At 33.9% G+C, this 72,089-nt stretch overlaps 5 protein-coding genes across 6 annotated transcripts; 4 read left to right on the forward strand and 1 right to left on the reverse strand.

Annotated features, from left to right (window-relative positions):
- The first annotated feature begins 11,225 nt into the window (after window positions 1–11,225).
- On the forward strand, window positions 11,226–13,292 carry LOC108451314 (uncharacterized). The gene has a single exon (XM_017749017.2). It carries the CDS (start codon window positions 11,281–11,283, stop codon window positions 13,099–13,101), a length of 1,821 nt encoding a protein of 606 aa, XP_017604506.1. The 5' UTR covers window positions 11,226–11,280; the 3' UTR covers window positions 13,102–13,292.
- An 8,465-nt stretch (window positions 13,293–21,757) lies between these two features.
- LOC108451315 (uncharacterized) lies at window positions 21,758–24,149 on the forward strand. The gene has a single exon (XM_017749019.2). The coding sequence runs from the start codon at window positions 21,813–21,815 to the stop codon at window positions 24,018–24,020; it is 2,208 nt and encodes a 735-aa protein (XP_017604508.1). The 5' UTR covers window positions 21,758–21,812; the 3' UTR covers window positions 24,021–24,149.
- A 14,597-nt stretch (window positions 24,150–38,746) lies between these two features.
- LOC128282286 (uncharacterized) lies at window positions 38,747–39,765 on the reverse strand. Its single transcript, XM_053020436.1, has 3 exons — window positions 39,677–39,765; window positions 39,498–39,599; window positions 38,747–39,337 (listed from the first exon to the last, which is right to left on the reverse strand). The coding sequence occupies exons 1-3, from the start codon at window positions 39,716–39,718 to the stop codon at window positions 38,867–38,869; spliced, it is 615 nt and encodes a 204-aa protein (XP_052876396.1). The 5' UTR covers window positions 39,719–39,765; the 3' UTR covers window positions 38,747–38,866.
- Window positions 39,766–49,329: 9,564 nt separating this feature from the next.
- Window positions 49,330–51,217, forward strand: LOC108451316 (uncharacterized). The gene is made up of 3 exons (XM_017749020.1): window positions 49,330–49,455; window positions 49,588–49,735; window positions 50,280–51,217. Exons 1-3 carry the CDS (start codon window positions 49,330–49,332, stop codon window positions 51,215–51,217), a joined length of 1,212 nt encoding a protein of 403 aa, XP_017604509.1.
- Window positions 51,218–53,709: 2,492 nt separating this feature from the next.
- On the forward strand, window positions 53,710–54,761 carry LOC108451317 (uncharacterized). 2 transcript variants are annotated; one of them, XM_053020437.1, is made up of 2 exons: window positions 53,710–54,059; window positions 54,463–54,761. In XM_053020437.1, the coding sequence occupies exons 1-2, from the start codon at window positions 53,786–53,788 to the stop codon at window positions 54,597–54,599; spliced, it is 411 nt and encodes a 136-aa protein (XP_052876397.1). In that variant the 5' UTR covers window positions 53,710–53,785; the 3' UTR covers window positions 54,600–54,761. The 2 variants fall into 2 exon arrangements, with proteins under 2 accessions (XP_052876397.1, XP_017604510.2); XM_017749021.2 differs by having other exon boundaries at window positions 53,710–54,026.
- Window positions 54,762–72,089: the final 17,328 nt, after the last annotated feature.

The following is a 72,089-nucleotide window of genomic DNA, read 5'->3' on the forward strand; positions in this document are numbered from 1 at the left end:
AAACCATGATGGTTGAAAATAATGAGGATGCTTTTTTGAATTGGAAGCAGGATATTCTGAAAGAATAGGTTGATAAGGTCCAGCCTTAATATAAGCTCTTCGAATTTCATCACGTATATTAACTGGATACTCCTATATTTGCTTACGTAACCCAGGTTCACGTTCTAAGTTAGACAAATCAAGTGCCTCATCTTCAACTCTAGGAATTTTAGAAGGACGAGCATCAGAGTTTAAAGGAACAAACGATGAAGGTGGTACCTCAATTTGAGATGCTTCTGAAGGTGATTGTGTAGTCTCTGTACTTTTCTTTTTAAAAAACGAATCAATTGTTTTCGACTTCATAACTACAATATCTTAAAAGATAAAAAAATTAATAACTATAAAATAAAATTAAACTATAAACTTTAAAACACAATAAAAACAAAGTTAATAACTACAAAATAAAATTATAATCTAAACTTTAAAACATAATAAAAACAGTTGTAAAATTACAAAAAGATGAAAAGAAAAACCTTAGAAGATGAACTCGAAGCCGCGTTTGAAGGACAAACGTTGATGACAATAGTTGTTAATAGCAATAAGAAAAGAGACTTATTTTTCACTAGTTAACAAATTGAATTTTAACCTAAGTTCACATTTAATATTATATTAAAAACTATCATCTAAAAAAGAAAGTTGGAAATATATCAATATTATATTTAATGTTATATTAATGTTGATTACAATAATATATTATATAAATATTTAAAGTTAAATAGTTAAAATATATTATATGGATAAAATAAAAAATAAAGTTTTTTTTTTAATGTTCAAAGTTGGAAAGGGGGGCCAAACAACAATTTAAGGGGGGGGCAAAGTTTTAAAATCTAAAGGGACTAAACAATAAATATTTTTTTTATAATTTTAGGGGGGCCGGGGCCACTGCCAGCCCCCTCAGATTCGCCACTGATCAAATTATCTAATTAAACAATTCTCACGACTGCCCAATTTAATTTTACATCAAATTAATCGACTCAGTTAAATTATTTTCAAATTCATAGAATTTTCTTCCAATTCAAACGTAGTCTGATTGAACTTTTGTTGAGGGACCAATCAAATATATACAATTAGACTCTAGTAATTGCAATTATATCTAGAAGCATCGTTCCAATAATTCACAACTTAGTTAATCATGGAAGTTAGTCAACAAGAAGTAACATGATTGAAAACTTTTTATTGTATACCCTGCTTTATCTAATGACCTCGCCATGTGTGTGTTAGCTTTGTATGATATCCTTGATTCCTTCGAGTTAAATTTGTTCACTCAATACAATCTCAATTTATCTTATTGTCACCATTGTGTCCTCTCAATAATTAATATGATTACCATTAACAAAAGGCTGTGATAAATTGCTTGTTTGAGAATAAGCAACTCGTGGCCACGTTTTAGATTTATCAATCCACATAATTTCAATTAGAGGATATCATTAACTCATTAATCGAGCTATGTATTCTATTATTGCTAGTAAAGTCATGTCATACATAAGTCATGTATCCAACATCCTAGCTATGGGCTCGATCATCTTCAGAGCATAAGCCTCCACTTATATCAAAGCACACGGGTTACATACGCATGGTCAGTGACTAATTCAGGATTTAAGTAAATCACGCCATGAATGTTACAAGTGAATTAATTCACAAATGGATTTAGAATTAATTCAACTTGGGTCCAGTCCAATGTATCATTCTTCTGATGAGTACATTTATGTCTCTACCCATGGAATCAATTGCTCCCATAGCCAAGAATAACTATTTCTCCAATTGAAATTGTAAACTATATATTAATCCTTCTAAGTATTTGAATCAAACACCCACTTTGATTCTTTTATGAGATTACAGACTTGTTTAGATTATCTACTGAATTAAGTTGTCTTTCTCATAATGTAAATATTTTTACAGTGTCAATTAACATCAATTTGAACTTAGGCAATCAATGAGCTAATATTTGCTTGTCACAGTGTAACACCCCCTAACCCTTAACAGGGTTACGGAGCATTACTGGACATTACAGATCAAATACCAATAATTCATAATTATTCACACATAAACATCATAATTCAATCATAAAGACCTTTTATGAACCTTCGAGGCCCAAAACACGTGTTAGAAACAAATCGGGACTTAACCGTGTGCTTTTAAAATTTTTCGTGCAATTTCAAATTTTCCTAGATGCAGGGGTCACATGCCCGTGTGATCAAGGAACACACCCGTGTGATCAAGGAACACGCCCGTGTGGTCCTGAGACATACCCATGTCTCAAGTCGTGCCCTACCCCCTGCAACTCTTTGACTTACCTCACACGACCAAGCCACACGCTCGTGTACTAGGCTGTGTTCCTCACACGGCTGAGACACACGCCTGTGTCTCTGCCCGTGTGGCAAAACCTGAGCATTTTGTTTTGAAAAAAATTAAATTGCAAGGGACACACGGCCTAACCACACATCCATGTGTAAGCTGTGTGTCTCACATAGTCTGGTCACACGCCCGTGGGTCAGGCCGTGTGGACTCAAAGTTAGCCTTATACATCAAGTTTACCAACCCTGCCAATTTTGATCAAAAAACAACTCAAAAACCAATTGTTCAATCAATCTAGAACACATTCAAATACTTCTAATATATGCCAAATTCATCAATCTAAGAACCTAATCAAAATACTCTTTTAAATATTTCACATATAATGTCTAAATAATTTAATTAAACATCATTTAAACCATTCCTAAAATATATATAAATTTCAACCAAAATACTTCACTAAATTACTTAAAACATGAAACATATATTCACTTATATAATTAAACTAATTTCATATTATAACAATATCATTTACAAACATTTTTCCAAAATAACCAATATAAAACATCCTTGGTACATGTCATTACCAAAAAGAAAGGTACTTCACCACTTTGAGTTCGGGGTCGGCTTTGGATGCTGATTTGGCAATTCGACTTTAACCTAACCTACGCACGGAAACAAACCATACGCTGAGTATAAAACTCAGTGATATTTCTATAATCCGAATACTTTAGAGAAAATAATATTATAAAGCATACACATTTAACCATATGAGAACATTAATCAAATCTTCCATATAACCTTCATTTCATCAATAGCTAATTCAAAAATATTTTTCTCACTTTGATTCACATAACATTTAGCAATAGCTATTCTCTTTTCATGAACATTTGATTCATGCATTTCATTTGCACAGTTCAATTGAATAACAACTTCCAGTTTCACATCCAATATCAGTTTTATTGCCAGTTCATTTATTTACCCTTATTAACACAACTTGGACTTTGGTGGACACACGGTTCCAACCAAAATACACCAGTATGGCACCTAGTGCATCATCAAATAATTCGAAGTATTAGATTGACACCCAGTGTCTCATCAGCCATGCGAAGTAAATTGGTACCCAGTACCTCATTGAATTTATCTGAAGCAATAGTTTGACACCCAATATTGTCTCATCGACTCGTAGTCAAAGTATCCTTGAACACTTCTAATCCTAAGGCATGTCAACTATATCCGACTCAACCCGACATAGTTAATAGGGTTTCAAATCACATTTCAATTTCCAACCAATATATATATTTTTAATTCAAAAATCACAAAGTCAATTCAATTCAATTCCAATACCACAATACTAATACTCAAATATCACATTAATCACAATTACACATACATTCAATTCAGTATAAAAAATGCTAACACTTACCTTAATTTCTTATCATAAACAATTAAATCAAACACAACAATTAATAATTAAATTCAAATTATAGAAATACAAATCGTAATTCTCGAGCTATTCTTCGTTAACTTTATCTTTTCCTTTTCTAGTCGAGGTCTCTGGCTCAACGTTCGACCAATAAAATCTCTATCTTATTGGCTGTCAAATCCTTACCACTCCGAGATGCTGTAATTTTGTGTATCTGCCCACTTTCTCGGAGCATTTGGTTGCATTTGGCATGTCATAACTATTGTGATCAATCTGCACATTTAATTAAGCTTATTTAAGTAAAATTACAGTGCCATGTCTGATTCATTATTATATGAAGTAATTTCTTCATTATTATATGAAGTAATTTCAAACACTCAAAGGTAAAGGAAAGTTAAGCTTACAGTCACAAAGAGTAGCTCTAAGGAAGGACAAAGTTCAAAGAATGTGATTAAAGCGTCACAATTATACAATCCCTTTGAATAATTATCAATCCACCATAGCTCCTTTAGTCTATAAAATTGGAAAAATGATGATAGTGTTAAACAAATTAATGCCTATATTTGAAAAAAAATCAATTAATTTGAATTTAGTTACATTCAATAACAAATTAACATTAAGTAATAATTTTTAATTAAAGAATTCTTGGTTTCATAAAAAAAAAGAAAACAGAAATATAAGTATTAAGATTTAAATTTCAAACTTGTTAGATATCACTTTTTAAAGATAATTGCATAAATCAACTAAATTTACTTTAGGTATTGTTATACATTATAATCACACTAGAAGCAACATAATTTGATAGAAAAAAAAGTCGTAGATGCCTGAATTCAAATCTTAAACTATCACCCCCTTAAAAGTGATTGTTTGAATCAATTAAGCTAAATTTCAAGTTTTTTTTATTGGTTAGGACTAGAAACTAGAGTTGGAGAAATAGAGATAACATACCTCAAAAGTCCATTTGCACAAGTTAAGAATTTCAGAATTCTTGATGGTCAGCAGCACTCGATCAAAATCACATGTTTTGAAGGTATTGTAAGCAGGTCCTTGCCTAGAATCAGGCATAGCATTTCCAAGGTTGAAATGGAACTCAGGAAGAAACCATGGATAATATGGAGAGATTTTAAGTGTGGACGATAAAAGATGGTGAAGCTCAAAAGCTTTGTATCAGAAGCAATGCTCATGGATTCCAATCCATGGCATCCAATGATTTTCAGGTTCTTAAGAAGCTGAAATTTCGAGACCATACACAAAGCTGCTTCATTGCTAGGGTGGTTTACTGATTTCAAATTAAGGGTTAACGAAAAAAGTAGAGGGAGTTGGCTGATGATGACTTATGATTTTTGGGGTTATTCAACTCTATTTGCCAACCAAAATGTGTTGGATTTTGCATGTTTTCAGCTGAGAAATGAAGGTGAAGCTTATTGTTAGGTGCAATTATGGTGCCGTATTCGCTGCAATGGAACTGAAATCTCCCGGTATTCCTTGTTGGATTGTGCTCATCAAAGTTTGCAATGAGCCCAAAAACTGCAGTGGGAACATCTTCTTTGGTGCCATGGTGAACCAATGCTAGGTTCCATAGAAATTTTTATCGGGTTGATAAGAAAATGGTTTGGATAGAAGATTCAAAAGGGAAGTAAAGAAATTATGTAGAAAAGTAGTTCATCTGGTAAACTACTTATGAAATCTTCCATATTGGCAGCTCTCTATAGTACTCAAAATTGGTGCTGTCGGAAGCCCCTCCCTTTATTGCTTGATTTTCTTGGGTGGTTTGCAAAAATGGTGATCAATCACAAGATCAATATCAGTTGCTTTTACACACGGATCTGATGAGTTTAAACCTTAGTCAAATTCAAACGTCACAAGCAACTTTGATTTTGATAAATTTTATATGGTAGCCATAGGACTGTTTGATAAAACTTTTTATTTATGCTAAATAATTACAAAGAAATGTTCATTCAAAGTGTCAATAATGACAAGCACTTACTCTTGTCTTTTCCTGCCAAATTTCGTTGGAAAAACCATAATCAAACCTGATCAGTCAGATGAATCAGTTAATCCAAGAAATGACAGCTTAATTGGAATCATAAAATCAAAAACTGGTTCAATGCGAAAAAACCAGTTGAATAAAAAAATTTGCTCAAGTTGTTTAAAAGTCTGATATAACATGATCCAAGCTAATTTAAATATTTAATTTAATTTTATAATTTATAAAATAAATGTTTATATTATTATTTATTGTGTTTATTACTTTTTCTAATTTAAATTTTTATATATTTTCTATAATTTAAAAAAATATTTTATGACGATGCAATCAGTTGAAGTGATTAAATAAAAAAGCAATTGTCTAGTAGATTTGATCACAGATATGATTTTTATGACATTGAGAAAAATAATTCACATTTAGCTAAAAAGGTTTTCCAATGATCATGAAAGAAATTACACCTATTGAATTTGAAACTTTAATTTATTCAGTGTCACCTAATTTCATATTTTTTAATGTTAGTGTTGAGTTACTGATAAGTTATATTTGTCAACATATAATTGAAATTAGAAAAATAAAACAATAAATACGGGAAATAGTTATGCATTTCAACTTTTCCCTATATTTGCAAGACTTTGTTTAGAGAGTAGCTTTGCAATATGTAATTTAAGTTCAATTCATTTACCATATTGCAATTTCACTTTTATATAATTATTTGTTAGAATCATAAAATTATATATAACTTAATGATAATGCTCTAAAATGACATATTTTTATGTGTTAATTACATATATATTTTGAGTACGATCCTACTAATTTGTGTTATTTATGGTTTTTCATCTTGTAGGAATTAAATTGAAGGTAAAAGGAAATTTGGGGGCAAAAAGTATAAATTTAAAGACAAAACGGGTATACTGTCCGACAAGCTCTGACGCAATCGGGAGTCATGGTGACCATTGACTGTTGCCGACCCAAGGCAGGACCTACCGGTCCCGAGTGAATATACTGCCACCAAAATGTCGTCTTGTTAAATAATCAATGCCAAAAACTAGATGACAAAGCATAGTAGAAACTACTGATATGCTGAAATCTTATAGACTTGAGATTTTGTTCTTCCAAATTAACTCACAAGTATTTTAAAGAAGGCAACTTTCTCTTTTCTAAAGATGGAATGTTAGAAATTTTATGTACATGTAATTTGAAGACCATAATCTTATTATATAATTGTTGCACATTAACATTAATTTCTAATTAACTCATAATCAAATAAAATTAATTAGATAAATATCTACACATATTTGAGCCATACTTTATTTAATAATTGAAGAATAATAAATCTTAACCATATTAAATCACTTTTAATTTAGATTAACCTTTTATATAGTTATTCTTATTATAAATGTGAAATCCATATTTTTCCAACAAACTCCAACTTAGACCAATATATACATACTTATCACCTTATAATTTCATGTCATAATATCCTTTTAAGCTCAAAACTTTATTATCATTATCAACAGGTATTTCCAATAATTTCGTCCATTATATTAACATAGAATCAAGACAACTTTCAGTACATATATTGTAACAAAATTTATCTTTGATCAAGTATATCAACACAACGAAATGACCTAGATCAAGTATGGATGTGTAGCATGACAATGATATGCAATGTATCTAAACATGTCTATTTCCAATTGATTCTCCCTAGACTGTAATAAGATCAAACATTACCAAAATTAGAGTGTGAATAAACCAAATAAAATTTATTTTTGCAAAAATAACCTTAAAATGCTCGTAAAGTAAAGTAACCAAAAATGTGTCTATAATAGAAAACATTTAAAATTACACATTCCCAATAAGTCTGAATATCCTCAAATAACATTGCACACATGTGAGCAGTGTGCTCATAAAAAAAAAAAAACCTTCATGATAGTCCCTTAATAAGCAGACTCTCAATTATGGAGTTTGTCTCAATATATTTTATAGACACTTAATTACTCTGAGGGCTTTCTTTAACCACCAAAATTTAAAGTGTATATGATTTGACTTTGATGTGCTCTAATTTTGATGTCCTCTTGTTGATATACTAAAATAAATTACTACCATTTATTGTCACAATTTTGTAGCCCAATAACAAAATTTTGTATTCATATTCCAACAAAACCAGAGTCGATAATCACTAACTTATTAGACTTCTAATATGTTCGAGCATGTAAAATTTTGTTTTGTAAAGATATCATATTAGTCATTTGGTTGATTCCCAATAATTCGTACATGATTTGGTCAAATATTTGCACAACACCCAACAGTATCTTGATTCACTCTTCTACAAGATTTTTTCCCTATAAAAGCTTTAGTCACGGATTGGTCAAAACATTAAATTTTAAATGCTCTCAAAACAAGTTCCTCTATTGTACATATTAGTGCTCTCTAAAACTCATAAATAAAACAGTACGCAAGTACTCTTCTATATATAAAGTTGTAGACTCATAAAGTCGAGCTAGTATGATTGACACAAACTATTAAAATTTCACTCAATTAAGCGACATGAAATAAAAAGATAATTTCACCAATTAAACTTGAGCCAATCATGAATCTCTAAGTAAATCATATTGTGATTTATTCAAAATAGCCTTGCATAACTAAATCTTCATTAATCATTATCTTGAAAATTACTACTTGATATCCTTAAAATTATTCTTAATTTTTTTATCCAAGCTAGTATTTAATTGATGCTTCTCAAAATCTTTATATTTCAAAATTATAAAAATTTTCATCCAAATTCAACGTAACTAATTAATTTACAAGTCCTAAAGTTTACCCTTAAATTACAAATTAAATGCGTTAAGAAAAATTAAACCACTTCATTGAGTTTAACCTCACGTGATAATGGTGAAATTAGGTATTGGAAACTTGTAATATATCATAATTATTTTATGTACATAATATTTTTACATTTATTAAATTCGAAATTTCTATTTTGATGGAAGGTAATTTTGATAAAAAACTAGAAGAAATCTCTTCTTTGATTGATTCAACTACACTATTCTTGTATTAGAATTAGAATAAAGAAAAGACATCAAACCCTAAAAGTGCAAGAAAGGGATCAAATAAATAATTTAGCACAAACATAAACTTGAAGATGTAATTAAGTAATTCTTTCTTTCTTCTTCAATAAAATTAAATGTAAAATATGGTAAACTGTTTATTTTTAGATTTAAAAATATAAGTTTTGTTGTTAATATTGTTAGAATTCTTCTACTAATTTCAATTTTATTATAATGCTATTTTTATTATATGAATACTAAATGAGTAAATTTTTTTATTTTAAAGTGTCACACCAATGAATTGAACATAATAATTTAATGGTGTTAACAATTGGTTCTAAATTTTGAAATCTAAAAAAAAAAAAGGACTAAGTTCTTGGAAATAAAAGTAGAAGGACTAAATTCTAAATGTACAAAGATTATAAGAGCTTGGAGCATATTTTAACCTTATTAAAATGATTATTATTTATATGCCACATTTTATTTTTAAACATTTAATATTTTTTCATCTTCTAAGTTCTAAATTGACATAATGACAATTTGGCCCTTATTCTTTTTTTGAGTTAAATTTGGCCCTCAACCATTTAAAAATAGTTAAAATTGACAATCAACCTTTTGAAAAAGAGTCGAGTTCTTTTGACGAAAATACTGACTGAAAGATTAAAATTTAAACATGCAATATTTTTAGTTTTTATGAACTTCTTATTTATTTTTTGAAAATTTTATTTTTAAATACTTTTATTTTTAAATACTATTATATAAGCATGGAGTGCATGGCTATGCAGGTTGTCACATCAACATCATTAAAGAATTGATGTCTTATTCAACATTTCTATTGAAGAAAAATAATTTAATTCTTTTTGAAAAATTAATAATTGAATTTAACTAAAAAAATAAGGGTCAAATTGAACCATTCAGTTGTGATGCGTAAGGCACTTTAGGAAATTATGTTTCTTATATTTGCTCGACATGTAGCCTAATGGTGCACAACGAATGCATTTCATTTCCAGGCATCATAAAAAACGTTTGGCATGAGCATCCTATTTCTCACAAATACTACGTAATAGACAATGAGTGTAAAACACAGGATTGTACAATTTGCCACAAGGAGGTGAATATGGGGTGTTGGAGTTACTATTATTACACACGTTAGTAAAATAAATAATAATATAAAAAATTTATTTAAATCACCAAGTTGGCTCAATAACTATCAAGTTGGTTTACATATATAAATATATTCCACATTTGATATCTAACTAATATGAGATTAAGCTTTCAATTTTTCTCAACATAATTCACAAGTGGCTTACTTTGAGTATCAATTTCTCATTCATCACTCAACTATTTTAAGCATATAATATATCGTTATAAAGGTCCAATAGAGTAAAATATAAAATCATAATTCTATAATTCAAAACTCCACATTTATTAATTAAGAATATGCCTCAAAATTTCCAAATTTTTTTTTTCCAACATTTCTTTCTCCACAGATCCTGTGCTCAGTTACCGCAAGTTTTGGGTCACATTCATCAACATCCCTTCAACCTTTTTACTTGAAAAAGGTGACCAATAATCTTGAATTTTTTAATGATAAATCTTGAAAAATCATTGAAATCTTGGACGAATGAAGAAATCACGTTCTAAACAACCATAAAAGGATGAGAAGCAATGAGCTTGAAAGAGGATGACGGACTGCTTCGATAATTCAAAAAAATTGAAGATAAGATCCATCAAAGAGGAAATCGAAAAGAAAGCTCCTGAAAATTACAAGAAACAAAAAAAGAAGAAGGCATATCTAGAAGAGTAGAATGACAAGACATACTGAGAAGAGGAATGACTTAAAAAAATTCTAAAAAGAAAAAGATTAGTGTTTTATTTTTAGATTAGTTTTTCATTTTCTATTATTATTTATTGTTTATTGCCTGTCAGTATTTAAATTCAAAACTTCTCTTAAATTCTTATTGTTTTTAGAATTTCACTTTAATTATTTTCTTAAATTCTTGTTTATACTTTAAACTTCAACTTTATTTGATTAGTAACATTTGTATGGATATTATTATATAAAATTCTAACAACAATAATGTACGTAACATGTGTCATTGAAATTAATATTGTATACAAGTCTATTCAAGGGTGTAGCTAAAGTAACTTTAGCTTTCTTCGTTAAATGGTATAATTTTCTTTTAAGTCACTCTTAAAAAGAAAAAATAGGAAGAACTAAAGGTAAATTGATTAGAAAAACTAACAAGATAAATCGAAAACTCGATAGAGATAAAGAATAATTCTCTATCGTGTAAAATAGGTTTGTTATTTCAAAGACGCATCATAAGAAGTAAGAAGAAAAGAAAGTACAAATTCCTTTTTCATAGAAAATGTTAGTCTCATCCAATGAAAAAATATAAATATCTGAATCATAGCCTTAAGCTTCCACAAAAGCATTTGTTATGACTTAACCCACAAACTTACATCGAAACCAAACAAAAGGAGAAATGGAGCTTCACCACCATTTTAGCCATCAACATCCTTTGGAGTTCATCGAAGATCACAACCTTAAAAGTGAGAAGGCTAATTGCTCAGGATGTGGGGAGTTGGTCTCAGGTCCAAGCTTTAGTGGTACAGAGTGTGGGTTTTACCTTGACAAGAAATGCTTCGAGGCCACTTCAGAGGTAAATCATCCCTTTCATGAACATCCTCTAGTTTTACAATTCAACAGTCAGCGTCTCCCTTGTCAAATTTGCCAAATAACCCAACCTAGGGGACTTGTCTATTGTTGTTCACCTTGTGAGTTTGCCATTCATATTGCATGTGTTGAGCGACCAACTATAATTAACCACCCTTGTCACCGTCACCATCCTCTTATTCTACAGCTTAATTTGAAATCTCTTCTCTGTCAAATCTGTCGGGAAACACAAGCTTTGTTACCTGCTTATTATTGTTCCGCATGCAAGTTTGGACTTCATGTTAAATGTGTCTCTCCAAAACCTACTATCAAAGGTGAAATTCATGAACACCCATTCACCTTGTTTTGGAGACAAGTCCCATTTATTTGTGATGCTTGTGGAACAAGCGGAGATTGTATCTCTTATATTTGTTCTCCATGTGGCCTTATAGTTCATGAAAATTGCATTTCATTGCAACCCATCATCAAAAGGTTTCCACGACATGGTCACTCAATTTGCCACACATTCATCCTTGGGCAATATGAGATCAAATCATGGAAATGCAAGATTTGCCATGAGGAGGTGAATTCGAAGCATGGGTGTTACTGTTGTTCTGATTGTAATTATGTTGTCCATGCAAATTGTGCATTAGAAGATTACAGATGGTACAATATATTCGACGATGAGATTGGAGAAGCGGGTGAGTTGCTTAACAACTCAGCCTTTGCTGTTATTAAAGAGACCAAGCTTGGAGAAAATCCTGCAATACCCACAGAGATAAAACATTTAAGCCATCCTCACAACTTAATTTTCAGCAATGATATTAAGGATGATAAATATTGTGATGGCTGCGTGTTGTTCATCTCGACTTCATTTTACCATTGTGCACAATGTGATTTCTTTCTCCATAAATCATGTGCCGAATTGCCTAAGAAGATGTTCGATTGGCGTCATAGGCACCAACGTCCCCTCACTCTTAAGTTACATGCTGATTTTTTGTGTCCTCAATGTGTATTTCTGTTCAATAACTGTTTCTCCTATGATTGTAATGTGTGTGAGGCGCGTCACTGCGTTCGTTGTATTCAATTTTCGGATACCCCCACATGTCAAGGGCATGAACACCGCCTTTTACGTTACGAAAAGTATGAAGGGCAATGCAATGGCTGTGGAAATTATCTACAGTATGCGTATGCTTGCAAAGAGTGCAACTTTGCTGTGGAATACGGTTGTCTTACGCTTCCCGATAAGATTCAACACAACTGTGACGAACATCCGCTCATGCTCACATATGGTGAAGACAACATTTATTCAGAGTACCATTACTGCGATATTTGTGAAAAAGGAAGAAATCCAAGCCATTGGTTTTATCGCTGTGCAAGTTGTGATTATTCGGTTCATAAAAATTGTGTTATTAATCGATACGTATATATGAAGCTCAGGAAGACTTACACAATAAAGGATCATCCACACCCACTCACTTTCACCCGAAAGGTCTATGACTACCCTCCTGAATGCCATAAATGTGAGGAGCACTGCAAAGATCTATCTGCTGAGTGTCTAGAGAATGGGTGTCACTACATTGTTCATTGGAAATGTATAGACCCTCATAGAGAAGATATCTTATGGTTGTTGCGACAAAGAGGTTCATGATTGATGGCACCCAACACTACTTTAGTTTCTAGAAAAACAAAACAATCGTTTTGTTGGTTGAGACTTGAAAGTCCATTAATGTAGTGTTAGTGTGTTATTTTATGGTTTTTATTGTAAATAAAATGTGAAACTTGATGTTAGTGTTACATGTTTGTAAATAATTTGGAATGGGAAGAATATCTTTATAGTTTGATGGTGGAGCAATTTATTGTTTGATGGTGACCTTATAAAACAAATACTTTAACATCATATTGATTAATTTCATTTAATATTACAGCTTAATACTCGAAGTTTATTATTGTGGAGGATAATACGCAATTTTTTTTTTTTTTTTTGAAAGAGGATAATACGCAATTAATTGTTAATCAACTTGATATATTTATATCCACACTTTCTCTGAAATAAGTGTGAAATTAATCAAATTTATAAAATCATATATTTGAAAATTACATTTAGACGTTGTTGAAGCTTGGGCTCCAAAAACAAATAGTACTTTGCTTTCCATACTAAGACAGATACAATAAATTCTTGAATTTACTCTTTGAATTACTTTTTAACACTAAACTAAAATAAAAAGTTTAGAGACTTCAATCATTGCCTCCAACTTCAAACACTAATCAAAACATTTTAACATTGATATATATAATAATTAATTTGGTTAGTTTAAAAATCAAATCAAATTGAATTGATTTTTTTAAAGTTTTTATTAAGATAATTTAAAATTATATATAAATTTTGATTTATAGTATAATGTATCATTGAGACCGAGTGTATGGTATATGTTCGTGTGTCGGTAGATTTTAGGTGATTTTGGTGCACATAGTCACAATCTGTTACACAGTTGTGTGACATATTTTTGAATATTTACACTTTTGACCCACACGACATCAGTGAGTTATATGGTCTATTCGCATGGCCGTGTGACTCCAAACCTACACGGCTTACCCACACAGCCATGTGATCCACCCCACATGGCCTCAGCCTTCCACACGGTCAGGAGATATGACCGTGTGACCCTTGTTTGCATATTTTTCTTAATTTTTTATTTTTATTTCAAATTGACCCCTATTCAATATCAGGTTGATTTTAATAAAATTGATTGAATTACATGTTATACTTGATTATTTGTGATATGTTATTAAAGATTTTGATTTGTAGCATTCTAGTACTCAAGTTTGACAACTGGACTGAGTAAGGCGTGTATTAATACTTTCATTGGTCGGGTCGGGCTAGGTTAAGGCTTGGATTTTAAAAAAATTGTCCAAGCTCGTCTACATTTATAAATGAGTAACTTGATCCATTTTAGATCTTCCCATATTATTTATTTAAAAAAATTCTAAAAAATTATATTGTTAGTACTTTAAATTTAATATTCAGTAATTTAATTCTCTTTATTTATTAAACTTTTATAAATATTCATATTAACATTTTTAATATTTACATTATTACCACTATAGACTTTTTGTGTTATAAATTACATAATATATAAAAATAACATAATATAAGACATTACGAACTTAAAAACAGGTTAGAGCTAGGCTCAAGCCTTGAATATCCAAACTTGATCTTGGTTTATATTTTAAACGGGACTAATTTTTTTACTCATGTCTATTTTGGGCATAAATTTTATCTAAATCCTTTAAAATTTTAAGTGAGGCTTTAAACTTAATCGAATAACCAAACTTATAAACAAGAATAACCACTGTATTCTACTCCCTGCGAACATGTCTCAAATGGATGCTCTAGTCGCGCCCACAAAAATGATCCAGCAACCGCATTCTAGAGATGCTTAAATCCACGCTAATGTGACATTTTATTAAACTAAAATGAGTAAATTTATTTTTTTCACATAAATTTAAATTATTTTATTTTTCGAAAATTATTTAAATTTATGAGGTAAATGTAAATTATTTCCACACTTATTTCCCTACTGCTACAATGATAAAATGTGTTTATTTTAATTTTTGTGAAAATAATTTCAATTTATTCATTTATTTTTCAAATTTAATAACATATCAACTTAGCACTTTTTGCATGATATAATGGAAAATAATGATACACAACTAATGATGTTAATGTGGAAATTGAATTAAAATTAATATTTTATATATGTAATTGTACTAAATCGAGATTTATGCATGACATTGAATATTAGATCAAAATTCATATATAATTTTGAGATTTATCACTTATATTTGAAGTATATTTAAAATTATAACTTAATTACTTCGTCCGTTAATCATGGTGTTGGAGTTCAATCTTTACTCATGAGAATGGAGTATATTTCATGACCAACATTTACCTCTTCGGAGAGCACCAGCAATAAAGAAATTAATCATTGCTATCAACTATAAATATCCTAATTTCAATAAAAAAATAAATGTAACTTAATTAAATAATATTCATGGTTGAGGTTTAAACCAATAATATGAAATTCTTTATCCAATATTTGAGTTGGGGCCAACTTTTTCGGCCCATAGACAAGCATGCTTGGAAAATGTTAGAAAACGTTAATTATTATCTAAGCAGGAAGAATTAGAAGTAAATTGATTAAAAAATTAACAATATAAATTGAAGATAAAACTTAATACAGATAAGACTAAATCTCACCATGTAAAATTAGATTATTATTTGAAAAAGAGACCAAAAAAAAAAAAAAGAAAGTAAAGATTTTCTATAATAAAAAATGCCATTCTCATTCAATGAAACAATATAAATACTAAAACAACAGGCTTGAGCTTAAACAACTGCATCATGTTCCTTATTCCACAAAATTACATAGAAACCAGAGGAAAGGAAAGATAGAGTTTCACTATTTTAGCCATCAACACCCATTGGTGTTCACTGAGGAGCAGAGCATTAAAAATGAGAAGGCTAATTGCTTTGGATGTGAGGAGTTGGTATCAAATCCAAGCTTGTACAGGTTTCATCTTGACAAAAAATGCTGAGGTAAATCATCCCTTTCATCCTAACCATAACCTTAAACTTTTAGCAAATCCATCATACATAGGTTCATTGGCTATTTCTGCATTCTTTGACAAAAGATGTGAGAATTTTGTGTATCAATGTTCTTGTAAGTTAGACCTTCATATAAAATGTGCTTTGTTTATCAATGTTCTTTGACAAAATAAGATTGGGGAACTTGAAGGTGTTTCCCAAAAATATCTATTGGTTTCTTTTGAAAATGGTTCTGCAGAACTTGAATAAACCAAGTGCTTTGCATATAGGAAGCCATTACTAGATTCTCCGTACATTTCTTTTGAGTTTTTATTCTAGATTTCATTTGCATAAAAAGTTGTCTTGATCTACCCATTGAAGATTACAGATGGTATGACATATTCGAAGATGAATCCGAAGAAACGGATGAGTAGCTTAACAAGTCGACCTTTGTTGTTATTAGAGAGACCAAACTCGGAAAAAATATTGTAATACCCACAGATAAAACATTTAAGCCATACTCACAACTTAAATTTCAGGAATGACGCCAATGGTGATAGATATTGTGATGGCTGCATGTTTTTCATCTTGACTTCATTTTACTGTTGTTCACAATGTGTTTTTTTTCTCCATAAATCATGTGCCGAATTGCCTAAGAAGATATACGATTGGGGTCATATTCACCAACGTCTCCGCCCCCTTAATTTGCATGCTATGGTGTGCGTATGCATGCAAATAGTGCAATTTTGCTGTTGATTTCAATTGTCGTAAGCTTCCTGACAAAATCCTACACAAGTGTGACCAACATCCCCTAATGCTCACCTATGGTGAAGACAACATTTATTCAGGGTACCAATACTGTGACATTTGTGAAAAAAGAATAAACCCAAGCTATTCGTTTTATCTTTGTGTAATTTGTACCGATTCAATTCATCAAAATTGTGTTATTGATGCATACTCATATATGAAGATTGGGCAAACCTACACAGAGGTGAATCTAGGAGGCTGACAGGAGTCCGACCCCTATAAAATGTAAAATTACTATTTAGGCCTTAAATTTTTATTAAAATTTTAAATTAGTAAAAATAAAATTACATTTTGACCCTTTAAAATTATAAAAATTCAATTTAATGTTTTAAAAATTATAAAAATATAGACTATAAAAATTAAAATTTCATTCACTCCTCTAAAAAATTATTCTGGCTTCGCCCCTGCTTACATAGGAAAAGATCATCCACACCCACTTACTTTCACCCGAAAGGTCTATGGTTACCCTCCTGAATGCCTTATACGTGAGAAGCATTGTGCAGATCTATCCGCCGAGTGTTTAGAGAGTGGGTGTAACTACATTGTTCACTGGAGGAGTGAAGGAAAAAAGACAGTGGTTCATGATTGATATCACCCAGTGCTGCTCTATGCACCCAAGTTTCTGAATAAAAAAAATCAATAGTGCAATTTGGACGGGAAAATATCAATTAGTGCCACTATTTAAAGTAACATAAAATAAATAAAAAACACACACACCACATAACACTCTGCTATATTTGATTTTCTGTTTTCAACCCTACTTTTTGTTACTTTATCTCGTGTCGTTCTCTCTCTGTTTACTTTGTTGTGAAGAGAATTTACAAAGAAAGAAGTTATCCGTTAGTGGAAATAGACTTAACCCACATTGGTAATTAAATATATTATTATTTTTTATTTTGGTACTTAATTTTAAATTAAAATCAATTAAATTATCAGTTCTCAATTTAATCAATTAGTGTTATTTGATCATATAAATTATTAAAATATTCATAAAAATAAAAAATTGAACATAGAGAGAATAAATTTAATTTTTTTAACTCAATTCAACTAGGCTGTATTGAATTACAGGTCAATTGATTCAACCTCTATCTCTGGACTAGTACTAGAATTGATTCCTAACCCAACCAAATTGACCAATTTGTTTGGTTTTAAAAACATTGGTTTTGATTGATAAAAGAATTTTTTTTTTTTTGGTCTATTAGGTCGAGAAGCAAGTGTTGAAATTTGAAAACAAAATTAATTGCCAGTGCCTCAATATCAAGAGGGTGAGTATTACACATTGCTAGACATTATAAAGGAGGAAGAAAAGAAAAATTAGAAAAGAGAAATATTTTAAAATAAAAATATTTTTAAAACTTTATATGATTTTGCAGTCTATATTTTTTTAACGAATATATCATTTTTGTGTAATTGAGTAACAGAAAAATAATTTGAGGACCACTTATGATCATAGGTATCAACCTAGGGAAAAAGGGTATATAACTTTATTACTAATTTGTGAGTTAAATATTTTTTAAAAAATAGATTTAACAGTTTGACTAAATAAAAATCAATTTAGAAAAAAATAATTTAAGTACTATTTATGATTAAAAAATTTAGGTACTAAAATAAAAATGGATTATAGTTTAAGTGCTTGGTCCAGTGTTAATCTACGGAACATCACCCCAATATGATTTGGAGACAGCCTATTAGATGTTGAAATACGTGGCTTGGGTGTTTGTTTCTTAAAATGATTTTATTTAATTTTAAATATCAATTAAAAATAAAATTGAAGATATTTAAAATAATAAAATGGGCTGAATTTAAGCTTAAGCAAGCAGAAAATTTTAATTTGATCTGAGAGGGTTCAACTTATAGATGATTTTAAAGAGTGTAATAATAATATCAAGCAGTTTAATAATTAAAATTTTATTGTTTCAAGGATTCTACTAATATAAAATATAAAATTAAAAATTATTTACTATAAAAATCAAGTAAATACTTTAAAGAGATATTTTGATGAATCACTTTGTAGTTTAGATTACTGTTAATGAAAATTGAATGTGCAGATAGTTTTTTTTTTTAAATTAAAGAACATATGTCAAACAGTTAATCTGTCACCATTCTCTTTTCTTACAATTTAACAGTGATCATCTCCCTTATCAAATATGCCAAGAGACCCAACATCAAGGACTAATTTATTGCTGTTCAATTTGCAAGTTTGTCCCTCACATTGAATGTGTGTCACCACCACCCATTATGGGGATCCAAGTATTCATGAACACCCATTCACTAGGTGTATAAAAAATTGTCATTCAGTTGCGATGCATGTGCCACTTTAGGAAACTATGTTTCTTATAGTTGCTCAACGTGTAGCTTAATGGTCCATAAGAAATGCATTTCTTTGCCACGCTTCATCAAAAGCATATGGCACGACCATCCTATTTCTCATAAATACATTGTTGTAGACAATGAGTGTACAACACATAATTGTGGATTTTGTTACGAGGAGGTGAATATAGAGTGCTGGAGTTTCTATTGTTCTAAGTGCAAGTTCATTATCCATGTGAATTGTGCACTACAGGAGGCTCGGTGGTATTACAAAATTGAGTCGAAAGATGATTTTGATAAGCTTAATGCAGTGTTGGTAGTTGGTGCTATAGATTCAAGCCTTTTAGCTATTAAAATATCAAAATTGGATAAATATAGAGATAAAACATTTTAGCCATCATCATAATTTAGTATTAAGTGATGAAGTCAAAAATAAATGGTATTGTGATGGCTTCAGTCAACTCATCTTGACTTCCTTTTATGGTTGTTCAAAATGCGATTTCTTCGTCCATAAATCTTGTGCTGAGTTACTCAAGAGGAAGCAAGTTTTTGTTCTCTTTTACCAAGATCCCCCTAATCTTATTCTATGTTGCATCTTCACATGCCCATTTTGCGGTTTCATGTAGAGTGGTTTTGCCTACAAATGTGAGGTTCCTTCGTGCAATAATCATATATGTGTCTAGTGTGTTGAAATTCCTTTGGTCTACATAAGCCATGGACACAAGCACCCCATTCACTTTTACCGCAAATATAATGGGCTATACTGTAATTCTTGCTGTGGCAGTGTACTGATGGTGTTGCAATATATAGATGCAAGGCTTGCAATTTTGAGGTGCATTATCAATGTAACATAATTTTGTTGGAGATGGAATCTGTTTTAATTTAAAATGCTGTAATGTTTAAATTTTTGTTGATGTAATATCATTGTTGTGATATTTGTAAAGAAGAAAGAATCCCCAATTCTTAGTTTTACCATTGTGTTCTTGGAGATTACCTATTTATCAAGAGTGGGAGAACTTTCACGGAAAGCGACCACCCACACTCTCTCATGTTTGTGTAAAAGGCCAATCATTATCCTAAATGTTGTAAATGTGGTCAGCACTGCTTTGATCTAGCTCTCTAATATTTTAAAAATATTTGGTTAACAAAATGTAATTATATTAAAAAACTTTTTTTTAAATCGAAAATCATCATGATTAATTATTCTATTTAATTCTCTCATCCTCGCCACTTAAAAATTAGAGAATGTAATTGAGATGTTACAATTATTTCTAAATTCAATTAAATAATAAATAATAAATAAAAAAATTAAAGAGAACATGGAGATGAAGAAGAAAAGAATTTTACTTTATCCTCGTATTATTAATAATCAATTCCATAGTTTTAACAACACAAATCTTTCTTCATTTATAATAATTATGTCATGAGTAAAGAGAAAGTAAAGAATACATGGTAGATGAATTTTTTTTATGGAGTGCATCAAAAGAATGGTACAACTTAGAAAGTTTGAAGAAGAAACAAGTCCATTCTTATGGAGGATAATACGCAATTAATTGTTAACTCAAGCACAAATTATACTTGAAAAGAATAAAGTGATATTCTTTTCTTCTCTCCTTTCCCTTTTCTTTACTCAATTTCAACTTTATATAATTATATCTACACTTTCTTTCAAATAAATGTGAAATTAATCAAATTTTTAAAAAAATGTAAAATCAAGTTCAATTGATTGTTTTCAAGTTTTGTTAAAATTTAAAGAACGATAAAAATAATAAATCTCAAATAATATATAAATTTTAATTCAATATGTAACATTATATACAAATTTTGAGTTGAAGCAACTGTATATATAGAAATTTAATTTTGATTTAATTTTCATGTAAAAATAACAATGTTGTTGATGAGGCACTATTTTTCTTCAAAGCAGGTGAACATTTTTATGTGACATTTTATTAAATTAAAAACGAATGAGTAATGAATTTAATTCACTTTGTTTTTTAGAAATTATTTAAATTTATGTGGTAAATTTAAATTATTTTGACAGTTATTTCCTTACTGCTATAATGGCATATATGTGCTTTTTATTTTATTTTTATGAAAATAATTTAAATTTATTTATTTATTTTTAATTTAATAAAATATCAAATTAGTAATTACCACATTATATAGTGTATAGTAGTATTACACAAATAATGATGTTAATAGAACGTGAAACTTGAATCAAAATAAAAGGTCTATGTATACAATTGCATATTATTCATGATATTGAATAATATTAGATCAAAGTTCATGTATAATTTTGATATTTATCCTTTAAATTTTAAATATATTTAAAATTTTAAATTAATTGAGTTGGTTGAGTCTTAGCTCGGTTTGCATTAACATTATTATCAGTATAGGATGATATAATTTCGAGTGCAATTAAGCACATTTATTCTCTTATTTAAGAGTTCGAGATGAGTTATAAGTAATTCTATTCCTTGTATCAAAAGCACTATGAATTGGGTGTAAGAACAACATTAGATTCCTTTCTCATAAAAAAAATGTCATTCTCATCTAATGGAACAATATAAATATCTCAACCATAGCCTTAAGCTTCCACAAAAGCATTTGTTGTTACTTAACCCACAAGCTTGCATAGAAACCAAACAAAAGGAGAAATGGAGCTTCATCACCATTTTAGCCATGAACATCCTTTAGAGTTCATCGAAGAGCGCAACCTTAAAAGTAAGAAGGCTAATTGTTCAGGATGTGGGGAGCTGGTATCAGGTCCAAGCTATAGTTGTACGGAGTGTGAGTTTTACCTTGACAAGAAATGCTTCGAGGCCTCCTCAGAGGTAAATCACCCCTTTCATCCCAACCATGGCCTTAAACTTTTAGCAAGTCCACCGTACATAGGTTCATGGGCTATTTGTGATTTTTGTGACAAAAGATGTGAGCAATTTGTTTATCATTGTTCATGTAAGTTAGACTTTCATATAAAATGTGCTTTGTTTTCAAAAATCATTGCTGAAAATAAGGTAGGGGAGCTTGAAGGTGTTTCCCAAAAAGATCTATTGGTCTCTCCTGAAAATGGTTCCGAGGAACTTGAAGAAACCGAGTGCTTTGCATGTAGGAAGCCATTACTAGATTCTCCATACATTTCTTTTGATTCTAGATTTCATTTGCATAAAAAATGTCTTGATCTACCTATTGAAGTCAATCATCTTTTTCATAGCCAACACCCTCTAGTTTTACAATTCAATAGTCAGCGTCTCCCTTGTCAAATTTGCAAAACAACCCAACCTAGGGGACTTGTCTATTGTTGTTCACCTTGTGAATTTGCCATTCATATTGCCTGTGTTGAGCGACCAACTAGAATTAACCACCCTTGTCACCGTCACCATCCTCTTATTCTACAGCTTAATTTGAAATCTCTTCTCTGTCAAATCTGTCGGGAAACACAAGCTTTGTCACCTGCTTATTATTGTTCCGCATGCAAGTTTGGACTTCATGTTAAATGTGTCTCTCCAAAACCTAGTATCAAAGGTGAAATTCATGAACACCCATTCTCCTTGTTTTGGAGACAAGTCCCATTCATTTGTGATGCTTGTGGAACAAGCGGAGATTATATCTCTTATATTTGTTCTCCATGTGGCCTTATAGTTCATGAAAGTTGCATTTCATTGCAACCCATCATCAAAAGGTTTCCACGACATGGTCACCCAATTTCCCACACATTCATCCCTGGGCAATATGAGATCAAATCATGGAAATGCAAGATTTGCAATGAGGAGGTGAATTCGAAGCATGGCTGTTACTGTTGTTATGATTGTAATTACGTTGTCCATGCAAATTGTGCAATGGAAAATTACAGATGGTACAAGATATTCGACGATGAGATTGAAGAAATGGGTGACTTGCTTAACAATTCAGCCTTCGTTGTTATTAGAGAGACCAAACTTGGAGAAAATGATGTAATACCCACAGAGATAAAACATTTAAGCCATCCTCACAACTTAATTTTCAGCAATGATGTTAAGGATGATATATATTGCGATGGCTGCGTGTTGTTCATCTCTACTTCATTTTACCATTGTGCACATTGTAATTTCTTTCTCCATAAATCATGTGCTGAATTGCCTAAGAAGATGTACGATTGGAGTCATGTGCACCAACGTCCCCTCACTCTTACGTTTCATGCTGATTTTTTGTGTATTTCATGTAGATATCTGTTCAATAACTGTTTCTCCTATGATTGTAATGTCTGTGGGTTGCCTTCCTGCTTCTGTTGTGTTCGATTCTCGGATACCCCTACGTGTCAAGGGCATGAACGCCGCCTTTTCCTTTACGGTAAGTATGAAGGGCAATGCAATGGCTGTGGAAATAATCTAGAGTATGCGTATGCTTGCAAACAGTGCAACTTTGCCGTGGAATACGGTTGTCTTACGCTTCCGGACAAGATTCAACACAAGTGTGACGAACATCCCCTCATGCTCACATATGGTGAGGAAAACATTTATTCAGAGTACCATTACTGTGAAATTTGCGAAAAAAGAAGAAATCCAAGCCGTTGGTTTTACCGCTGTGCAATTTGTGACAATTCAGTCCATAAAGATTGTGTTCTTAATGCATACTCATATATGAAGCTCGGAAAGACCTACACAGCAAAAGATCACCCACACCCACTCACTTTCACTCGGAAGGTCTATGACTACCCTCCTAAATGCCATATATGTGAGGAGCATTGTGAAGATCTATCTGCTGAGTGTCTAGAGAATGGGTGTAACTACATTGTTCATTGGAAATGTATAGACCCTTATAGAGAGGATATCTTATATTGGTCGAGGTGGTGGCCAAAGGGAGAAGACAAAGAGGTTCATGATTGATGGCACCCAATGCTACTTTCTGCACCCAAGTTTCTGAAAAAAAAATCCCTTAATGTAGTGTTCTTGTGTGTTCTTTATGGTTTTTATTGTAAATAAAATGTGATGCTAGTGCTACATGTTTGAAAATAATTAGGAATTTGAATAATGACTATCTTTTATAGTTTGTGCTTAGTTTTATGGTCAAGCAATCGATTTTGTTTCAATTTCCAAATTCTATTGAACGGAAAATCAATAGCACCCATTCCATCAATAGACAGCAAGTACGACAACTTCTTCACTGAGAACTCCCCTACTATCGTGAATCCACAATATTCGATCTTTCACATCTGCATTCAATTCTAAAGTCCCCACCAACGACTTCAATCTATCCACCATGCAACTCTTTCTATCTAACAACTTTCTCGAAAAAACTTTATCCCACTGTACCTCTTCAAAGCTATTATCCATAGCCACTTCATAAACCAAACTATTCTTACCCATTGCTAATCTGAAGAGTCTTGGAAATTCCACTTTTAGTGACCGGTTCCCGCACCACACATCCTCCCAAAATAACACCGATTTCTCATTTCTAAGAACCCATCTAAATGATTTCTGCCTAACCCATTTAGACACATTTTCACTTTTGGAATTTTCCACAATACCACGCCAAACTACTGACATTTCCTTTGTCTTGGTCATCTTCAATCTTCAGTTTTGCTTTGACGAACCATACTTTGTTTTTATCACTTTCCTCCGTAAAGCATTCTTTTCCATATCTCTAACCCCATTTTGCCATAAGAGTGCAGTTTTTTACCTTAAGATTAACCACACCAGCTCCTCCCAACTTTATCGGTAGACACACTCTATCCCATCCTACCCTCGCCCTTTTTCTTGTATTTTTCGATCCTCCCAATAAGAACTGTCTTCTGATTCTGTCAATGCTCTTAATCATGGTAGCAGGTATTATAAAAAAGGACATAAAATATATAGGAAGGGAAGACATAACAGAGTTAATTAGCACTACTCTTGCAGCAAAAGATAATGTCTTACACTTCCAAGTTCCAACATGCTAACTTCTTCCTAAATTTTTCCACAATAGGTTCCCAAGTAGCAATGTTTCTAGGATCAGCACTTAACATAATCCCAAGGTAATTAAGAGGTAACATTCCAATCTTGCATCGACAAAGGGCAGCCATATACCAAAGAAATTCCTCGTTTGTCCTAAAACCCACTAAATAGGATTTCTGAAAATTAATACTTAAGCCCAAAAACGACTCTAAGCACCTTAAAATGTATTCTACATTATGAACCACCTCTTCATCAGCCTTCAAGAAGAGAATTGTGTCATCAACATACTAAAGATGAAAAAAAGATTGATCTAGAAAAATGAAATGAATCCCCAAAATCAACCCCTCATCTTCTGCCTTAACCAGTAACAAATGCAAAACTTCTGTTACCAAAATAAACAAATATGGGGAGAGTGGATACCCCTGTTGAAGTCCCCTACATAATCTGAACTCATTTGTCGTAGATCCATTTACAAGCACCGCTGCTCTAGCAGAAGAAACACATTATACTATCTAACCTCTCCATTTCTCTCCAAACCCCATGTAGAAAAGGACCAAATCAAGAAAATCCCATCTGATGCAGTCGTATGCCTTAGAGAAATCTAATTTCAAGATCAAATTAATGTCAACTGCCTCCCTTTTCTTAATTGAGTGGATTATTTCGTTAGCCACTAGAATACCGTCAAAGATCTGCCTCCATTTTATGAATGCACACTGCGTGTCGCTCACGACCCCACCAATAACCTCACTAATTCTTCTGGATAATATTTTAGCCATAATCTTGTACAAGGAACCAACCAAGCTTATTGGCTGGAAATTAGATATATCAATCAGATTTTTCACTTTTGGAATGAGAGCAATAAAGGAAGAATTGATACTTCTTTCCAGCTTCCCTGAATGATAGAAGCTTGACATCATAGCTAGTAAATCTCCCCTAATCAACTGCCAACTCTTTTTAAAGAAGCACGTAGTAAAACCATCTGGCCCCGATGCTTTAGAATCATCACAGGTCCAAACTACCGATTTGATCTCCTCCATTGTGAAAGGTTGTTGAAGTCGCAATCCTTCATCCTCAGAGATTCTTTTAAAGTTCAGGTCTAACCTCATACCCCAATTCCTTCCAAAACAGCTGAAATGGTTGCTAAAGTGCTCAAATACTTTTTTCTTTAATAACTTCGGGTCATTACACCAACCTGACCCAAATCTAAGACCATAAATCGCCTTTTTTTTTGCTCTGATTTTTACTACATAAAAAAATCATGTTGGCATCGCCTTTTTTAACCACAATAGCCTGGATTTCTGACACCATATTGATTCCCAAAATCTCACTGCATCCTATAATTCCAAATTCAATTGACTCACTTCCTCCGATTCTTCCTCATTTAGATGGCTACTACTACTAATATCATCCCATTTCGAAATTTTCCTTATAATTTCATGTATTTTCATGTCTACATTTCCACCAGACTTCCTACTCCATTGTTTTATTACCATTTTCAATCTTCTTAACTTACCAGCCAATTTAATGTTCTTACCATTGAACCCTCCCCGAACGTCCTTAATGAGGTTAATACATTCCTCTTTGTCGAGCCAAGAGTTAAAGAACTTCAAAGGATGGGGAACCCAATCAACTGACAAATTGTGTAACAAAATTGGTATATGATCCGAAATCGATCTGCCATATCTTTGTTGAATGAGATCATTGAAGCGCACCAACCAATATTCATCAACAAGAAAACGATCCAACCTAAGTCATCTTATTTTTCGATCCGAACCAAGTAAATTTCTTCCCCAAAAGCAGTAAATCCACCACTTTACATTCGTCAATGAAGCTGTTAAAAGCCTTTGAGCCTGTAAGCAGCCCCACACAATTACTCCTTTCACTCCTATTTCAAATTGAATTAAAATCACCTCCCAAGATCCATAGACTAGAAAATGACTCCTTCAGTTCCCCAATTTTCTCCCAAACCTTTTTTGCTCAGAACAACTGTTTGGAGCATACACATTAATAAGCGATGCAGCTACACCCTCTTCCACCCAAGTACCTTCTATAACCACAAAATGTTTAGTACTGTTGAAGTTAGTTCCCATGCAACACATGCAGCAACAAAGGTGGATGTGCAACTCATGCAGATAAGGAGTTGTTTACAAAGCACAAGTTATCCGGTTAAAATATGAGTTAACCAGATGAAGAACCATGCTACTGTTTCAGTTTTCATGGTTTAGTTTGTTTAGTCCATATTTTTTGTTCTAGTTCATTTTAAACTTAATTTAGTTTATATTTGATGTAATTTGATGGTGATAGGGCTGATCACCAGCTTTGTTTATGTTTGCAAGCAAAATCACTTAGTCCCTATATAACTAGTGGAGTTAAGTAATGTTTAGGTGATAGAATTTATTGTTTTTGACCGGCCAATGTCTGGTATATGTAATGGCTTTAAGCCTATTTTTCTTTTGAATGAAATTATTAGATTTTCCTTCCATATACTCCATTTTTTCTTTGCTTGCTAAATTCTGTTTCTATTTCTACTTGAAGCTCAAAGCTTGAATTTCAAGCATTTTTTCTTCATTCTTCATCCGGGTACATTACATTGCTGTTAAAGTCTAGATTGAAGTTCTTACTTCATCCGGATGAAATGTGTTTAACACCAACAAGTACAAAAGTGACTTCCAAGAACAAATCTGCCTTTATCCCATATTATAATAATCCCCTCCGAATTTTCTTCCGCAGCCGAGAATCTAAAATCAAAGTTATCGTCACCCCAAACCTTCATAATTATTGCTTCCGAAACTATTTCTAATTTAGATTTTTATATAAAACATTTGTTCTAATTTTACCAATCATCCTTCTAGTATAACTTTTTTTCACTTCCGACGACAAACCCCTAATATTCCAAGACAAAATCCTCATTCTAATGAACAGTAAGCCAAAGCCGAATTCACCGTTAAAACTTCACAATATACTACTCACCTGGACCCCAATCGGACATTATTGGATCAATAAAGCTTCATCCTTGCCTTTCTTTAAGTCTCATAACATCCTCCACCACTTCTCGATTATCTCCTCGAACACTAAACCCAAGTTTTTTTGCCAATTTCCCAAGCTTTCCTTGCCTCTCTGAGTATCACCCTTTTCCTGTTGCTAATATCCGAATCTGACAACGAAGCGTGTTTTTCAATAGGGTCGGAAGCGTGTAAATTATTGTACTAAAAAATCACACAAAGTTCAATTCCTAGGGAAGAGAGGTGGATCACAAGGATCTCTTAAATACCAAGTCTTTCCTTAGTCAAAATATTCCTTCTATCATAATTTAATAGGACAATTAAATACTACTATTATACCCTCAAATATTGAAAGAAAAATAGGACAAGAAAGAACACAAGAATTTTAACGAGGTTCGGTAAATTATACCTACGTCCTCGGGCACTAACACCAGATGATAACTTTACTATCTCCAAAATATTACAAACAAATAGAATTCATTAAGAATTCTCAAATGGGAGAAGAGAGAAAACTAAGAGAGAAAGATTGGTTGGAATGGTTGAAATGAGAAATGGTTAGGCCTATTTATAGTTGAGGTTCAGGGACTAACTTGCAAATGGCCTAAAAAATTAGGGACCAAAATTGCAATTATCCCATTCAACTTTAAACAACTTTCCTACCAATTTTTTTTTCTTTCGGTGCCACTTGCACCTCCCATTTTTGACTTTTCAACACCCCTTTTAATTTGACTTTTCAACAATCTCCACCTTGAAGATTTGATTAGGATAATCACATCTTCACACACTTCCTTCAACTTCCCAAATTCGATAAAGCTATCTTTTGTAGTGCCTTCAAATGCGCTCTCGAGCGCCATACACCTGAAGATGCTCAAATTCTCAGGATGTTAATCAAGTTCAAACAATGATTAAACTTGATTGTTGTTACCACCTTGGTCATCATATCTGCGGGATTATCTGCCGGAATCTTCAAGTAGAATTTTTCCTTTTCAAAGACTTCCCGCACAAAGTGATATCTTACGTCAATATGCTTGGTTCTTGAATGATAGACTTGATTTTTCGCTAAATGAATAGCGCCTGATCGTCACAATATAAATTTCGTGACTTTGAACAACTCCCAAGTCTTTCAACAATCCATTAAGCCAAATAGCCTCCTTAACGACTTTCAGAATCGCCATATATTCGCCTCAGTAGTAGACACACCATCGAGATCGTAAGGTAGACTTCCAACTCACTGGGCTTTCGCAAGAGTAAACAGATACCCGTAGTTGAACGACGTTTATCTAAATCACCAGCAATGTCGGAATCAACATATCCAACTACAAACCGACCAAGTGCTTCATCCTGCTTCAAAATTAAACCAACATCTACGGTTTTTCAAGATACCGTAGAATCCATTTCACGACTTGCCAATGTCCTTTTCGAGGATCATGCATATACCGCTCACAACTCCAACATCTTGTGAAATGTCGGGCCGCAGCACACACCATCGCATACATCAAACTCCCAACCGCATTAGCATATGGGACTTTTGCCATATATTCTCTTTCTTCTTCGCTTTTGGAGATAATTGAGCACTAAGTTTCAAATGAGAAGCAAGTGGGGTACTTACATGTTTTGTGTTTTCATTTACACCAAAACATTGTAATACCTTTTCGAGATATTACTTCGATTCAAACAAAGCTTGCCTCTCTGTCTATCTCTACTTATCTCCATGCCGAGAATCTTCTTGGCCTCACCTAGATCTTTCATTTCGAACTCTTGATTCAACTGAGCCTTCAGCTTATCTATCTCTTTTTGGCTCTTCGAAGTGATTAACATATCATCAACATACAAGAGTAGATAAATGAAAGATCCATCATGCACTTCTGCAAATACACACAATTGTCATATTTGCTTCTTGTGTATACGCCTTCTCATAAAGCTATCAAATCGCTTGTACCATCGCCTCGGGATTGCTTCAATCCATATAGCGATTTGTTCAGCTTACAAACCCAATTTCTACCACCAGCATCTTTGTATCCTTCGGGCTGAGTCATATAGATCTCCTCTTCTAACTCACCATGCAAGAAAGCCGTCTTAACATCAAGTTGAGCTAGCTCCAAATTCAACTGTGCTACCAAGGCCAACAAAATTCTAATGGAGGAATGCTTCACAACAGGGGAAAATACATCATTGTAGTCAATTCCCTCCTTCTGAGCGTAGCCTTTAGCTACCAATCTTGCCTTGTAGCGAACATCTTTCTTGCTAGGAGATCCATCTTTCTTTGCGAATACCCACTTGCATCCGATTGCCCTTTTACCTTTCGGTAATTGCGCCAACTCCCAAGTATTGCTCTTCAGGAGAGATTACATTTCTTCATCCATGGCGCATTTCCATTTGTCACTTTCTAAGCTTTGCATTGCTTCTTGATAAGTGACAGGAATATCATCATCAACAACGGGAAGGGCGTAGGCCACCATATCAGTAAATCGAGCAGGTTTACGAATTTCTCTCCGTGGCCTTGCAATTGCAACTGGTTCTGGTGTACTTAACGGTTCTTGGGTCAGAACCTCTTCAACCTCTAATTCCTCCATTATAGCTGGAGAATTAGACTTATTAACTGAGCAAATCCTCATCTGCTCAAACTCCACCTGTTTTGGAGTACACTCCACCTGCTGTGGAGTATCACTCGTCTGAATATCTTTATCTGCTACCTTTTTCAATGTGGCAGATTCATCAAAGGTAACATCTCTCTGAGATCATTTTCTTTGTGTCTAAGCACCAAAGACGAAATCCCTTCACTCCAGAAGTGATTCCCATAAAGAGAGCTTTCTTTGCCCTCGGATCTAACTTTGACTCCTTCACATGGTAATATGCAGTGGATCCAAACACATGTAAGGAATCATAATCTGTAGCCAGTTTTCCAGACCATACCTCCATAGGAGTTTTTCTTTCTAACGCAGATGATGGCAAACGATTAACAAGATGGCCAGCGTATGTCACAGCCTCAGCCCAAAATTGCTTGCCCAACCCAGCATTGGACAACATACATCGAACTTTCTCCAGCAATGTTTGATTTATACGCTCTGCCACTCCATTCTGTTGTGGTGTATCCCTAACTGTGAAGTGTCGAACAATACCATACTCTTGGCACACATCGAAGAACGGATCACTTCTATATTCCCCTCCATTGTCCGTCCTAAGCCGCTTGATTTTCTTGCCAATCTGGTTTTCGATCATAGTTTTCCATTTAAGAAAAACTCCAAGCACTTCATCCTTAGTTTCCATGGTATACACCCAAACTCTTCTGGAAAAGTCATCAACAAAAGTAACAAAGTAGTGTTTTCCTCCCAACGAAAGTGTTTTGGAAGGCCCCCACACATCTGAGTGAACATATTCTAAAATACCTTTTGTATTATGGATAGCGATCTCAATTTCACTCTCTTTGCTTTCCCGAACACAATGCTCGCAAAATTTTAATTTGCAAGCCTTTGCACCTTTCAACAATCCTTGCTTTGCCAGAATTTGCAATGATTTTTCACTGGCATGTCCCAACTTCATATGCCACAACTGCATTGGGTCCAAGTCTTTGTTACCAGAAGCTGCAGCGACTGCTCCAATAATTGTACTACCTTGGTAGTAATACAAGTTATTTTTCCTGATGCTCTTCAATATCACAAGTGCGCCAGATGTCACTTTCAAAACCCCATCCCTCATAGTAACAACTGAACCATTGGATTCCAAGGCTCCCAATGAGATGAGATTTCTCTTCAAACTGGGCACGTACCGAACATCAGTTAGAACTCTGGTTGATCCATCTTGATTCTTTAATTGGATTGAACCTATCGCATAGCTTTTACTGAGCATTGTCATTGCCCATATAAACAACTCCTCCATTTAGCTCAACTAAATCGAGAACCACTCCGGTTAGGGACATATGATAGGTACAACTCGAATCTAATATCCACTCATCCGAATGGAACGACGATGATGATGCAACCAATGATAGTTCGAGTCACCGGTATCATGCTTTACAACACAAGCATCTACAACACTTTTCCCTTATTCTTCGACTTTGGACAATTTTTCTTCCAAAGGCCTTTCTCATGACAAAAGGCACATTCATCTTTCCCAGTCCGGACTTTGACTTTGATCTCCCTTCGAGTTTTCTTCCGAGTGTATGAACGACCTCGGACTACTAAAGCTTCAGATCTCGATTGAGTTTTTCTGTTTGTCCTTCTTTCTCTGCTTCATAATCGTATAAGGCCGCATGCACTTCGCTCGAGATATATCACTCTGCCATGAAGTAGAGTAGTTTCTAGGAACTCAAACTCCTCGAAGTGACCCCAACAAACATCAAAGCCAAATCTTCATCTTTGAATGTCTCATCCATATTTAGCAAATCGGTGACTAATCGATTAAATTTGGTGATGTGATCATTCATTGTGGTACTTGGGACGTAAGTGAAGCGAAATGATCTTTTCTTCAAGTGGAGCTTATTTTGACTGCTTTTTCTTCAAAAATTTTTCTTCCATTACCACCCACAACTTATTTGCGAAGTCTCCTTTGAAAAAGCATACCTCTGCTCTCGAGAAAGGCATGATCGAATTGTGCCACATGCCAACCGATTGATCGCCTTCCAATCTTTCTCCATACATCATCTGGTTTCTCTTCATCAATGGCAATGTCTAGACCTGCTGAAAAGGGCATCTAGAACCTCACTTTGCCACATACCAAAATGGCCCGTGCCATCAAAGATCTCCACGGCCAATCTTGTATTTGCAATTGTCGGTCTTGTCCACATAGACGATGTTGAAGCTCCTACATCGACCGTTTTCTCCATAATCTTTCAATATACCTAAGGAAATCTTTTCTGATGTGGAAGATCAGTTTAAACTACAACCACAGAGCATACTACGATTAACTTTCGGCTCTGATACCACTTGTTTTTCAATAGGGTCGGAAGCGTGTAAATTATTGTACTAAAAAATCACACAAAGTTCAATTCCCAGGGAAGAGAGGTGGATCACAAGGATCTCTTAAATACCAAGTCTTTCCTTAGTTAGAATATTCCTTCTATCGTAATTTAATAGGACAATTAAATACTACTATTATACCCTCAAATATTGAAAGAAAAATAGGACAAGAAAGAACACAGGAATTTTAACGAGGTTCGGTAAATTATACCTACGTCCTCGGGCACTAACACCAGATGATAACTTTACTATCTCCAAAATATTACAAACAAATAGAATTCATTAAGAATTCTCAAATGGGAGAAGAGAGAAAACTAAGAGAGAAAGATTGGTTGGAATGGTTGAAATGAGAAATGGTTAGGCCTATTTATAGTTGAGGTTCAGGGACTAACTTGCAAATGGCCTAAAAAATTAGGGACCAAAATTGCAATTATCCCATTCAACTTTAAACAACTTGCCTACCACTTTTTTTTCTTTCGGTGCCACTTGCACCTCCCATTTTTAACTTTTCAACACCCCTTTTAATTTGACTTTTCAACAAAGCGTTCACGACCGCATCTTCTCTGTCCCCTTTTCATTTTCCTTTTTGTTTTTTCATTGCCCTATTTCTCTTCCTCTTCTCATTTATTGAAAGAACTTTGTCTTGAATATCAAGCATGGACGAACCTTCCTACCATTTGGTTTCTGGTTCTTGCGATTCGACAATACTAAATGATTCTCCACTGTATCACTGACTCCTTCTGGAATGCTGCCCTCTTTTGCCTCATCCGACTTCTCACTTTGGATTTTAGAAATACTCCTTTCTGCTACGTTAGATGAATTTTCTGCAATTTCTAAGTTTGCTTCAATGCCTAATATAGCCTATGGGTTAATTGATTTCTAATATTTTTTTGGACTCCCATCTCAATGGCCACTCCTATTTCACCCAAAGAAAAGCCCATATTTATCACATCAGCCCTAGCCTGATTACTTTACACATAGAAGTCATTTTCACTCTCATTATTTTCAACCTTTACTGTACCAAATAACTCTTTTTCCAAACTAAACACGTTCTGTTTCTCAATGAACATAGCATTGATTGCCTCCTCTTCCCAATCACGTTCCCCACATGATAGCTTATCCGACCTAAGGCCAAACACTGATTCGAATTTCGACACGACGAACTCAGCCCTACCTAGCTCAATATTCTTCCCATTGCTTTTATTGTTACCCATCAAGGACCGGCTCACATCTTTAACTTTAGATAGCCCCGATTCTACCACTCTAACGGGAAACCTGGGACTCTCCACCTCTAGAAAAATCAGACAGTCAACCTCTTCTGGTTTCATAATATTCACCAGCATTGGCATACTAGAAAAACTCGCCTTGTCAAGGTTCTTGCCCAGTGAGATTAAACCACCCCATACCCCTGCTATTCTTTTAAAGGACTCGTAATTCCAACAGTGTAACGGAACTTCAACCACCTCTATCCATGCTACCCTCTCTTCCACCATTGTAACTTTTGACCAAGGTTCGATTGAAACAAAGAACTCTTGCAAATAACCCCAATCATTTTGTTTCAAAATCCCAAACAGCTCCTCATCTGGTATGTCGACCAAAAAGAATCTACCTTGGATTTTTCTAATTCTAATCTCCCCTAATCTCGCCTTTACAATTCTTTCTTGTAGGTTATTAATATAGTAGTAGGTAGCTATCTCACCCACCACATATCTTTGTAATCTCCATAATCTTTCCTCCTCAACGTGTCCCCGAATCGCAATAAAATGTTTATCTATTCTGACATTGTCATTCTCCGCATTCGTCATTCCAAACTGACTTTTCGAAGAACATTCGCCACTTTCCACTCTATCATTATCTTTCAATTTTTCATATTCCTTTTTTTCCATTTTTCCGTTACTCGCCATAACCGTATTGTCTTCTCCTTACCTTTTCTTCTTCCATATTTGTCTCCTTCCATTAAACTTTGCTAAGTCCACCGATAGTCTATTGCCAATAATCACAAAACCATTTAACCTACTTATCGCCCTTCTTGCATCAGTCACATTGTTGAATCTCACAAATCCAATTTTTTTCCCTTCCTTACTCCTTTTCGCTGATATAAAAGCATCTAAAACTTCCCCGTGAAACCTAAACATCGCCCATAATCCCTTCCAATGCATTGAAAATAGGATATTCAACCCAAAAACCATTATCGGAGACATGATTCTATCCAAATATTTTCCCTTCCTTACTCGTTTTCGCTGGTATAAAAGCATCTAAAATTTCCCCATAAAACCTAAACATCGCCCATAACCCGTTCCAATGCATTGAAAATGGGATATTCGGCACAAAAACCGTTATCGGAGACATGATTCTCAGATTGAAAATATTTTCCAACAAACATTCTGTTACGAGTATTAACATAACATCTGATGTCGTTCACTAATAAATCCATCACTGAGGCTGGTGGTACGTAAAAAACCTTTAACTTATTTAACTGATCAGAATTAGAGTTGTTACATCAGGTTGAGTTAAAGTTTAGTTTAAAAAAATTCATACTTTAGTTGGTTTTTGGTCCAGTTGGCTCAAAAACTCATTTTACTGTTCAAAAATTATAAAATACTTAAATATTTTAATTGATATTTTATATATTTTGTAATTAAATTTTAATTAATTTTTTATTATTTAAATTGAATTCGGGCCGAGTTAAGCCGAGGTATAAAAATTCTTGTTCAAGTCCAACCAAAGTCAGGACGGGTCTATCGGGCCAAGCAGACTACTCGACCCTTGGATAGGTCTAATTAGAACCAATCTTGGACATATTATTCGCCAAAAGTGTTTATGAGTCGGGTCGTGTTCGAGTTGGGTCTATCCATTATATTAACAAATTTCATGCTTGTCCAAACCAAATCTGGCCTGAAATATGAACTTAAAATTTTAATTAATTGTGTAATTATTATGATATAAATCTGTAAATATGATCGTAATTTCGTCTAATAACTACAAGGAATTCTAATATTTTAAACATGTATTATTACCAAAGCGTAAATGTGTAATTCTAACAAGTATAAATGTGTAACTATTTTGGACATAATTACATATTCTAATAACTAGGAATTCTAATATTTAATATGTTTTATTAGCAGTGTAATTATATTTAAAAAGAATAAACAATTTTAAAAATTGAAAGTCATCATGACTAATTATCTTGTTTAATTCTGTAATCTCCCCAACTTGATCTAGACATTAAATTTGAATTTAAGAGATTACATCGGCGACCGAAATGGCCTAGAGTTTTACAAAACGATCATATTTAAACATTTATTTATCTTAAAAGAAAACTTAGTCTATTTTCAGAAAAACTTGTGAGTATAGCAAAACCGTCTAAGTTATCATCTTTTATGTAACGATGATTACTTTTGAAAATTTAGTTAATTTTCCCATTTAATTAGTATTCAAAATTCATCTAAATCTAGCAGTGAAAAAGTGATATCTACTTATATTTTTAATAGAAAACAAAGTTCATTCATAATTAATTAATATCCATATTTCAATACTAAAATCAAATTATATGTCATGCATTCTATAAAAACCCAAATTCTAAGTCCCATGCCACAATTCAAAAATAAAGCATTATAGTCTCTAAACAACAAAGCTAAGATATTTTATTAGAAAAAATAAATAAATCTTAGCCGAGACTCTCCAAATGCCGTGTCTATGTTCTAACCTGGAAGGTTATATGTAGAGATGGATATAAAAAGGGAGTGAGCTATGAAGCTTAGTGTGAGTTCAATCATAAGAAAATCAGTGTAAACAGTCGATGAAACATGCTAAATAACAACACATAGAATGATCACAAACAATTATCAATTCAAAGTCTCGATTTTAAGAATTAAACATCAATGTAATATCTTAGAGTTCACGGTTTATGTACGCACGTGTTTCTGAATGGCAATTCAATTTCAGTATATTGAAGAAAGATCCTACCTAACTCCGCTACACACCACAATAAGAGTTCCCTTGGACTTCAACAATCTTTACATCGGGTTGTGGTTTAACCACCAATGGTTTGGAGATAAACTGTCAATGGCTGTGGACACACAGTAGAATTTGTAGATGAGAACTACCACTAAACTGTAGATACACAATAAAATATTACAAATAAAATTTGTCACTGGGTTGTAGATGCACAATATATTTGTAGGTAAAAGCTACCGATGGGTTGTGGATGTATTAGCATATTTGCAGTTAAAGGAAAAATGCTGCCAATGGCTGTGAGTGCAAAGCAAATTTGCAGATAAACTATCGCTACTTTCTCTGTACATATTATCCCACCGCATGCAATGCAATATGGTATGCTTATAACAGATCAATACAATAACAATTAATATGCTTATAATAGTTCGATATAGTAGCAAATAATATACTTCTAACATATCAATACGGTGACATTTAATATACTTATAATAGATCAATATTGTAGCAAATAATATGTTTATAATGGATCAATGCGGTAGCAATTAATATGTTTATAACAAATCAATACAATAACAAAAAACATGTTTATCATGTGTTACATTTAACGATATCATACGACATGTTGATCATTTAAAAATAATAAACAATTTTAAAATATTTAAAGTCATCATGACTAATTACCTGCTTTAATTTTCTCATTTTTATCTCTTAAGAATTAGAAAGTGTAATTGAAATGCTACAATTTATTTCCAAATTAAATTACAAGATGATTTGCAAAAAGAAAAAAAAAGAAAGATCAAGTGAAAAAATTAAAACATAAAACAAAAGTAAATTAAATAAAAATAATAGATAAAAAAATTTAAAGAGAATAAGGAGATGAACAAGAAAGGAATTTTTACTTTATCCTCTTATTATTAAATCATTTAGATCTAATAATCAATTCCATGGTTTTAAGAATACAACTTTTTCTTAATTTAGAATAATTATGTCATGAGTGAAGAGAAAGTAAAGAATATATTGTAGATAATTCTTTTAAGCTACATAAAATCATAATTACACATATAAGTAATACATATATGAATAATTATAATTAAAATTAAGCATTACGAAATACATTAAATTATTAATCAAAACATATTCAAATTTAAAAGTTAAATTGTAAACTAAGTCATCGAGAAAATTTGTTAACTAAAAAGTCTATTGGGAGGTGTCTTTTTTCTATAAAAAAAAAATCTAAGAGTGCACCAAAAGAATGGTACAACTTAAAAGTTTGAAAAAGAAACACTACAAGAAAATAGACTTTTAGCGGAAGAAAATAGACTTAAAAAGCGCCGCAAAAAATGCCGCTATAGGTAACGCCACAAAAATTTGGGGCGTTTATTGAAAAAAAATGCCGCTAAAAGTCACGGCTTTTAGCGGCGTTTGTGTGAAAAGCGCTGCTAAAAGTTACAGCTTTTAGCGGCGTTTGTGGGAAAGCGTCGCTAAAAGTCACGTCCTTTAGCGGCGTTTGTGGGAAAAGCGCCGCTAAAAGCCACGTCCTTTAGCGGCGTTTTTGGTAAAAGCGCCGCTAAAAGTCATGGCTTTTAGTGGCGCTTTTCCCACAACGCCGCTAATTTTGGCAGATTTGTAATATTTTTTTTCACCAATATACAACCCTTCCTGCATTAAAATCCAACCAAATACAACAAATATAGTATAAAATGCAACCAAAAACAGCAAATTTAGCATAAAAAATGCAACCAAAAACATTAATTCTAAATGATACTTCAAATTTAACTAAAGATATATGATATAATTAATAAATAAAGTATAATTTAAAATATTCTTACAATAATGTTAAACGTGACAAAACTTAAAAACATTCTTACAATAAGAAAACTAATGTCTAAGATGGCGGCTTTTGCGATTGCTGAAACATATGCATCATCTGCTGAAGCTGTAGCTGGAGGTCATCGTACTTTTTGCTCTGCTCTGCTACCATCGCTCGTGCCTCTGCCTCTCTCGCTGCAGCCACTGCCTCCCTCTCTACTGCCTCCGCTCTAAGTTGTTGCTGGAGTTCTTCATATTTTCGTTGAACCTCGGCAATTTGCTCAACCATGTTCGCTTGCATCTGAGCTATCTGGTCTCTTAACCTCTGAACTTCAGCTTGAGCTTGACTTCCAGAAGGCATGTATTGCTGGGAGCCGGATCCAAAATATTGGGTCGGGGTAACACCAGATCCTTGAAACCGAACCCGACCGTACCTTTCAGGACCCAAAACTTTAGTGATAATTCTGTTATCAATGTTCTCAAGATTAACAGAACTATCACTCGAAGCAATCGCTTCATATTCTGCCTTCTTCTCTTTTAGTTTCTCCTAAAAAATCAATTAAAAAGTTAGAAACGAAATATATAATAATAAGGAATGCAACATAACTTAACATTATTTAAAACTACTAATGATGAATTGAATTAAAAAATTATAATTAAAGATTATAAATATTTAGAATAAATCAAATATTATTAAGTAAATATACCATAATTTCTCCAGCTTCGGATGCCATAGGAGATCCATCTTTCTTCCTATGCGTAATCTCAAAAAGCTGAAGGCATCCAACTTTTTGTCCGGATTTGACTTCCTACAATATAGTAGTAAAAATATTATTTAATAATAGAAAGTTATTAATATTTGAAAGAATTAATAAATTCATAATACCTCGGCCTCAGCTACAGAAGCAAAACTTCTCGACCCTACCATGTGCGTGAATTTTTGTTTTTGTCTGCTGCTTGTTCCAACTCGCTCACGGTCCTACATAATAAAATTATTATTACGTATATAGTAAATACTATATATAAGAGTTTGGAAATACGTAATACCTCTCCTTTCTTTGAATTCCAAAATCTAACCGCATCTTCCCATTGATACCTCAGCATTCCTGGCGGAACATTTCTCAAATTTTCCTTGAGGCTTATGTCTTGCTTAAAATATTGTTTCTTTAAAGTGCTTTTATTGTCTCTCCATCTTTTACCTAATGCCCTCTTGATATAATCATCCGAGACTTCTAAAGCAAATCTCTCCTAAAAAAACATAAGTTTAGAATTTAAATATAAATGAAACTTAAACCAAAGTATTATAAATTACATTCACATTTTGTTACCTTAATATTAGCGAGAGCCTGATTTTTGTTGCTATCAGGCATGTGATACCATGATTCGTAGTTGATGGGTAACATATTTGCATTTCGTGCTAAAATGCCCAAATAGCCTACTAAAAGTCGAGCTTCAGATCCAACAGTGACCATGAGTATTTCTACTTACTTTAACACGCTCGACGGGATCTAAGTCGATAAATCTCTAAGTAGCGTCGTCCTCGAACTCTGCGGCCCCACCACTTTCAAATTGAAAATGATATACTATTATTATATTAAAATTGACAAATAATTCAATAATAAAAGTCAACACATGTAAAATGAACATAACATTACTTTGAAATTCTTCAGCTCATCAAGTGTCTCCGCACATTCAAGATCCAACAACTGTCTGCTGTTCACTATTTCCTTCTTCCGAATTTGGAGTATTCGGACAATACTTAAATCTCGTAATCTTTTTCTACGCATTTTTCCCGCAATACACATAAAATAGTTAAAGTTTTAGTAACAAATTACAACAACAAGAGTACATATAAAATAGTTAAATTATATAACATGACAAAGATTAAAATTATAATATTACATATAATTAAATAATTGTAAAATCTTACTACATCATTATTCAGAATATCTTCATCCACATCATGTCGAACCCATTGATGTTGTGTACTAGTACTAGGGATATTTTCATCTAAGTTTTGTTCGAAAAGGTAATGTTTCGATCTTTCGACGATCTCATCTCTACTTCCATTACCCATGTCAAACAAGTCTCTAGGGTGTTCCGAGTACAACATACCAATCCTCATCGCTTGGATCTTTCGAATAAAAACTTGTTTCACTTGAGAGGAAAATACATATGGCTCGTCCATCAATTGTTGTCCAGTGTGAATCAAGCGAGAGAAATTCAACATTGTAAAACCAAATTGATCTTCTTTAATTCCTCGAGCAGTATTAACATCAGCCCAATCACACCGAAATAAGACAACTTTCCATCTGCCATAGTAATTTAACTTAATAATGTCGGTAAGAAGTCCGTAATACTCCACATTACCCCGAATTCTCATGTCAACTAAATCAAGTCGACTTTGAATATTATCTTTTGATTTTCCATCGACATTCAAAATTGTCCTAATTATGCTATCGCAGACATTCTTCTCAATATGCATGACATCAAGATTGTGGCGTAAAATATTATGCTCCCAATAAGGCAACTAAAAAAAAAATACTTCTTTTTTTCCACAAGTCTGCCTCATTAGGATCATCCTCTTCGTCAGATTCATCATCAGATTCATCCCTCGATCTTCTCTTTGATTGCGTGTTAGGTGGTTGATTCATCTTCCCATAACTGAAGTTGATATCTTTTAACATAAACAAGATTTCAGATCCAACGGTTTGTTTGAGGAGCTCCTCTGACTCTTCAAGATCAAATAGAGTCCTCTGAAATCAAAATTTATGATTTCCATCTAACCACCGACGATGGCCCATGTAAGAGAACTTCTTCCCATTGTACAACCACTTCGAACAAGTTTGCGCAGCACAACAAGGACAAGCATAACGTCTTTTAGTACTCCAACCCGATAAATTAGCATAAGCCGAGAAATCATTAATTGTCCACAATAAAGCTGCACATAAATAAAAGTTCTCTTTTCTTAATACATCATATGTCTCAACACCCGACCATAATTGTTTTAACTCTTCAATAAGTGGCTGCAAATAGATGTCAATATCATTTCCGGGACCTTTCTCTCTAGGAATAATCATTGATAAAATAAACGAAGATTGCTTCATGCAAATCCATGGAGGCAAATTGTAAGGAACAAACACCACAGGCTAAGTACTGTACGAAGTACTCATGATTTTAAATGGATTAAAGCCGTCAGCTGCTAGCCTAAGCCTCACATTTCGAGGATCGCTTGCAAAGCTTGAAAATTTCATGTCAAATGATTTCCAAGCTAAAGAATCCGCAGGATGTCTTAATAATCCATCATCGGTCTGTTGATCATCATGCCACCTCATAGATTCGGTCGTCTTTGACGACATGAAAAGCCTTTAAAGTCTTGGTATTAGGGGAAAGTATCGCAAAACCTTGACTGGCTTCTTTCTTAACTGTGCCCTACCTTCATCCGCATTCATATCTTTTGTATTCTCATTCATCCAACGAGACTTGCCGCAAACATTACAACACTGTTGGTTCTTCTGATCACCCCAGTACAACATGCAGTCATTTGGGCAACTATGAATTTTATCGTACCCAAGGCCCAAATCTTTTATTAGTCTCTTCATATCTTGACAAGATTGGGGGATTTTTGCAAAAGGAAACATCTCTCTCAAAAACTGTAACAGCATTGTAAAAGAATTTCCAGTCCACCCTCTCAAACATTTTAAGTGAAATAAACGAATACAGAAGGAAAATTTCAAATATTTTGATCCCTCGTAAAGTTTTTTGTTCATTTCATTACGTAAATTGTAGAACTTCACCGCTTCTTCATTTGGCTCCTCATAAGGTGCACTTTTTCCCGTTTCGCCAAAAACATTTCCACCAATATTACAATCATCGGATGCAATAAAATCAGGTGGAAACGATTGCTCACCATGACTGTGCATATTAAATGCATCCCGCAACGTACCTTCCATGCCATCTTGTCTAACATACTGATGGTAATCAGTATTAGGATAAGTCGGATTAATCGTTGAAGAAGTTCCACTAGATGTACACTCTCCATGGAAAATCCATTTTTTATACCCCCGAATAAAGCCATCAACAATTAGATGTTCGTAGACAACTTCACGAGTATGCCAATTGATGTTGCCACACTTCTTACACGGGCAAAGAATCATATTCTCTTGGCTTGCATTTTGAAATGCAAAATTCGAAAAGTTTGTACTCCATTTCGATAGGCGTTGCTTACCCTTGACAATTTCATCCAACTCCTATCCATTTCAGTAGTTCTTGAATTCTAAAGTTGACAATAAATTACACAGTAAGTTGTTTATTATGTAAGTCTTGATATGATATATTTTTATGTTTTATGTAAGTTATGTAGATTATGTAAGTTATGAAATTTGAACTTTAAACTATATGCTTTTAAGGAAATTATTAGATTACACTACATGTATTAGTTAAGTTCCATAAGTTGTTATGTACGTTATGTGAGTTATGTAAATTATGTAAGTTATGTGAGTTATGTAAGTTGTATGAGTTATGTAAGTTATGTAATTTATTTAAGTAATGATCAATATTAATACTATTTTGATAAAATTAGGTATAACTTTTAAAGACATTTAAAATTATTAAATATTAAAATCAAACATTATTAATATAAAAAATAGTAATTTGAATATAGTAATTTTTAAGATTCATCGTGCGTGGCGTTGTTACACCTAGGGAGGATCCATTATATCTTACATACGATATAAGACAACCCGTCAGGTTTCCAGCCTATATACTTTGAATCTTTAAAATATTTAAAAAAAGGTTGGAGAGAAGGTAAGCTATTGTTGTAATTTTAATGGACAAGCAAGCTACATGGTAATAAATATTCAATAGTAAATGAGCTCGATAGAACTTTTTTCAAGTCTTTTTGAATTTTTTAAGATTCATCATACGTGGCGTTGTTACACCTAGGGAGGATCCATTATATCTTACAGCTCGATATAAGGCAACCCGTCAAAGTTTCCAAATTTATATACTTTGAATCTTTAAAATATTTAAAAAAAGGTTGGAGAGAAGGTAAGCTATTGTTGTAATTTTAATGGACAAGCAAGCTACATGGTAATAAATATTCAATAGTAAATAAGCTCGATAAAACTTTTTTCAAGTCTTTTTGAATTTTTTAAGATTCATCATATGTGGCGTTGTTACACCTAGGGAGGATCCATTATATCTTACAGCTCGATATAAGGCAACCCGTCAGGTTTCTAGCCTATACACTTTGAATCTTTAAAATATTTAAAAAAAGGTTGGAGAGAAGGTAAGCTATTGTTGTAATTTTAATGGACAAGCAAGCTACATAGTAATAAATATTCAATAGTAAATAAGCTCAATAGAACTTTTTTCAAGTCTTTTTGAATTTTTTAAGATTCATCATACGTGGCATTGTTACACCTAGGGAGGATCCATTATATCTTACAGCTCGATATAAGGCAACCCGTCAGGTTTCCAACCTATATACTTTGAATCTTTAAAATATTTAAAATAAGGTTGGAGAGAAGGTCAGCTATTGTTTTAATTGCTTATAACTGCATTTACTATAATAAAGTAATATTTTATAGACTAAGGCTCCACAATGATCACCATCAATTATATAATTATTCAATGCTCCGCAAATTATAACACAAAACAAACAACAGTATAAATCATACCAAGTATGGAGAGAGACCTACCTTAGCAGATATTTCCAAATTTGTCCTCCATATAAATTAATTAGAGCTATAATTTCTCTTCCAAAAAAAAAAAATACCAGCTGCTATCATGAACATTTAAATACTTGTGCACATAACGAGATGAATTATTCAATTACATAATTAAAACATTACTAACTTATACAATGCTCAAACTTAACACATTATATAATTATTCAATTATATTACATACACACAATTATATTAATTCAATATGACAAAAAAAATGTATGTATTTATTTCTTTTAAACATGTACAATTGAAATAAATCAAAGTTTAATACATACATATGAACCGCAATTTAAGTTTCATTTATATAATAACACCAAATGAAAATTTATGTATCAAATTATAAGTTTTATCAATATTTATGTATAAATTTAATGTTTATTCCTATAAATATTAAAATATTCACTTATTCATATAATTAACACATTTTCAAAAAGATTTTATTGAGGTGAGCTAAAAGCGGGATTAGCACAGATCCAAAAAAAAAAGAAGAGACCAAGAATTAACTTAATAAAACTTACTTTGCCAAATTTGATCAGTGAGGTACAATCTTGAGCACAAGTGGACTGACGGGATAGCAAATCCTACACCGGTGATGTACACGAAATGCAAATAACGAAATCGAATGCATCTATTTTACTTGGACTCGGTGTGACAAGATGGATATATCTCGACATAGGTATGTTAAATTTGTTCTAAGTTTTTCCATATATTTGGACGATCATCATCCCCAAAGCAATCATCGGATACATGTTAAACACAAGTGCCGCACATTTGGTACTTCATGAAAAATGAAATGTCGAGCAAACATAAGAAGGCATTACATAGGAAGTTGTTAGCTATCATAACTATTATTATTCTTTGGCCAAGGAAACATCTAACTCAAATATCTTCTCATCAATATAGAAAAATATTTTGTTTAAGATTACGTAAACCCGTCGTGTGAATATAGTCAGATTAATTCCAATCGATTCCTTCCGAATCTAACAGTACCTCCACTACAACAAAGAAAGAAAGCCAAGAAGTAGCAGCAATAAAAACTTGTTCAAAGACATTAACTTTAAAGTTTCGAGACAGATCTGTAAGATTAGACAAATCATTTAGAGAACCTGTTTCCCGGATTGATGGCTGCATCTGTTTCAATTCCACCCCCAATCAAAAAATTGAAACATGAACATAGTTAAAATACATACAATTCAAACCTCAAATATGAGCTAAACAGAAAAAGCATACAAGTCCAACATAATCAGATGTCATTGTTGAAATTATCAAACCAAAAAGCAAGGAAATGTAGGAACCACACAAAAGAAAAGCTAATTTGTGAATACAGAGCTTACAACATATTAAGAAAATTTTGCAACCAAAATGTAATATTAGCCAGACATGAGACATTTCATAAACATAATTTTCGAAGTCCACAAATCCTAATTATCCATACAAGCAACCTGACCTCCAAGCATCACTGTTTATTTGATTTTCGTTCAGATGCAAGTAGATAAACTTACTACTAGCAGTTATAAAACTGAGATGAACACTAATTTTTTAGTTACATGTTCAAAACCCTAAATCACATTTTCAACAACCCAAATAGCCTCAAAACCCCGAAAAGAGATAGAAGCACAACAATCTAAGATTACCAATGTCAGCATGCTAAAGTCTAGGGTTCAAAAGAACAAGTAAATGAGAGTACCTTGATTTGATGGACTCGCCAAAAGTAGCCTTCAATCGGGTTTGATTTCAAAATGAAATCCCTTAATCTTTCTGCTTGCTGCAAAAATAAAACAGAAGTGAAAATGAAATGGAAATGAAATCAAAAATAAACTGCTTGCTTGCTGCAATGAAATCGAAATTATAATAACCATATTTAACCCAGTGACAACAGATTGAAATAAACACGAAATTATAATAACCTGTCGATCGAAAAAAGAGAGGGAGACGGCAAATGGGTTTGATTTGGGGAAATTTTGGGGTTTAGGGGAAACTTTGATTTGGGGGAAAATGAGGGTTTCGGGTTTGCAATGGGGTGAAATGGCTGAAACAAAAACAGCGACGTTTTGTTAAATGTAATGACGTCAGTAAATTGAAAAGGAAACGACGTAGTTTTAATTAAACTTTTAGTGGCGTTTTTAAAAAAGCGCCGCTAAAAATAGAGAATTAGTGTCGTTTTTAAAAAAAGCGACGCTAATTCCCTTGGAGACATTGAATGACGTCGTTTATGCTAAAATTTTGATTTATTTAATATATAATTTAAATAATATAAATTAAAAAACAATGAACTATATACCTTAAAAACTTTAAAATTATTTTAAATAATAGTATTTTAATTTTTCCTTTTAAATAAATAATTTTTAAAATTTAACTATTATTTAAAAGAATTAGATAAAATTTGAAATATTGAAAATTATTTAAAATTTGAAATCTTGAAATTTATTCTAAATTTGAAATCTTTAAATTTTAAATTATTTAATATATAAATTAAAAAATCAATCATATATCCAAAAAACTTTAAATTTATTTTAAACAATAAAATTTCAAAATTTTCACACTAATTAATTAGCTTAAACCCCTAACCCCTATCCTTTTAATCCTATAACCCTTAAACCCTAAACACCTATCCATTTAAGCTCTAAACTCTCAACTCATAACCCCTAACCCCATAACCCTTATCCCATACCCTTTAAACCCCAAACCATAAATACCTAAACCATAAAACCCTAAACCTTAATCCACTAACCCTTAAACCTTAAACCTTAAACCCCAACCCTTAAACCATAAACCAAAATCTCTAAACCTTAAAACATTAACTCATAAACCATAAACCCCTTTCCCATGTCCCCTTAACCATTAATTAAACCCCCTAACCCCTATCCCTTTAACCATTAAACCCATAACCCATGACCCTTAATCCTTAAACCCATAATCTATAACCCTTAACCTTTACCCACTAATCCCTAAACTTTAAACCACAACCCCTAAACCCATAATCCCTAAACACATATATAATCCGATCTAAACCTTAATTAAAATATTAGCTCATAAACCATAAACCCTAAATTAACTATAATAATGATAATTAATTCAATATTTTAAATTTAATATTATATCTTTTACGATCATATAAGAATTTCTTTAATATATATTTTGACAAACAATCAGTCATATACCCAAAAGCTTTAAAATTATTTTAAATAAAAGTATTTTAATTTTTCATTTTTAACATATATTTTTTTTCAAATTTTTCTACATGTCATTAGTTTTTCTCAAGAATTTAAATATTCAATTGAAAATAAATTGTATAAAATCAATATAAATATAAATAAACCATTTAAATAATAAATATATACATAAAATACTTTTTGTGGCGTTTTTATAAGAAACGCCACTAATACTATACCTATAGTGGCATTTTTATAAAAACGCCGCTAATGTCACTAAGGTTTAAAACAAAACGACAGCGTCTTGCTGTTTTTTTTGCGTCATTTTTCAAAAAACGCCGTTAGTGCTCAACTTGTAGCGGCGTTTGTTATAAAAAGCCGCTAATACTCAACCTTTAGTGGCGTTTTTTGAAAACGCCGCTAATGAAACTAAGGGCCGAATGCTGAAATTATTAGCGGCGCTTTTACAAAAACGCCGCTAAAGGTTGAGCATTTGCGGCGTTTTTTATAAAAGCGCCGCTAATGCTCGATCTATAGCAGCGCTTTTAAAGAAACGCAGCTAATGTCCTATCTATAGTGGCGTTTTTTTAGAAACGCCGTTAATGCTGAACTCTAGCGGCGTTTTTTGTTCAAACGCCGCTAAAAACGCCGCGAAAAACCTGTTTTGCTGTAGTGAAAAGTCTATTTTTATGGAGGATAATACGCAATTAATTGTTAATCAAGCACAAATTATACTTTAAAAGAATAAAGTGATATTCTTTTCTTCCCTCTTTTCCCTTTTTATTTAATCTCAAATTATATATAAATTTTAATTTAATATATAATATTGTACATAAATTTTAAGTTGATATAATTATATACATAAAAATTTAATTTTAATTCAATCTTTATGTAAAAATAACAATGTTATTTATAAGTCACTATTTTTCTCGAAGATTTTTATGCTGACATTTTATTAAAAGACGAATGAGTTTTAAATTATGATGTTTTTAGAAATTATTTGAATTTATATGGTAAATTTAAATTATTTTCGCACTTATTTCCTTATTGCTACAACCGCATATATGTGCTTTTTTATTTTTATGAAAATAATTTAAATTTATTCATTTATTTTTTAATTTAATAAAATATCAAATTAATATAATTTCCACATAATGTAGCCTAAAATAGTACTAGATAGATAATTATGTTAATAGAATGTGAAACTTGAATCAAAATTAAAGTCTTATGTATATAATTGAATCCAAATCGAAATCCATGCATGATATTGAATATTAGATCAAAGTTTATATATAATTTTGATATTTATCACTTATATTTTAAGTACATTTCAAATTTTAACTTAATTGAGTAGATTGAATCTTAGTTCGGTTGGCATCAATATTGTTGTCAATGTAGGAGGACTTGGTTTCGAGCGCACTAAAACACGTTTATCCTCTTATTTAAGAGTTGAAAATAAGTTATGAATAATTTTAGATGTTATATAAAAAGCACTATGAATCATTAAAGGGCTCAAACAACTACTTTTTCATAGAATATGTAATTCTCATCTAATGGAACAATATAAATATCTGAACCATAGCTTTAAGTTTCCACAAAAGCATTTGCTGTTACTTAACCCACAAACCTACATAGAAACCAATTCAAAAGGAGAAATGGAGCTTCACCACCATTTTAGCCATGAACATTCAGGATGTGGGGAGCTGGTATCAGGTCTAAGCTATAATTGTACGGAGTGTGAGTTTTACCTTGACAAGAAATGCTTCGAGGCCTCCCCGGAGGTAAATCATCCCTTTCATGCCAACCATAGCCTTAAACTTTTAGCAAGTCCACCATACATAGGTTCATGGGCTATTTGTGCATTCTGTGACAAAAGATATTGTGAGAATTTTGTTTATCATTGTTCCTGTAAGTTAGACCTTCATGTAAAATGTGCTTTGTTTTCAAAAACCATTGCTGAAAATAAGATTGGGGAGCTTGAAGGTGTTTCCAAAAAGGATCTATTGGTCTCTTCTGAAAATGGTTCTAAAGAATTACTTGAAGAAACCAATTGCTTTGCATGTAGGAAGCCATTACTAGATTCTCAATTCATTTCTTTTGATTCTAGATTTCACTTGCATAAAAAATGTCTTCATCTACCTATTGAAGTCAATCATCTTCTTCATAGTCAACACCCTCTAGTTTTACAATTCAATAGTCAGCGTCTCCCTTGTCAAATTTGCCAAATAACCCAACCGAGGGGACTTGTCTATTGTTGTTCACCTTGTGATCGAGTTTACCCTTCATATTGCATGTGTTGAGCGACCAACTACACTTAACCTCCCATGTCACCGTGAGCATTCTCTTGTTTTACAGCTCAATTTGAAATCATTAGATCTCCTTTGTCAAATCTGTCATGAGACACATGATTTGTCACCTGCTTATTATTGTTCCGCATGCAAGTTTGGCCTTCACGTGCAATGTGTCTCTCCAGCACCTACTATCAAAGTTGAAATTCATGAACATCCTTTCACCTTGTTTTGGAGACAAGTCCCTTTCATTTGTGACGCATTTGGAACGAGTGGAGATTGTATCTCTTATATTTGTTCTCCATGTGGCCTTATAGTTGATGAAAAGTGCATTTTGTTGCAACCCATCATCGAAAGGTTTCCACGACATGGTCACCGAATTTCCCACACATTCATCCATAGGCAACATGAGATCAAATCTTGGAAATGCCGAATTTGCTATGAGGAGGTGAATTCGAAGCATGGATGTTATTGTTGTTCTGATTGTAATTATATTGTCCATACAAATTGTGGAGTAAAGGATTACAGTTGGTACGACCTAGTGGACGATGAGTTGGAAGAAACAAGTGAGTTGCTTAACAATTCAGCCTTTGTTGTTATTAGAGAGACCAAGCTTGGTGAAAATGATGTAAAACCCACAGAGATAAAACATTTAAGCCATCCTCACAACTTAATTTTCAGCAATGATGTTAAAGATGATAAATATTGTGATGGCTGCGTGTTGTTCATCTCGACTTCAGTTTACCATTGTGCACAATGTGATATCCTTCTCCATAAATCATGTGCTGAATTGCCTAAGAAGATGTACATTTGGCGTCATATTCACCAACGTCCGTTCACTCTTAATTTACATGCTTATTTTTTGTGTTGTGTATGTGCATTTCGGTTCAATAACTGTTTCTCCTATGATTGTAATGTGTGTGAGAATCGTTACTGCGTTGAACACCGCCTTTTCTATTACAAAAAGTATGAAGGACAATGCAATGGCTGTGGAAGAAATCTAGAGTATGCGTTTGCTTGCAAAGAGTGCAACTTTTTTGTGGAATACGGTTGTCTTACGCTTCCCGACAAGATTCAACACAAGTGTGATGAACATCCCCTTATGCTCACATATGGTGAAGACAACATTTATTCAAAATATCATTACTGTGATATTTGTGAAAAAGAAGAAATCCAAGCCATTGGTTTTACCGCTGTGCAATTTGTGACAATTCAGCCCATGAAGATTGTGTTCTTGATGCATACTCGTATATGAAACTCGGAAAATCTTACACAGCAAAGGATCACCCACACCCACTCACTTTCACCCGAAAGATCTATGACTATCCTCCTGAATGCCATATATGTGAGAGGCATTGCGAAGATCTATCTGCTGAGTGTCTAAAGAATGGGTGTAACTACATTGTTCATTGGAAATGTATAGACCCTTATAGAGAGTATATCTCACGGTGTTTGAAGAGGTTCATGATTGATGGCACCCAGCAATACTTTCTGCACCCAAGTTTCCGAAAAAAAAAATCACTTTATTGGTTGGGACTTTCCATTAATGTAGTTATTGTATGTTGTTTTATGGTTTTTATTGTAGTAATCAAATTAATGTAGTTATTGTATGTTGTTTTATGGTTGGAAAATAATTTGGAATTGAAAGAATGAATATCATTTTATAATTTGTCGTTTAGTTTTATGGTTGAGCAATTGATATTTTTTTTCTCTTCTTGTTTGATGGCGACCTTATAAAACAAATACTCTAATATCATATATTCTTATTGATTAATTTGATTAATTTGTTATTCCTTATTTCCACATTATTTCCTTATGCCATGAGTTGTTACATGGTTAAATTTGGGCAGAAAATATTAATTAGCACTATAAATATTTAATAATATTTTGAAAATTTGAAAGTAATAATGACTAAATTTTAATATTATAATTAATTAAAACGTTCTTAATTAAACATCAATTTAGTGGATCTAATTAAGCATTCAGCTCGATTGGAATTAAGTAAGGTTTAGGGTTATAAAGATAAAAATATTTAAAAGTATTTATCAATTATAAATTCTGATTAATTGAATTATAAAACAAAATTTTGTATTTAATGTACAAGCTTTAATAAATGTGGTTTATAAATTTTTTAAATATTAAAATTTCTAATATTTAAAAAATTAGTAATTTTAATACTATATCAATTATATCCTTTTTTTATCTATAATTTTGTAATATATCATAATTATCTTATGGACATAATAAATTCGAAATTTGTATTTTGATGGAAGGTGATTTTGAGAGAAGATTAAGCTGGAAATCTCTTCTTTCATTGATTCAACTACCCTATTTTTATATTAGAATTAGAATAAAGAAAAGACATCAAAACCTAAAAGAGCAAGAAAGGGATCAAATCAATGATTTACCACAATCATAATCAAACTTGAAGATGTATTAAACTAAAATTCTCTACCTCTTTTCTTTTTTTTTTCTTCTCAATAAAATTAAAATGTTTATCCTTCTATTTCTTAAATTAAAAAAAAGTAAGTTTAATTTTCAATTTTCTTAGAATTCTTTTGTTAAACTTAGTTTTATTATAATGTCATTTTTTACATGAATATTAAGTGAGTAATTTTTTATATATTTTAAAGTGTCATACTAATGAATTTAACAGAACAATACAATTAGATTTAAATTCTGAAAGCTCAAAAAAGAGAGACTAAGTTATTAGAAATAAAAGTAGAAAGACTAAATTCTAAATGTTTAAAGTATACAGGAGTTTGGAGCATATTTTAACCTTATTAAAAAATTATTATTTATATGTAGAGGTGATAATGAGTCGGGCCAAATTATAGTGAAATTTTAGACCCGCTTGATAGGTTCTTGATTAACCCGAAAAATAAGTCTAAAATTTTTTTCTAAGCTCGACTCGAATGATAGATGTCAAACCCAAATCCAACTCATTTTAATTTTTAAAAAAAAAATTATTTTATTATATGGAAAACTTTTTAATGTGCATATCGTACATAAATTTAGCTTGAAAAAGAATAAGGGTCAAATTAACTGAAAATGTAAAGATTAGGTGATTTTGAGAGGATAATTTTAGAAAAATGACTAATGGGTTTATTGTAATAAATAAGGAGCAAGAAAGGGATAAAATAAAGTAAAACATAATGAGAAACTTGGAAGTGGAAAAATTTGGAGATTTTAATTTGAGAAAAAAAAATTAGAATATATTTAAAAAAAAAGATAAAAAGGAAGATTTATCTTGTGTAAATGGATGTTTTTAAAAATGATGAAGTGATGTCTCTTAATTTGAAGAATAGGAATGCTGAATCTTATGGGAATTTTTACCTAAGAATAGCAGAGGTTGAAACAGAGATTGAGAAACTAGATATGAAAGGCGGTTCTAGAACTATCTTTTAACGGTGATGCTTCACAATAGATCTATCTTTATGAGTAGGAAAGAAGGGTAAGGTTGATTCTTGGCAACAGAATCGTTGGCACTAATTTTAATATTGTCGTGTGGGACTGATTTCTTGAAAGTGAAGTGTATGGCTTTAACTAAAGAGTGTATGTGGGCATAGGTTGATTCTATTTAAGCATTCAGAGAGGGCTCATTCCCATCTAAAATATGATATATAAAGTTATTGTGGGTTGATTTCAAAATTATTTAGAACAAACTTGAAGACTGAATAAAGTAAAATTCTTTCAATAATAATTTATCAATTAAATTCAAAGGAATAAGAAAATTTTGAATTATATATATATGCTTCTGGTTTTGCAAAATCAGTAACAACCATCACACCTACAAACTTCCATAGAAAGAAAGGAGAGAAAAATGGAAGTTCTTCGACATTTTAGCCATGTTCATCCTCTAGTTTTCAATGATGAAAGAAATCATGAAAGTGGGGAGGTTTTCTGCTGTGCGTGTGGGGAGTTGGTGTCAGGTCCAAGGTTTAGTTGCATGGAATGTGAGTTTCATCTTGACAAAAACTGTGCTGAGGCACCTGTTGAGATGGATCACCACTTTCATCGCAAACATAACCTTAAGCTTATGCCAATCTCTCCATATGTTGAAGGTAACCCTATTTGTGGTTTCTGCAACAAAAAATGTGAGAAGTTTGTTTATCATTGTTCTTGTAATTTACTCTTTCACATCAAGTGTGCATTTCTTTCATACAAAATTCTTGAAAAGAAATTTAGAGAGCTTGTCCATGAGACCCATTGGTCTCTTCTGAATGTCAACCACAAGAACTTGAAAGAGTTCAATGCTTTGCATGTCAAAAGTCCTTACTACAGTCTGATTATATCTCTCATGATTCTAGATTTTACCTACATAAAAAATGCTTTGAGTTACCTCTTGAAATCAATCACCTTTCCCATCGCTGCCATTCTCTTTTCTTACAATTTAATAGTGATAATACTTTAAAATAACGTGTTTTTATATATTAATCATGTATTTATTTTGAGCTTGAGCCTACTAATTTGAGCTATTTATGTCTTTTTATCTTTTAGGGACTAAATTGGAGGCGAAAAGTAAATTCAACGGAAAAAGCGTCGATTTGGAGATTAAATGGGCCAATATGCAACGTGGGACAAATATGGTGCCAAAAGTGCGAACATGGAAGGCACAAGGACTTAAAAGCAAATAGAAGAGATTTTATTTTGGAAGACTATTTTATTTTATTTTATTAGGATAATTAATATTAAGATAATTATTAGGATTATTCAAATTTAGGATTTTATTTTAATTATCTTTGTTTATCTTTAATTAAATGTATTTATCTTTTTAAAATTTAAGTTCAATTAGACTATCTCCCTAGCACTATAAATAGGGGGTGAAGTGACTCTATTTGGATCATCTTTTTCTGTAAACACTCTCCCCCAAAAGTCTTTTGTTCTTTCATATTTCTTTTCAATAAAATTTCTTTTTCCATATTTTTATTTATTTGCTTTCCCACCATTATCATGAGCCATTAAAACCCTCTAGCCAAAAGTTGTCAATATTTCCCCAAAAAGGGTTCTTGGGGCCTAGAATCCGTACTTAGCCTTCTCGCCAAGTATTCATCGTTTCTCCGCACTACGGGCTGACGCTTCCGTCCATGACCCTTAAGAAGTAAGCTTTTCAGCATATGCAAAGGCGGCCGCTTTGTATGTTTTGGAAGGATTGTATAGTCGGTTCGTTAACTTACTGCTTCAGAGGTTGACGAGCCAAAGAGACAAAATGGCATGGGATTCGCCATTGAGAAGCTCTGATCTAGCATAGATTACTGGCTAGAGTCAGGTTCCCTAAAAATTGTAAGTCTAATTTTTGGAGCTGGTGGTCGTAGGCGTCCTCTTCCACTATAACTGACTTACTTGAGTCGAGAAGGATCATCCAAAAGCCAAGGATTGAGCCCCAGGCGGAATGAGACAACCGGAGGCTAGAACTTTCCCATAAGAATTTCTTTTCACTTAAAACTCTCTTTATTATTTTTTTATTTTTGTAATCATAATTTCAAGAAACTTTAAACTCTGTTTTATTTTATTTTCGCCCAAAATCAATTCTTAAATTCTTTTTTTATTTTTTCCAGAACGCAGTTTTCTTGGGCACGATTCTCGCTGAGATTTGAGAAACAAGCATTCAGATAATCCAGGTCCCCGAGGATTCAACCCTACTTCCCTTTATCGTTTTTTTTCTATTTTTATTATTTTACAGGAATAGGTTATTTTGGTGCTCTCAACGATCGCATCAAATTTTGGCATGTTTGGGACCAAGAACATACTAATCTTGTTTTTCTTTGTTTTCTATAACCGATCTCGCTCCGTGCACTCTTGCATTCGACTCAGAAATTGAAAAGACTGCGAAAGCTAATCGAAAGGAAACAAAACTAAAGAAAAAAAGCTAATTGAAAGGAAACAAAACTAAGGAAAAAGCTGTCAGCGGTGGTTGGAACTCAAAGCAATCCACCGCCAGAAATCAGAATCGACGACGAAGCAGAGTTTAGGGATAACGAAAACCCTACTCGAATGTTAAAAAGTAAAGAAGAAGAAGTCGATTCACCTGAAGAAGAACTTAACACTAGGGTTGACGAAAACCCTAATTTAGTACCTCAACTTATGGCTCAGACAATTCGGCAACTGGCCGAAGCGCCGATAGAACAACTGCCACTATGCATCGCGTATCCTATTATGGATACTGATTTTGAATTAAAGTCAGGCTTGATTCAGCTACTGCCAACTTTTCGTGGGTTACAAAATGAAAACCCCCACAAGCATTTAAAAGAATTTCATATGGTTTGTTTGAGTATGAAACCTCAGGGGGTAACTGATGATCAAATTAAATTGCGCGCTTTCTCTTTTTCCCTAGCAGATTCAGCTAGGGAATGGTTATTTTATTTACCTCCTAGATCCATTACAACTTGGGCTGATCTATCTTGTTTATTTCTTAACAGGTTTTTCCCTGCATCACGAGCGGCTGAGTTAAGAAGAAAAATTGTGGGCATAAGGCAAAAAGACGCAGAAACTCTATACGACTATTGGGAGCGATTTAAGAAGTTGTGTGCAAGTTGCCCACAACACGGTATAACAGAACAGTCTTTGCTCCAGTACTTTTATGAAGGCTTGAAACCCATGGAGATGAATATGGTAGATGCCGCAAGTGGAGGAGCGTTAATCAACATGACTCCACAACAAGCAAAAGACTTAATCTCCACAATGGCTGTAAATTCCCAGCAATTTCGAGCCAATCCTGAACCTCCTAGAAGGGTTCATCAGCTAAGTAATTCTACCATTAAAGGTAGACTTGATAGACTTACTAATATTATGAATTCCCTTGTTACAGAAAAATCGAAACCAGACCGAGTATGTGGAATATGTGCTACACCTGAACATACGACTGATGCATGCCCTAGTCTGTATGATGATTCTATGGCCCATTTAGATGTTGTGGGAAATTTTCCTCGGCCACTACAAAGACGATACGATCCTTACGCCAATACCTACAACCCAGGATGGAGGAACCACCCTAATTTTAGTTATGGGGCTAATCCACGATATAACCAGCCATACCAAAGTCGGGCCCCACAACAGTCGCAAGATTTAGGTAATTCTCTAGAAACTTTGGTCAATAAATTAGCAACTAATGTCCTTGATTTTCAACAGCAAACTCTCAATTTCCAAAGAGAAATGAAGGGTTTTCAGTAGAAAACTGAAGCATCCATAAGGGAGTTAACCACATCAATTGAGAAATTAAACTCTCAAGGGCAACTGCCATCACAAACAGAACCAAACCCGAGGCAGAATGCGAATGCAGTAACATTACAAAGCGGAAAAGTCCTAGAACCAGTTCCTGGCAAGAATCTTGGTCAAGAAATCGCCCAGGAAACTCTAGAAAGCGACGAACGGATCCGAGCAAAACCCCCACTGTCGAAAATCCAACCTCCATTCCCAGGACGATTAAATTAGTGTCAAAAAAGTAAGGAAGACAAGGAGATCCTCGAAACATTCAGGAATGTTGAGATCAACTTACCACTGTTAGATGCCATTAGACAGATTCCGCGGTATGCCAAGTTCCTCAAAGAACTTTGCACCAACAAACGAAAACTAACAGGTAATGAAAAGGTAAGTGTTGGTGAGAATGTTTCCGCAGTCCTACAACGGAAAATTCCGGTTAAATGCAAAGATAGGGGTATGTTCGCTATTCCATGCAAAATTGGCCATTTAGGAATTAAAATGGCTATGTGCGATTTAGGGGCGTCCATAAATGTAATGCCTTATTCTATTTATGAATCACTTAACGCGGGTTTTTTTGACAAAGACAGGTGTTACCATTCAGTTGGCAGACAGGTCCATTGTGCATCCCGAAGGGGTCCTCGAGGACGTATTAGTTAAAGTTAATGGGCTTATCTTCCCTGCAGATTTCTATGAAATAAAAATGGAGGAGGATAACACTCTTGGGTCTTCAGACATCTTGTTGGGGTGATCTTTCCTTAGTACTACGAATACTAAGACTGATGTACGAAGCAGAACCCTCACGATGGAGTTTGACGAGGAGATCGTGAAGTTTAACGTTTATGGCACTATTAGTCACCCAAGTGAAGTCTTGGACGTAAACCGTGTCGACATAATTGACTCATCAGTAGAAAAAAATTTTGAGTCATCTTATGGAGATAAACCTAAAATGATGTTTGATGATTTTGAATCTGTTAATAAATTATTGGCTCCCATGAATACTAAACTTCTACCTCCTGTTGTGCAGGCACCAGATCTAAAATTAAAACCACTTCCTGAACATCTCAAATGCACATTTTTGGAGAGTGATGAGACCATTGCCGACTTAAAAGGGATCAACCCCTTGGAGGAAAATATGAAACCAAGGAAAGAGGCGCAATGACGATTAAACCCAAATATGGTGAATGTGATAAAAAAGGAGAATTTCCAAACCCAAACTAACGAAAGAATTCAGCTGGAACAGCCCCAATACTAGTTGAGGCGTCAAGCTAGCGACGTTAAACAAGCGCTTGTTGGGAGGCAACCCAATCTTTCTTTTTATTTTTATTTTTATTTATTATTTTCCTTTCTTTTCTTTTATTATTTATTATTTATTATTTTATTTTTATTTTATTTTATTTTATTTTAGTTAATATTAATAAATTTCTCTTCTTCCATCTAGGTGAAATAGAGCGAAAATACGAAGAAAAAAATAGAAAGTGTGCACCAAAACAACCCTATCCATGGTACCAAACAGTTCTATTCCAGCCCAAAATGCCATATCCTGCCGCCAAACAGTTCTATTCCAGCCTGAATGCCATATCTCTGCAGACCAAACAGTCTATTCCAGCCCTAGAATCCCCAAAACCTGCACCAAATACCCCTTTTCAGCAAATAAAACCCCCAAACCTTACATTTTTTTCCCCAAATTTCTCCATAACTGTTGATTCCTTTCTCCTCCACCACCCACCGCTGATTTCTCAGCCACCATGGTGAGAACCCGAAGCCGAACTGCCATTGCACACATCACCCACCCCGTCTCCACCTCTTGCCGCTTCACCATCTTCTTCTCCACCGTATGCGCCAACCGATGGTAACTACATAGGGAGTTTTTCTAAACTTTTTTTTCTCCACCTATTTTTTTTCCTTTTACTTTCACATCGAGGACTATGTGTTTTAAGTGGGGGGAGGCATTCTTCGTTGTTACTGTTATTATTTGCTATTTTTGCTGTCATATTGTTGTTGCTGTTGTTTTGTGCTCGTTTCTGCCCATTTATTTTAAGAATATCCTGCCGCTTTTCATGCCCAAGATTTTACCAGGAATTGCCTATTGTTTGACTTTCATGCATGATTCTTACCTTCTAAGGAAGTTATGATTTTTCCCATAATTGATGCCATCTCCACTGTTTTATTTTTATTAGGCTAAAAATAATAGTGATTAATAGGGTTAATTCTATCTTGCTTTTCGTAAAATTGATCAAGTTTAATATATAGTGAACACTTAAAATGATTGCATGCTTAATTAATGTTCATGGCTATTAGGTGATTATTGAAACTTATTTTTGACACTTAAATTTTTTCTTTCCTGAGTTCTCAAGAATTTTAAATATCATTTAATTTTTAATAAATATTTTCCATGGTTATGAGTACAGCTTAGATCGTGACTGACTGGGTAACCAGGGTAGGGTGCTTGGGTTGTCATTCTACTTCTCGTCAAAAGGTCGTGTGACGTGACAAGTAAAACTCCGCTAGCCGAGGTTATGAGTATGGATCAAATCGTGACTGACTGAGTAACCGGGGTAGGGTGCTTGGGTTGTCATTCTACTTCGCGTCAAAAGGTTGTGTGACGTGTTGGGTAAAACTCCGCTAACCGGAAATAAATAATTTTATGAGTATGTTGGGCTGAGTAACCGGGGAGGGGTGCTTGGGTTGTCATCTCTCTTTGCGTCAAAAGGTTTAATATATTCCTAAGTAAATAAATAATAAAAAAAAGAGAAAAAAAAAGAGAAAAAGAAAAAAAATAAGTACTAATAAAGTTGCACTTCGGGGACTAAAGGAGGAAATAATTAAGGTGTCTTAGTAGGTTTGGTAATTTACCTAAATAGCATAACTCAAGTCGATCTTAATTTTTGTGTGAATTAATTGGAATACTTTTTCTGTTTTACTTAAAGCAAGCTCAGAGGTCTCTTTATTTTTCATATGCATTTTTAACTAATTTTTATGAAACTTTGGAGTGGTATTTCTTTTATGGCAGAATCTAACTTTCAAAGTGGATAGGAACCATACTTGAGGGCAAGCATGGGCTAAGTAGAGGGAATTTGATAATACTTTAAAATGACGTGTTTTTATATATTAATCATGTGTTTATTTTGAGCTTGAGTCTACTAATTTGAGCTATTTATGTCTTTTTATCTTTTAGGGACTAAATTGGAGGCGAAAAGTAAATTCAACGGAAAAAGCGTCGATTTGGAGATTAAATGGGCCAATATGCAACGTGAAACAAATATGGTGTCAAAAGTGAGAACATGGAAGGCACAAGGACTTAAAAGCAAATAGAAGAGATTTTATTTTGGAAAACTCTATTTTATTTTATTTTATTAGGATAATTAATATTAAGATAATTATTAGGATTATTCAAATTTAGGATTTTATTTTAATTATCTTTGTTTATCTTTAACTAAATGTATTTATCTTTTTAGAATTTAAGTTCAATTAGACTATCTCCCTAGCACTATAAATAGGGGGTGAAGTGACTCTATTTGGATCATCTTTTTCTGTAAACACTCTCCCCCAAAAGTCTTTTGTTCTTTCATATTTCTTTTCAATAAAATTTCTTTTTCCATATTTTTATTTATTTGCTTTCCCACCATGATCATGAGCCACTAAAACCCTTCTAGCCAAAAGTTGTCAATATTTCCCCAAAAAGGGTTCTTGAGGCCTAGAATCTGTACTTAGCCTTCTCGCCAAGTATTTACCTTTTCTCCGCACTACGGGCTGACGCTTCCGTCCATGGCCCTTAAGAAGTAAGCTTTTCAGCATATGCAAAGGCGGCCGCTTTGTATGTTTTAGAAGGATTGCATAGTCGGTTCGCTAACTTACTGCGTCAGAGGTTGGCGAGCCAAAGAGACAAAATGGCGTGGGATTCGCCATTGAGAAGCGCTGATTTAGAATAGATTACTGGCTAGAGTCAGGTTCCCTAAAAATTGTAAGTCTAATCTTTGGAGCTGGTGGTCGTAGGCGTCCTCTTCCACTATAACTGGCTTACTTGAGTCGAGAAGGATCATCCAAAAGCCAAGGATTGAGCCCAAGGCGGAATGAGACAACCGGAGGCTGGAACTTTCCCATAAGAATTTCTTTTCACTTAAAACTCTATTTATTATTTTTATTATTTTCGTAATCATAATTTCAGTAAACTTTAAACTCTGTTTTTATTTTATTTTCACTTCCAAAATCAATTCTTAAATTCTATTTTTTTCCAGGAATGCAGATTTTCTTGGGCACGATTCTGCCCAGGATTTCGAGAAACAAGCATTCGTATAATCCGGTCCCTGAGGATTCGACCCTACTTCCCCTTTACTGTTCTTTTTCTATTTTTATTATTTTACAGGGAATAGATTATTTTTGGTGCTCTCAAAGACCTCATCAAATAGTGATCATCTCCCTTGCAAAATATGCTGTGAAACCCAACATAGAGGATTGTTTTATTGTTGTTCGATTTGCAAGTTTTCCCTTCACATTGAATATGTGTCACCACCACCTATTGTTGAGGAGCCAAGTAGTCATGAACACTCATTCACAAGGTGGTTAAGAGCATCTCCATTCAATTGTGATGCATGTGACACTTTAGGAAACTATGTTTCTTATATTTGCTCCACATGTAACCTAATGGTCCATAAGGAATGCATTTCATTGCCACGCATCATAAAAAATGTTTGTCATGAGCATCCTATTTCTCACAAATACTTTGTAATAGACAATGAGTGTAAAACACAGGATTGTACAATTTGTCACGAGGAGGTGAATATGGCGTGTGGGAGTTACTATTGTTCTGAGTGCAAGTTCATTATCCATGTGAATTGTGTGTAGCGACGTAAAAATTTAGCTTTGATTGCTAATTGTCGCGATTTATTGAAACCTTGAAAATCGAGGTTTGATTTTATAAAAAAAAAGGAGTCGCCACCGATCCTTTTTATAGGTGTAATCGGACACCTAATAAATTTATTTTTAAAACAAAATAAGGCCGAATTTAGATCTACGTTAAAATCAGAGTAAAGTAGGGTTCGGAAGTCGGTTACGCGCGAGGAAGGTATTAGCACCCTCGCGACGCCCAAAATTGGTATCTTATTAAACACGTGTTGTCTTGATTTTCAAAAATACGAGTTCAATATAATCATTTAGTCGTGATCCGATTGAAGCACGAGAATTTTCAATTCTTTTGATTTTTGGAACGGTCATACCGTTTTAACACGAGTCAATTGATATTCACCCAACATAGCGATGAAATCGATGACTTAATGTTAAGTCGGTATGTTGCCTTGATTATTGAAATCAATTAGAAAACGAGAATATGGTTTTCGAGGTAATGCAAAGCAAAACTGATATGGAATAAAAATAAGTAAATGAAAGAGCTAGGTAATATGAAAGCAAATAATGAATATGACAACAGTATAAAAAAGCAATAGCAATGCATACGATATATTAAACGTAATAATAATATCTAACACGAAAAAAATTGAATGTACGTAAACATATAATAATAACAAATGAAGTAACGTAAACATAATATTAAAAATACTAATAGTGCTATATATATACATATTAAAGTATGTGTAATGATAAGAATGAAAAGTGTATACATAGTAATACTAAAATACATACGTAATATATACCTAATAATATATAGAAATGAATGTATGTAGATACATTACAAATATTAATAATATAAAATTATTTACATTAACAATACTACACAAATATATACATATATTTTAAAATAAATATATAGTAATATTAGAATAAAATAATAAATATAATAAAGACAAGGGTATATGAAAATAATACTATTTATAAAAGTATATATATACATAAAAATGCATGTAATGTAATATTGACATAATATATATATATTGGGAATAATGATATATATATAAAATCCTATCACGTAAATATACATCTATATATATCAAATATACATATATAATAAAACAGTACTAAGATTAATGACAATAAATAAGGATAAAAATATATACATGGAATAGCATGTCAAATATAACTAAGAATATTAAGAGTATATACATAATAATATATAAAAATATTGAAAATGTTGAGGAAATCTATGTTAGTGTTCTTTGATATTGATATTGTTATCTATTCCAACAGCTGGACTTCAAATTCTAAGAGTTAACAAACTTTTTGCTAAGCAAAGCAAATGTATTAAATGTTGAAAAGTCAACAAAGGTAGGAAACAACTTGTTAAAAAGGTGAAGCAAGTTACACCGAATGTTGAAAAGTGGAATGGGATAATTGCAATTTTGGTCCCTATTTTTTAGGCCATTTGCAAGTTAGTCCCTGAACTTCAACTTAAATAGACCTTCTCATTTTTCATTTCAACTATCCCAACCAATCTTTCTCTCTTAGTTTTCTCTCTTCTCCCATTTGAGAATTCTTAAGGAATTCTATTTGTTTGTAATATTTTAGAGATAATAAAGTTATCATCTGGTGTTAGTGCCCGAGGACGTAGGTATAATTTACCGAACCTCGTTAAAACTCTTGTGTTTTTGTCCTATTTTTCTTTCAATATTTGAGGGTATAATAGTAGTATTTAATTGTGCTATTAAATTACTATAGAAGGGATATTCTGACTAAGGAAAGACTTGGTATTTAAGAGATCCATGTGATCCACCTCTCTTCCCTGGGAATTGAACTTTGTGTGATTTTTTAGTACAATAATTTACACGCTTCCGACCCTATTGGAACAACATTAAAGTGGAAGGAGTATTGAATTGGCCAAAACTGAGAGGCTTCTTCAGGTTTTCTGGGTATTACAAGCGCTTTATTTGACATTACGGCCTGCTAGCTCGACCTTTAACAGATTTATTGAAAAAAGACTTTCCTTGGTTCTGGACTGAAGATGTTAACTCAGCCCTTGAGATGTTAAAAAGGGCCATTTGCCAACCTGCAGTTTTGTCCCTTCCAGACTTTCAAGAAGAATTTTGCATCGACACAGATGCGAGTGGTCAAGGAGTGGGAGTAGTCTTGTTGCAAAAAGGAAAACCATTGGCATTTTTCAGCAAAGGGTTGATGGTGAGGTACCAAGCACTCTTAATCTACGACAAGGAGATGTTAGCTGTCTTGCTAGCAGTCAAGAAATGGCATTCCTATTTAGTAGGTAGGAAGTTCCAAATACGAACTGACCACCAAAGTTTGAAGTTCTTAACAAATAGACAAGCAATCACACCCTTCCAACAAAAATGGGTTGTGAAAATGCTTGGTTATGACTACTATGTTGCTTACAGGAAAGGAGCCAAAACAAAGTAGTCGATGCCTTGCCTCGAAGGGTGCATGAGCAAGAGGGTCAACTGTTTCAATGCATGATCAATATCTCTTGTTCCGAATTCTGGGAGAAAGTTAGAGAATCTTGCTTGTCCAATCCCAAGCTACAACTTATATGTCAAGAGCTCCAACAAAAACTTTTAGTTGGATTTTTATCAACTTTAGAATGCTCGGAAAGTTAAAAAATGAGTTTTTCCATATAAAAGAGAAGTAACTTTCCTATGCTCACCTAAATATAGAAACATAAATTTAAAAGATTAAGAGAATCAAATTCACTAATCCACATAATAAATAATCTAAAAAGCACGCCAAGCATGAAATTAAAACATGTTACTTTATGATTTATCACTTGTCTCGAAGGGTGCATGAGCAAGAAGGTAAATTGTTTCAATGCATGAGCAGTATCTCTTGTTCCGAATTATGGGAGAAAGTTAGAGAATCTTGCCTGTCTGATCCCAAGCTACAGCTCATATGTCAGGAGCTCCAACAAAACCTTTTAGTTGGTAGTGATGTTGGTTTAAGGAAAGAACTGTTCGAGTATTTCCACAATGGTTTAGTTGGTAATTTAAGAGCACGCACAACTAGGCATAGGTTGTGAAGGTTGGTGTATTGGAATGGCCTATCTTGAGACGTTAGACAATGGGTTAGAGAGTGCCCCACATGCTAAAGGTGCAAGACAGATTTGGCTACTTCCCTATGACTCTTACAGCCCTTCCCTATACCTAACAGGGTATAGGAATCTATCAGTTTGGATTTCGTGGAAGGGCTACCTAGCTTAAGAGGGAAAAATATGATCATGGTGGTGGTGGATAGGTTAACTAAATACAACTGCTTTTTGGCCCTTGCTCACCCTTTCACATATTTAATTGTGGCTCAGGAGTTTATGACACAAATTTATAAGTTACGTGGGGTCCTTAAATCAATCATCTCTGATTGAGACAAAATATTTGTGAGCAACTTTTGGCAAGAGTACTTATTCAAGAGGTTAGGAACCAGATTACACATTTCTACTGCATATCAAAAGCTAAGGAATCAAAAGCTCTCCCCCAAGTATGTATGCCCTTTTCCGGTAGAAGCAAAAGTTGGTGATGTGGCTTACTAGCTTAATTTACCAGAGGGTTCCAAGATCCATCATACCTTCCACGTATCACAACTTAAAAAACATATTGGCCACGCTACTACCTCCCCTAATCTACTCCTGGTTGGTACTGACGGTGCTTTGAGCAAGGAGCCGGTGAGGATAATTGACTAAAGGATGGTTCGAAAGGGTAACTATGCTGATACAGAAGTATTAATTGAGTGGGCTGATACCTTCCCAAAAGATACAACTTGGGAGAATCTATAGGAGCTTAAGAAGAAATTTTCATCCTTTGATTCTTGAGGTCAAGGATCTGTTTGAAGAAGGGAGCGATTGATATGGAACACTAATGAAGTCAACACTCGGGTCAAATCAGATTTAAAATTTGTTAATTTTTGTTTCTTTCAATTTAAGTTGTAAAATTGCATTTTAATTTTATTTAATAAAACGAAGCATTTACTGATGTGGGAGGGGACTGTGCTTATAACGCCCCAAATTTTTGGGAATTCTAAAAAAAGTTTGTAAAATTAAAAATTTTGTGTTCTGCTTGTTAAGTGTAGGTTTAATTGTGATAATGGGCCTCTAGAAGGCCCAAGCTTAGGATAAAACCTGATAGTTTTAATTAATTTTAATTCCATAAGAGAAAGGGGTTCTGGTAAATTAGGCTTTGAGGAATTAATTGTGTAAAATAGATCACAAGGAAGCAAGTGGTGAAGCGGTATGTGACGCCACAGGGAAGGCTATAAGTGGCGTGTGGAAGCTAGGGGGGACCCAGGTTCAAGTCACAATGACAGCAAATCAAGGGATTAATTTTTATGAACAGAAAAGGTAAGTAGTAGAACTGAAGTAAAAGTTTGTCAGGAGGAGTTTGAGTTGCTCAAGAGATTGAGTAAGGAGGGGATAAGGGAGAGGATTTAGGAGCTGATCAAGGAGGATGGTGTTGGCCGAATAGTGGACTCTTGAGGAGCAAGAGTTGGCCGGCCAAGGGTTTCTTTAGGGGGGAAAATTTCGGCTAAGTCAAAAGTTAGGTATAAATTCGGCATTTGGGAGTGTTGTGCCGTTTTTTTCTTTTCTGACCATTCTTCCTTCTCTTCCTTTCTTTTTTTTTTTTCTCTCCATCTATCTTCTTTCTTCTTTCCCCATAGCCGAATCCTTCCATTATTCTATTCATCTCCACGTTCTTATCATTGTTCTTAAGCCTTATATACAAAAGTCGAAATCCCGAAAGCTTGATTCTTTTTGTACCGATTTCTTTTAACCAAAACCATATCTCTTCTCTTCATCATTTGTGGCCGATTCAACAGCCCTCTAAAACCTCAAGTTTTGACGACAAGACCATAGAAAAAACCCTCTCGTTTTACCTTTCTAAACACAAGTTGCAAAAAGCCGAAAAACCCCACATTAAAAGGGACTTGGCCGAATACTGAAGTCACTGAAAGATCGACTTTTGTTATCATCTAAGGGCTTAGATCTATATCGAGATCGAGTGGGAAACTCATTGGAATTAGTCACTAAGGAATCGGTGGTAAGTCTGCTCCAAAACTTAGTCTTCTTACATATTTTAGGAAAAGCCGAAATCCCTAAAAGTTAGAGAGGTTGTCGATTTGGACTTGTAACCCTGAGGGGTCGTAGTAACTATTTTGTTTTGGTAATAGCATGATTTAGAGGTGGTTGATCAAGGGCTTGGACAAGTGGAATGATCGGATCTTTGGAGTTAACCATATTTCGGCAGTAAGGTAAGAGCAATAAGGGTTTTAGGCATATTTGGCCGAATGAGCCAGGGCACTATATACTCAATCTTATTTCGATATTTGGAGTAATATTAAGTGATTCAATTGTAGGCAGTTCGTGTGCAGATCTCGTCGAGGAAATCCTAAAAACAGGTGTGTAACTGACACCCTCTCATAGGCTAGATTGGCAAAAGCCGAAAAGCCGAAATGCAGAAAAGTCAGTATTTTAGGCACTTGCAAGTGTGCGAATGCTCGTAAGACGTGTGGGTAATTATTACTGGTAATCAAAAGTGATAAAATTGCAGTACGCGCAATTTCGTACGTTTTGATATTTTGGGCTTAATGGGCCAGAACTGGGTTAATAGGCCAACGAGCCCAATTCGGTAAGAACACTCGGTAAGAGTTTCTGGCTAAACGTAATGGCTACGATATGCATGAAAACCTTAGAAATAGTTAGATGTACTAGAATACCCCTATGGTTGCAAAATTACCATTATACCCCTATGTATGCAAAATGACCTTTATACCCCTAGGGTTAATTTTGACTGAAAAGCATGATGAATTGAATCTGTATGATGTATGCCATGAATGTATATCTTGCATGGGGACATGGGTTATATTATGGAGGAAGCGCCCGGTGGCTATGCCACAAATTATCTGCTCGTGGGCCCGCCACATATATTCGTTTCGGTGGCACCGCCACAAAATATTCAGATCTGTGACTCTGTCACATTTTCTGTATCTGGCAGCCATGCTGCATATTTTTGTGGCGTGTAGCGGTTGGGTGGGTCGAGTAGTCTCCCCACATGGTGAAAGGATTGTATGGGAGTGTATGTGGTTGGATATGGTTGGGTTTCTGCATAAGCATGATATATCTGTTCTAGTCTGTTCTGGGCCTATGGGCTTTATTCTGATATCTGTTCTGGGTTGAGGCCAACTTATTCTGTCTCTGTGGTTTGAACTGATTTAGGCTATGATTGGGTTGAATCACATACTGAGTTTCCCTAAACTCACCCCTTATTTCCATCCTCGTAGGTAATCCTCAACCATAGTGGGCTTGGAGCTGTGAGGGATTCGGACTGGCCACATGTTTCTACGAACCTGGTTTCTTTCTGGTGAATTGGACGTCCTTTTAATTTCATTTATGGTTTTAGGTTTTATGTGTAATAAGGCCGTTAAATTATTTTTATGGTTTTGTTTTACTTCTATTATTTTATTTTATTATGATGAAAGAAAACTATGATAACTAAGGTAAATGGGTTAGCTTTAGGACGCGTTTTCAAAAACATTAAGGGATTTCAAAATAACACGTTTACAAGTAAGACTTCCACTAAGCAAACATTTTCAAACTTAACCATTTTCTTAAGATAGACATAACCAGACAGTTTTTCTCAAAATTATATGAGTTGTTAAAGTGTGGCAATGGTGGTGCGCATGTCTAGGATTGGATCCGAAGGAGCTTGGTATTAGCGGTCAAGACGGACTCACCTCCTCTTTCTCGGTTTCCTACCGGTGCATGCCTTCTATTCACTTTAACCTACTTTTAAAAGTAACTTTTACAACACCAACTAAGTTTTCCAAACTAAGTAGTATGGAACGTTTTGAACGCATCGATGTGGCGCACAGGATCCGGTCATAACATCTAGGCGGTTTGGGGTGTTACATTTAGTGGTATCAGAGCCAAGTTGCAACAACTCGGCTGTGGGATGGGTTTACAAAAAACGAAGATCTTTAAAATAAAAAAAATAAAAAAAATCAATTTTTTTAAAAAAATCTGGACTCCTGAAGGTGGCATTCCGAATCTCCGGCCCAAGCCTGTAAGTATTCTGAATTTTTCTGAATATATTCTGAATTATCTGTCTATACTGAAATTTTACTAGAATACTCTAGATAGGATGCTACTGAAACCCTAGAAAAGTTTGTTAAAAGACTGAAACTGTAGCTAGACGTCGATTCTGCGAAAAACCAACTCTGAATTACTGTCTGAATCATAAAACATCTGTAATAAACATTGGAATGATATTAATGCATAAAATTCGTAAACAGATAATACGATATGAGTACAAGAGCCACTCATGGAAGAGGCCGTGGACGGGGCCGAGGAAGAGCTAGAGCGGGATCTTCGTCTTCAGGACATATGCCAACGGCAGAAGCACCGGTACCATCGACAACGAAAGTGGAATCACATGATCATGGTGCCAGGGATGACGCCCTGTCGCAGGCTATGCTTCGAGTTCTGGAAAGAGTTGCCGGGGCAAGCTCAGGCAACGAAATTTGAGGATCGATTTCTGAACGACTCCGGGCTAACGGAGCGAAGATCTTTAGGGGTGTGTCTGGTGTAGCCCCGAATGTGGCAGAATATTGGTTGGAGGCCACGGAACGAATTATGGATGACTTGGACTGTTCTATGGAGCAGAAGCTGAAGGGGGCCGTATCGTTGCTGCGAGATGAGGCTTTTCAGTGGTGGCTCACCGTGAGGGATGGAACCCCAGCTGATAGGGTTACTTGGGAGCTGTTTAAGACAGCCTTTAAAGGAAAGTACGTCGGGGCAAGTTATGCGGACGCCCGTAGGAAAGAATTCCTGAATCTGGTCTAAGGAGGCAAAACTATTGCTGAGTACGAGGCTGAATTTCTGAGGCTGAGTAGGTATGCTGTGGGAATAGTTGCTATAGAGTATGAGCGTAGCGTTCGCTTTGAAGATGGACTCAGAGATGACCTTAAGGTGCTGATTACTCCGCAGAGGGAGCGTGACTTCGCGGTTCTGGTAGAAAAAGCTAAGATCGCTGAGGAGGTAAAGCGTATTGAGAGGCAGAACCGTGAGAAAGATCAGAACCGTTTCCAGAGGGATTCTGGACCTTCGGGTGGAGCAAACAAGAATGTCAAAAGGGCGAGAGTGGAGGAGTCAGTTCGAGCCATTCCAATGAATGTGGTTAGACCGCCAGTCTATGGGGACTGTGGTAAGGTACACCTGGGTGAGTGTAGGAAACGTTCTGGTACTTGTTTCTGATGCGGATCTATGGAGCACAGAGTTAAGGACTGTCCACAGAGAGCTGATCAGGCTAAGGTTGCTGTACAGAGGGTTGTTCAACCCATGAGAGGTGGACCACTACCATCGAGAGGACGTGGACAAGGTAGGGGCGGAAATGAGAATGGAAATGGTCGAGGTCAAGGGGCGCCTGGCAGGGGAGCCGAAAATGCTGAGGCTCGACAGCCAGCGTTGGTGTATGCAGCTCGTCGTCGAGAGGACGGCAACGCACCCGATGTCATAATCTGTGCGTTTTAGTTTCTAATATGCCGTATACTGCCTTGGTGGATGTTGGATCTACTCATTCTTATGTTGCGTGTGCGATATCTGGGTCTTTGGGAGTGCATTCTGAGAAGATAGTGAGTGGGGTATCTGTGCTAAGTCCCTTGGGTCACTCGGTTAGGGTAGACAAGCTATATAAGGATGTACCCTTAGAAACTCAAGGTAGGATCTTTCCTGGCGATCTAATGGAGTTGCCGTTTGGAGAGTTTGATTTCATTCTGGGAATGGACTGGCTTGTTAAGCATAAGGTGACTCTGGATTGTGCTACTAAACGAATGGTGCTAAGGACCACGGAAGGGGATGAGGTTATGGTGATAGGTGAGCGAAGGGACTATTTGTCTAATGTGATATCGGCATTGAGGGCTGAAAAGTGGATTCGAAAAGGTTGTGAGGCCTATTTGGCATTTGTAAGTCAAACAGATATAGAGGGGCTGACAGTGGATAAGGTTAGAACTGTAAAAGAGTTCTAAGATGTCTTTCCGGAGGAGCTTCCAGGATTGCCTCCAAACCGAGAAGTTGAATTTGGAATCGGCCTGTTGCCTGGGACAGCACCAGTGTCTATTGCACCATATAGGATGGCACCGAAGGAGTTAGTAGAGTTAAAGACGCAAATTCAAGAATTGTTGGATAGGGGCTTTATTAGGCCAAGTGTGTCTCCATGGGGAACACCGGTGCTATTCGTGAAGAAGAAGGATGAGACTATGCGTATGTGCATTGATTATCGCCAGTTGAACAAACTGACGATTAAGAATAAGTACCCTCTGCCAAGGATTGACGATCTGTTCGACCAGCTTAAAGGAGCTTCTATATTTTCCTAGATCGATCTTCGATCTGGATATCATCAGTTAAGGGTCAAGGAGGCAGATATTCATAAGACAAAGATTCGTGACTCGTTATGGTCATTATGAGTTTCTGGTTATGCCATTTGGACTAACAAACGCTCCTGCAGCGTTTATGGATCTGATGAATCGTGTGTTCCAACCATTTCTGGATCGGTTCATGGTCGTCTTTATTAACGATATTCTGGTATATTTTGAGACCGAAGCAAAACATGATAAGCATCTCCGCACTGTGTTGCAAGTGTTAAGGGAGAAGAAACTTTATGCGAAGTTCAGCAAGTGTGAGTTCTGGTTGAGGGAGGTAACCTTTTTGGGGCATGTGGTCTCTGCAGAGGGGATTAGAGTGGATCCTCGAAAGATTGAAGCAATTTTAGAATGGAAGCCACCTAGGTCGGTTTCAGAAATTCGAAGTTTCCTAGGGTTGGCAGGTTACTACAGAAGGTTTGTGGAAGGTTTTTCGGTGATGGCAGCACCTCTCACAAAACTCATAAGGAAAGGAGTACCGTTTGTATGGACGGAGAAGCAGCAAGAAGCTTTTGAGAGGTTGAAGAAAGTTCTGACTGAAGCACCTGTGTTAATTCAACCAGAGTCTGGGAAAGATTTTACTGTGTACAGTGATGCATCACACGTAGGTTTGGGTTGTATATTGATGCAAGAGGGTAAGG

This window comes from Gossypium arboreum, chromosome 10 (assembly GCF_025698485.1).
Source record: "Gossypium arboreum isolate Shixiya-1 chromosome 10, ASM2569848v2, whole genome shotgun sequence".
Taxonomy (NCBI): domain Eukaryota; kingdom Viridiplantae; phylum Streptophyta; class Magnoliopsida; order Malvales; family Malvaceae; genus Gossypium; species Gossypium arboreum.

Coding starts and splice junctions, on each gene's coding strand:
- LOC108451314 (XM_017749017.2), top strand. CDS start 11,281: ATGGAGCTTCACCACCATTTTAGCCATCAACATCCTTTGGAGTTCATC.
- LOC108451315 (XM_017749019.2), top strand. CDS start 21,813: ATGGAGCTTCATCACCATTTTAGCCATGAACATCCTTTAGAGTTCATC.
- LOC128282286 (XM_053020436.1), bottom strand. CDS start 39,718: ATGGTAGGGTCGAGAAGTTTTGCTTCTGTAGCTGAGGCCGAG. Junction 39,600..39,676: donor CTTCTGTAGCTGAGGCCGAG/GTATTATGAATT, acceptor ACTATATTGTAG/GAAGTCAAATCCGGACAAAA. Junction 39,338..39,497: donor CCGAAGCTGGAGAAATTATG/GTATATTTACTT, acceptor TTGATTTTTTAG/GAGAAACTAAAAGAGAAGAA.
- LOC108451316 (XM_017749020.1), top strand. CDS start 49,330: ATGGAGCTTCACCACCATTTTAGCCATGAACATTCAGGATGTGGGGAG. Junction 49,456..49,587: donor GCTTCGAGGCCTCCCCGGAG/GTAAATCATCCC, acceptor TGTTCCTGTAAG/TTAGACCTTCATGTAAAATG. Junction 49,736..50,279: donor AGAAACCAATTGCTTTGCAT/GTAGGAAGCCAT, acceptor GTGGCCTTATAG/TTGATGAAAAGTGCATTTTG.
- LOC108451317 (XM_053020437.1), top strand. CDS start 53,786: ATGGAAGTTCTTCGACATTTTAGCCATGTTCATCCTCTAGTTTTCAAT. Junction 54,060..54,462: donor TGGTTTCTGCAACAAAAAAT/GTGAGAAGTTTG, acceptor TTTATCTTTTAG/GGACTAAATTGGAGGCGAAA.